This window comes from Aptenodytes patagonicus, chromosome 7 (assembly GCF_965638725.1).
Source record: "Aptenodytes patagonicus chromosome 7, bAptPat1.pri.cur, whole genome shotgun sequence".
NCBI classification, from domain to species: Eukaryota; Metazoa; Chordata; class Aves; order Sphenisciformes; family Spheniscidae; genus Aptenodytes; species Aptenodytes patagonicus.
In genome coordinates, this window is record NC_134955.1 from 71,420,747 (window position 1) to 71,492,835 (window position 72,089).

A 72,089-nucleotide genomic window follows, 5' to 3' on the forward strand; every position below is an offset into this window, starting at 1 on the left:
GTCTGCCTTGTCCTGGCCTTCAGTGACGTTGCCAGCAGGCAGAAGGGCATGTGGTTTTGGGGGCACAGCTGGAAGTGAACGTGCTTCTGGCAAAGGAGGAGTCCAAGTCGTTAGAAGTTTGTCCAAGGTGCAGATGAGACAACTGATTCCTGCTTCTCTCATTTAATATAAATTTGGCTCACAATTGGAATGGGCAGTGGTTTCTCATCTGTTCAAAACCATCCTTTTTGACCTTTCCTATCCCCACCCTCCCCTGACCCCACCATCAGAGCTTCTCAGCCCGGTGTTGTTAGCACCATGGTAAAGTCACTCACAGAGCTGGTGACCGGCAAACCTCCAACAGCAAATGAAGCTGCCCTTGTCAACATAGGGATGGCTGTGCAGGGTCTCCTTGGACGTCCACCGAGGCCGGTGGTCTTTGGAGGAGAGTGATCAAGGGACATAAGACACAGGGCAAGTGTTGACTGGTCATGCCGCTCGGGGTGTTAGCCCACCTTCAGTCCACAGCCAGACTAGGTGGGAACAAGATCTCCTTTGCATTATGGGACATCATCCAGCCTCTGCTGAAGACATTGTGCTGCAGGAGGATCCTGTGGGCATTGCTCATGCTATCAGCCGTCCTTCTGAGAGCTACCAGGAGGAGATAGTTACAAAGGAAACCCCGTCTATGCGGGGGAGAACAGGCAAGGAAAGGCCACATTGGGGAACTTGTTTTACACCATGGGAAGGTCTACTTAACTGGCATTAAAATAATTCCAAGTTTATTTCAAAGTTGGTAGCCAGAGGCAAGGCAGTTTGTGCTATGGAAAGATGCGCTCCATATTTCCAATAGTGTTCATTCAGGTCTAGTATAAAAGGAGAACATGACCTCAAAAATGGAGAAGTATTTGCCACAATCCTGAGAGTACTGAGAAAAAAAGGTCTTTGAGAGTAAATATATCAGTCTTCGGTCACCTAAGCCAATACTGAAGTCACAGAAAAAGTGGAAGAAGAATGGAATCTGTTCGGTGACGCAACTAGTTGTGCTTCAGCTCTAGGAGCTCATAATGTTGCAGAGAGCAAGTCCCAGACCAGGAAGTACCAGAGTGTTCATCTCTGAGCGTGCGATCAATGGTGTCTAAATCAGCAGGGATGCTTACGTACCTAAATACATACACGTGCCTTTGCCCTTGTGAGTTGGCAGAGCACTGTCTGACAGTTTGCCAGCTTAGTTGGATATCCCAAGGAACTAGGAAATGAAGGAAAAGTTAAATGGTAAAATCACTGTCTCTCTTTCCTTTCTTCATAATACCAGGAGAAATCACACAACATTTACAAACCACAGCTTTCTCAAGTGCTCCATCATTTAGTATTGACTTTCAGACATGAAGAAAAGATCAGATAGCAGGGCTGGTCTGCTAATGTAGTAATTTAGATCTGAATTGCCAACATGAAATGTGGATATAAGAAACTGCTTGTGATAATGACATAAGTATGGCATTTCTCTTCAATTTTTTAATGAAATACCGTAGTAATTTTAATAGGAATGTAAAATGATTTTTACGCTGCATAAGAGGTTAATATATTAGTATTTTGCCTGGTTGCACTAGGTTTTAGCCTGTCCTGGACACAGGTTAAATTTCAATACTGATATGTAAAACGGGTATTCATCCCACCTAACTGTACCCATCTGAAAGATGACTGAAACATTGAAGCTTAACCTTGCAAAAGCAGATATTGTAGCTCCCAAACAGTCACAGAAAGAGAGGGACACTTCCAAGAAATGAAAAATCCTACACTCAAATCTGAAGTGGTTGAGTCACCTTCCAGAGACACCATGGACAGATGGCCAGCCCACATCACCAGCTCGGACCAGATGCCAGGACCCAAACAGCTCGAGTTGGCTGAGATGTGTCCCATTCCCAGTGCAGGTTTTGATCAGGTTAAAACTTTGGTGTCTGGGCACTACTAACATGATCCTACTTAAAATCAAGACTTGCAATCCATTGCCTTCAGAAAACTCATTTTACCCAATTTTTTAGATGATATGAGCACAAATAGATTCACCTTTCCTATACACACCTTAATCTCAAACCTTGAAAGATTTCAGCTTTGAACTTTATGTGTGTCTCCAGTAACAACCTGATGCAAATTCCAGCTTCTACTATCTCTGCATTCCCAACTCAGTCTAGATATTTTCTGGGACCTACAATGCGTCATGAAAGCATGCTAAAAATTAAAGGAAACCAATACCTGAATGCTGGAATTGTGATCTAGAGAAAACCCATTGCATCTTTGTAATCAGAAGGCTCCTCTTCAATAGATCAAGTGCTGTAAATGCACAAGAACCCATGAGAACAATTTAGTGAGGAGTTTTTAAAGGTTGCCAAAGGTCAGCCAGTTTGGGAAACATGCTCGCTAATGCTATGCATCTCTGCTGAAAAAGGAGATGGTCAGGGACTGGCTGTAGTGTGTCTGACAGACGGCTGTCCCTGCACGCATGCCTTCTGTTCACAGACCCACAGCTACTGGTTTCAGATCAAACATGGAACCTGAAAGCCCGGTTAGCACCTCAAGGGAAAAAAGTAAGGCATTTAATTAAAGGGTGCCAGGCCCAGTTCAGAAGGACTTGGTGTGTTCGGAGACGCAGCACCCAGCAGACCTTCTGGAGGCTGCCCAAGAAGGCACAGCCGTGCACACCGAGAGCTCAGCGCCTACGGCAGCTGGGCCACGTATGCGGTAATATGGAGCAAGGCGTCTGTAACTGTATAAGAGCTTTGCAAATAGCTAATATACTCCGGGGATTTTTCAAGATGACTTGTTCGTGGTGCATGAATCCCTGCACACTGCTTGCTTGTTGTGCGGGAGGAGCCTTGCGTTATCTTTCTTGGGGGGCATCAAGGGGCTGTTGAGAGAGCAGTTTTATAATGACACTTGGACTGAGCTAGCCTGCATATACGTCACGTAGAAAAAGGCGTCATGCTGCAAACATGTATCTGCCCTGGCTGTTATTAGCATGCAGTAGCAGTACAGCTCGCTCAGGGTTGTTCCCAGTAGCAGGCCTTAAAAGCATGACAGGGATGCATGCACATCTATGCGGCGATGCTATGGCAGCTGCAAGATCAGCGGTATCGTTTACAATACAACTGTTGTAACACCTCCAGAGTCCCCACCAAAGAGCTCTACTACTTAGTGTTTACGTGCATGCGCTGCACGCACACACAGAGACACACAGAGTAGGTCTGGGCATTGCAGACCCAGCAAATTGTTCCTTATTATCCTCGCTGTACAAAAATGGTGCAGGTGTATACAGTGACCCATCTAGGGTTACACATGGCATCGATGACAAAGATGGCAACTAGAAAAAATTATTGCAGAGGAAAGAATTTAAATGGCACATTTGTTAGCAAAAGCAAGGTAATAAAGGGTCCTGATATGAAGTAAAAATGTAAAGAGCACCTTGAGAGTCTTCTTGCTTCGGTACTAAGGATATTTTTGGCTGCCAAATATGTTGCTCCTACTGCTGACTTCTTCAACAGAGACCCTTCAATTTGTTTGTTAAATTGAAGACATCCTTCCCAGGCTGCGCATGTCCAAGGAACAAGAGAAACTGCTCCCATGTGGCTTTCTCCGGACAGATTTTTCAGCTGATGAAAGTGCTTCTGGAAGCAGTGTTCTGGTGCTCCCGCCCGGAAAGCCGGTCTCCTGGAGAAGCAGCTGCAGCTGGTGCAGAGAGTCTGCAACAAGGTGCAGCTCATCTCTATTCTTCTGACATTTCCAGGACGGTGCATCGACTTTTCCCCCAAGGCAAAGGGGCTTCTGACACGAGTATTTGCTTAATCAGACTACCATGTTAGGAACCAATTTTATTTGAAATCCTTTTAATTCCGTTTTGTACATGCACCCTTAAGTCCTCATGCTGGTTAATGAAAAGTGTTTGGATGCCCCTTGGCAATTTGTTAACACTCTGTTAATGCCAATTACATCAGACCATAAGTGTGGAGAATAAGAGTGGTTGCTCTAGCGTGGAAAGGGGCATGGTGGGACACCAGTTTCTGACTACATCCACGAAATGCAAGAAGCTTCTCTTTGCTGAAGGGCAATACGTAATGAATACAGAGAAACCAGGCTGGCTTTTAATTGCTCAGTCTGTTAACACCACCATGTGTGATGGGAAGGGTTCAGATTCATGCGCAGGCATGCTGTAAATGGGATGGGACGACACAATTGCTTAATCTCTTCACAACAAATGACCTGGCAACCTATGCTGTAATGAGTGATACTAATGAAGATGTAAGGGGAGTGCTATGGCTCCCAGTAAATCCCCTTGAAATAATCATAGCTAGAGAAAGCTCCTGTAACAGCAAAATACAAGAAACTGAGCTGCAAGCATGAGGAAGGAATTTTCTATGACTGATGTCACCAGAAGGGCTTACTCTAATTGGAGCCATCCAGAGGCACAACTCTCTGAAGGACCAAAGTAGCCCCAAGATTTGGGCCCACCAAAGCTGGCAGGCAGTCAGAATTTCTACCCTAAAATACTGGGCAGCCCACAGAGTCCGTGAGCTGCTCAAGTCCAATGGGTTCTCTAATTTGAGAGGAAAATGTGACATTAGTCGACAGATACGTGGTGAGTCACAGCCCCCAGGATTAAGAGGAAGCATTGCAACGGCTGCAGAATTGCACGGGGAACTCTGCACAAGGGGTGCTGCACTCACACTTTGCCGTGCTTTCTTCAGTCATTTGGCTGTTTTAATCACTAGTTATGTGTGAAAAAGACAGGAAACATATAAAATAGATGTGACTTCAAATAAACAAGCAGAATCACAGACTTCGTTTCTGCCTCTGATGCCAAAACTGGCAGAGTGATGGGATTTGTACTAATGAGCTAATTGGGAAAATTTCCCTTGACTGTTCCATCAAAAGCTTGATGTGCTCTAATCAGCTACTCCTTGACAGCAGATCAGGAAAAACCGCAAGCTTTAACCTGCTGTAGTCTTCTTGGCTTTTGGCTCAGCTGCGGGTGCCTACGAGAGTCAGAGATTTGGATTCAGAGCAGCGGTAAGAGCTCTCATGGCTGAAGGGCTGATATTTCTTCCTGCGCATTGCTGCATTGTTGTTTTTTCCCTGGGATCCTTTTTTTTTTTTCTCCTGGATGAATCATCTTTTCCATATGGGTTGTGATGGGAAACCGTTCCTACCCAAATTTGTCTCGTTCTTCTCAAAACTGCAGCTAGCCTTAATTACCATGGTTACCTGCATCTCTGCACCCTGCCAGGGAGCACCCGTGAATGCAAACCAGCTGAGAACAGGGAAATGATTCTTCTTTCTACTGGCTTATAAAAATACCTCTGCTGATTTCTTCTTCCCAAGTCTCGTTTTCCCATTGACTGTTATTTCTGCTCATGCTGATGAACTCTTGGGTACTCCACTGGGCAGTACTAATACCAAATGCTCCAGAGGCAGCCTGACCAATAAACCACAGATCCTGACCTACTCACTTTCTTCTAACAACAGAATTGATTCAAAACACATTAATCATGCAAGTTCCTCTATTCAGAGAACAGCACAGGTAGCAAGAGGTTACTGTGTGCTTGTGATCAAGCAGTGCAGCTTGAATCCAAAGAACATAACTAATTCACTGCTCCCTTTAAATATACATAATTCAATCCTTAGAAACGATAAAACTTTGAAAGCTAATTTGGGCATTTGTAGTCAGCACATCAGAAAACACAATGCCACAGGTGTCTACTTAAATTTTCATCATTCTTTTAATGGATTGTAGAGACCTTGCTCAGCTGTCTGTTAAGCGGTTACTTATCAGTTACGCTCTCAAGCACCTTAGCTGCATACACCTAAAATTTAGAAATTCTGGTTTTCAGGTATGTCTTTGTCTTGCTCTAACATTAGTGATGGAAGAGCCGTAAACAGTGCACAATATAAGGAGAATCGCTAACCATACATGAATGTCAGGGCTTGTTTATTTAAGAGCAGCTGCATTTAGAAATGGTGGGGAAGTCTAGCTGATGAGAAATAGCATTCCTGCTGATAAATATTACTTCATATAACAATGAGGACTGAGAATTTTCAGTCAGATTTTTCCTTATAAGACATAAGGTAAAGGAAATATTTTCTGTGACTCATTTTCTTATTTGTCGCTATGAAGGAAAAAATCAGCACTTTATGGCTATGGGAGATGACAGCACTCTGCAATGGAGTATGGATCTGATAATCCAAAGCCTTCTTGAGGCTGAGCCAGGATTAAATTTAAGCAAACCAGATATACTGGTCAGATGACTAGTAAATCTACAGCTCAGATCAGGAAGCAGAGCTTATTAGCAACACCGTGCAAGGATAAGTAGACCGCTTCCAGGCCCAAGAAGGACATGTTCAGCAGAACCGATATGTCAACGCTGTCATACAACTACTTACAGCCTTTGGTTGGAGCCAGGTCTCCTGTGGATGCACCCCTGGGCTTGTAATCCTGCTCTAGTCTGAGCAGAGTCAGTTCTTGCACATTTTATTTTGTGCAAGTCAGTGCCTCTGGTTGGGGGATAGTGCTGATGGAACCAGGTCTGATGTCTGTGCCCCTGTGAGGCCCCTATGCCTTATTCTGTTTCTGTTGCAGGTAATACAGACTTATATATCAACAAACATACTCTCATCGCACTCTAGGAGTACTGTAGAGCTGTGGCCCCCAACCTTTTTGGACCTGTTGACAACAATGTGTCCAGGAAAAGTTGAAGGAACTGAGGGACATCGTGTGCTGGGTACCACTCCCTCACACAGGCAGAGATTCACTGGGGCTCAGGTAGATCCTGGGCTTCATGAGCACTGGAGACCCTGACAGTTTTAAAAACACAATTTTTCAATGCAAACTTTTTAGGAGACTTTCCAGGGAAAATCAATACAAACCAAAAAAACCTCCAAAACGTTGGGGGTAATCCTTCCCCAGCAACTAGTTCTGTATCGCTTAATAAAAAAACTAGAACATAACCAAGAAAAATGGTTCCTGAGTGCGTTTCTGGTTGCCAAGGAATTATTACTGCAGATGCAGATGTCTCTGGTCATTCCTAAGAAAATAGATTGGACAAGTGCGAAGTGCTCCAGGGGAGCAGGAGGGATTTTGCTGAATGCCATCCAGCTGAACAAATGCTGTCAACCAAGTGAAATTTTCTGACATCAAAGTGCAGGACACATTCATACCATTTTGTCCAAATAAGTGGACTGGTGTGCTCTTCGTGACAGCATGACTCATGACAAGCACCCTGCTCTGGGCCCCATTCCGCCACCGCCTTAAAGTTGATGGAGTGGGGTGATGGGGAGGTGTTGGCCTGAAACCAGCTCCACCAACTGTAGTCATGTTATTATGTTTGGGCGGTTGGGCTGTGATACATCTGGTTGCTTCCTTGCAGACGTCTTACTGGGTGGGATACTGGCAACTGGGATGGAGCTGGGACATTAAGGCTCCCCAGGTACCAGCCACTGCTACTGCGACAGAGGGCTCCCCAGTCATGCCTGGTAGTGGGAGATGGACAAGGGACACCACAACACCTTCTACCAAGAGATGCAGGAACCAGGGTTTCTCTTGCTGTGGATGACCTTTGCCTCACTGTCTATTTAGCCAAAAAAAGAGAGAGAGAGAGAGAGAGACGTCTGTGTTTGCTGAAGCAGTGCAAAGAAACTCTAAAACAGCGAGGGCTCAAAGCTTCAACGTATAAATCAAACATGTTTCAGCTCACACACCATTTACTGCAAATACAATGCTGGGAATTCAATATTTGCCTTCTGGAACATGAGGTGTTTCACAGGGCCCTTCTGTGGCATGATATTATTCTTGTCCACTGACCGAATGAGTCTAAGGCTGAAGTTTCCCCTGAAAATACTGGTGATTACTGGAGCAATTTGCAATGGTATTCATTTCATGCTCATTGTTAGAAAAGACATCTTTGCCTGTAAATGTGTTTGTTCGGTCAAGAACTGAAAGCAAACAGACAAAAGAGGGACAAGCAGTCAAGGCAGTCTCTGGGAAAAAAATGAATAGCTCTTCACAGAGAAACATTCACTTACACTAGACAAGGCTCAACAACGGCAAAGGCGCTGTAAAGGGTAACATTCAGACGAGAAAAAAGATGAGTAATTTGCAATGCACCTGGTACTCAGAGCTCAGTAGCAGCTGGAGCATCCACAGCTCAGAAATCGCACCAGCGACCAGGGTTCACAATAGCATGGGGAAAGCGAGCTCAAGTAGAGCACTCTGCAATTTACTATCACTTTTGCTGCCAAGGAAAATCAAAATATTGGCCTCTCCTTTCCCTTTTTTTTGGTTTGTTTTACAGGACAAATTGGTTTCGAAAGATTTCTGAAAGCATCACATCTAGAAGTACCTAGGAAAATGAATTGTGCAGCAGCATATTTTTAAATTGGAGATGAAATTAAATTGGGTTTCATGGCCATGTGTAAAGATTGTAGATGTGAATTATACCTCATTGCTTTATTTTTAAAGCTTGGAGGAAAGTGAATTACAGTTTATTGAAAGTAGAGAGACCTAACAAATGTTTTTAAAAGTTTTTAAGGTTCCCTTTTCCTTTTCTGTTGTGGAATACAGAGGGATTAAGGTGTGTGATTTTTGGTGAGAAAGACTTTAAAGAGAGACTGAGAATCAGCTGGCTCGTATTTCCTCGAATTGTGGCTGTGTTGCACCCCAGGCCACTGAGTGAAGGAAAACTTGGGGTCTCCAGATCCCACCCAGCACAACCTCCAGGCAAAGCAGCTCATGCAGCTCCAGGCAGCGTTGACCCACTTCTCTACACGTTGATGGGCCTGGTCCTGGAGATGGAGGGGTAAGCAGCCAGTACACTTTATCTTGGTGGTCTCAGGGCTTGAGGATCACCGCTTGGCCCTATGCAGAGGTACAAAGCACATGAGATTTTTCAAGGGAGATGCAGAGTTAAATTCAGCTGCTAGCCTTGTGTGCAGACTTAGGTTGGCTCTAGATCTCTTGCAGTCAGAAGGGTTGCTGTTTCTCAATAAAGCAAATATTTTACAATGGATCAGGTGTTCTGCTGTTCATTTGTGATAACAATAGTGCTTTGAATGGGGCTTTGTAAGTACTGGATTGTACAGGAGGGAAACGTAGAGTGCTGCAGAGAGGAAGCTTTATTTTCACGGGAAAATGTAGCTACTGCAAGGTCACCTGGAGAAAACAACTCTATCAGCTAGATGGCTATTTCAGAAAGAGGGACTCCATCTCTTGCTAGCACCCACAGCCAGGATATCTCTGTATCAGCTCTGTTTCTCTTACGCAGCGAGTCCCAATGCCTCAGGAGCAGCTGGGCACTGCTGACAGCCCATGTTCAGGCTCTGACCTCACGGTGAAAAAGCTGCATTACAGCACAGGGGCTCCTGCAGAACAGGCAGAGATAAGACACGGAGGAAGGTCTGCCAAATCTACTTTTAATGAATTTTCTATATAAATAATTTATTTAGAGGAAATATCCAGAGTTAGAACGCAACCAAGGTTTTCCCAGAAATATTAGTCATCCTACTTTGGGACTTTCAGCCAGTCTTGTACTATCGGAAATGAGGTGAAAACTTTGACCTTTTTTTTTTTTCAAGTTGCCTACTTCAGTATGGCTAGTCCTACAGCAAACACGTAAAGATGTGAGCAGCTGGGAAGTATTTGAGGGCAAGAGCCTTTCCAGGCAGCGTAACACAGCGGTCTGTCGGCGCTTCTGTCGTCCAACTGCTGAATTCCCAGTAACAGCAACTCCCAGGCAGGACTGGGACACGTCACTCTCCCAGTAACAGCGATGGCAGACTTAAACCTGAGCTCTCTTCTTCATTCAGAATACAAGTTTTCAGAATTAATACCATGTCTTATCCAAACTGTTAAAATGATTGATTCTATGAATACTCAGAAGATCACAAACACTTTCAGGATTAAAAATCATCTACATTTGTCGGCAGATGTGTCTTTGTCATTCTCCCAGACTGTAATAGACATGCAAAATAGGATAAGATTGTCTAAAAGAAACTGCAGTTTCATTCGTAAATCATCGAATCGTGGCGTACTGATGTATGCTATCACGTATCACTACCTAAAAAACAAGAACTGACCATAAAAATAACATTGCTTTGTGCATTTCAAATCAAACACAGCTTAATATTTGATCTTAGAAGTTGTCTAATTTGCTATAAATCCATAATGTTCAACAGAACATTAAGAAAAGAAATTACTAGACTTCCCAAATTTTTTTCCTTTTTTTTTTTTCTTTCTTTTTTTACTACTACAGAATTTACAATTTTTTTTTACTGGATACTGGGCATAAAAAAGAAATATATAAAATTCCTTTTATTTCAGATATTATTTGGTAAGTACACATTTTCACAAAAATAAAATGGAACAGTCTGTCTACCACCTACAGAAGTAATTTAAATTGTTTTTGCCTACTTCAGTGGCATTGTTTCTGTTGTTAGAAATGCTCATCTGCAGACTACCTAAATATTTGATTGCTCAAGCAAGACCTGAGCTCCCTCAAAAGACTTCAGTTACCTTAAAAGTATGATGAAATAAAGGCACCATAATCAGGCATGAGGAGATTTAAGGATTTTCTCTTGATGTGTAACTGGAATGAGGATGAAGATGTTGGAGAACATGTTTTTTTTCTATGACTTCTCTAAACCATGGTAGAATAAACCAGAGATATAAGAAGTCTCTATTGTCTAAACCCATCAGAGTAGTTTTTTAAAATAAACCCTAATATCTGGACTATTAATATGTGATGCTATTTAAAGGGCCTATTTTCTTGAGCACAAGAAAACATATCCTACTTGCAAAAAATTACATGTTAAAATTAAGGGAGAACTTACAATTTATGTCCCATTTTATCATTCTCTGTGAAGCTGTAGTTTACTTATTTGCTTATTTGCAGTTGCATCTGCATCCAACACATCTTTGCAGAGGCTGCTTCCTCCAAACGGCATCTGGAAGCTTCGTTTAAAAAAGGAACACACCAATTGCAAAGATGTCTCCTGCTTTTCAAATACAGCTTCCTTGTTCTCTGGTCTCTAATTTGACTTGTCAAGAGGCAATATTCAGACTCAGGCCAGATTAATGATTATACTCCATTTCATCACCACCAAATTCAGGATGCAGATGGTTTATATCCTCAGATCAGGGACTAAAATGATTGGCTTGGCTTCCTTACTTCTCCAGTCTGGAATAGTTGGTGAGTAGTCATGTTTTAGACACAGGAGACCATGAAAAGAACACTATTATATATAGCTAATCTGTTTTCTAGAAAATGTATAACATACTGAACAGGTCCAAATTTCTACTGGGTTTTGCTTGAGAATGACTGCTGAGCATTAACGAACTTGAGCTGGGATCAAAAAATGTCCCTCAAAACTCACAACTTAGCTTCTTTGCCCAAGTTCTTTCTCTTTTTCTAAGCATTTCATGTCCTTGTCTATATAATGACCGTTACTAACAATGTATTTGTCTATGATGGCTCACGAAGTATTTGAAACCATACGTATTCAAGCTACTTGAAATCCAGCATTCAGTAGATGTTACCCCCGCCTCAATTACTGCGGTTAAGGTAGGGTGGGGTATCTCTAAGTCCATCCACTTTTTCTAATGAAGAAGGACAATGGTGATACTGTCTAGAGGGATAACCCTGAAAACAAAGCGAGGCAAATTTCAGCTGAATCTCTCCCTCTCACCGTTAGTCACCAGTTAGTTTATTTTAAGATGGGAAAGTTCTGATGAAGAGTTACAATAGGAGGGAAATTACATACAAATGTTTAATTAGAAGCTTCTTTCCACCCTAAATGATACTCCTGCAAGAATCTGTGGGACTAATTGGTGTTGCTCTACTCCTTCTTCTAAAAAAAGATCGGGGATGAGCTGACAAGAGAGGGAAGTTACCCTTTCAGCATGTCAGGTGGGTGGGCGGTGGGACGGCGAAGGAAAAAGCAGGCAGAGAGTTGAGAAGAGGAGAAGGAGCTGTGGAGGTGGAGGAGAAAACGATTGTGAGAGGTGGTCTGAAAGGCTGACAGGCAGAAGTTGGGAGTGACATTAAAAATAATTTTTTCAGGTTGCTCCCGGGTGAACAGCTCTAGAAATTTTTGGCTTTTTCCAGAAGCTGTGGCACTCCCAGAAAGAAAATTCTTTTATAAACTTTTACACTTGTGAACTTTTATTGATAATGTCAGCCAACCAGAGTTCAGTGGGCATTTGTTAATGTGAATTCAGTAAATAGCCTGTAGAGGGGAAAGAAATCACCATTCACGATGTCGTGCCTGAGGATTTTCAGAGATTTGCTTGCATGGTAACAACAGTGAGAATGAATTATGAAATATCAAAGCTTTTCCTCAACCCTTCCTGCACACCATTTACAGGATGAAAATGTAGAGGTTAATACCCAAAACATCAAGGCACCTTAAAACCAGAGGCTAACTTTAACTTCATTATTAAATATTAGATATCCAACCAAATTGAACATTGAAAACGTTCTATCAGAGATATGAGAAAAACTTGACTTGTAGTTCAGCATCAGGCTGTAACTCCCTGTGCCAAAGCAAAAAGGTATTCATTCTGGTAATGTTCTGCAGAGTAACAAAAATACGGGAGTGTTAAAGGCCACATTATTGCCAAATCAGCATTTTGCTTAAAATTATCCTTTGGGGTTTTTTTTTTCCATTCTTCTGTTTGAACCTTATGGGTCAGTCATTTCCTGCCTATGAGTTAGTTTTGACCTCCCACCTTTAAGGAACGTATTCTTGCCGAGGATGTATAGGATGCAAGCCACATGGAGGTGAACAAGTTGCGTAACGTTGATTGGCTCCAAGTAAGTCTGGCACTGCCATCCAAAAGGTTTTAAAGAAATTTGGGCAAAACATTTTTTGCCAAATGTGTATATCTTAACTCCCCTACCTTGCTCATCACCCAGGCACATGCATACGCATACCCAAACATATAGTCAGTTGGAGCACGTATGGAAGAACATAACTTGCATGTGCTTTGTCAGATACGTGCATGTAAGTTATATGGATTGAAGTATATATACCCCACACAAAGACAAGTGGAAGACCATGAGTCTTCTGTGACTATTACCAAAAGATCTTTTAGGGCTAATTCAGGTATGCTTAGGAAGATTTGTGAGTATTCATGGCTTGGGAGAATAACTCCACAAACTCTCTGCTAGTCCTTGCTGTAGCAAGATCAAATGATGCACTTGCAGAGTGGACTCCTTCACCTCCAGCTTGGAGAATTCTCCGTCGTGCAGGGCTACCCATGAGGTAATCTCCTGAGATGCTTTGGAGACACAAAAATATTGGCCAAGCTCGGCTAGAAAAGAAAGAAAGGAAGCTATTGTCAGAATAATATCTGGTGATAATTCAGATACTATTTGAATTTCTTCCATTTTATCTAGATTGATTAGATTATGGTGTCTTAGCTGTGCATAGAAACAGCTTCCATAAGCTGATATCATAGACATTACTACTTGATTCTGTTTGAACAATGAAAAGAGAGTTAGGGGATGGTGACCTGCACTGGTCCTTCTGATGGTCCTGCAGGTCTCTCTTTCTCTCAATTTTTGTGCAGATAAAACTGCCAATGTCAAATATAGCAAGTAAACCAATATCTTTGCAAAATATTGTTTTACATGTGAATCATGGGTATAAACCAAACCAGACTCCAGGGTTACTTAGCTTTATGCCTGACTCTCACAGCAACATTAAACACGCCCAGGAGCATTTCCAGGCCCTGACACCAGCTGACATGGAAAGGGACATGTCTTAACCATCTTAACCCCCGAGACAGGGTGGTTGCAGGCTGTGATGGGAAATGATCCCTGGCCCATTCTATCTTCCGGTCACAAATTCACTGGGAAATACCCGCAGGTTCATTGGGAAATACCAGCTGTAATCAGCCGAGTTATGAGCTCAATGCTCCTCACTCGGGTCATTCCTTCTCTCCCAGGTTTTGGGAATGGACTATTTCTAGTCCTTACAATAGATTGAGTTTGTTCCCTCAGTGTTTTCCATCCCTCAGTGTTTTCCAAAGGTGCTGGTTAGGATGCTCTCTCCTTATACATTTACCTTCATCTGGTGAAAATACGTGCTTCCTTCACTCCCTTGGCCAGCTCCTGTAGGACTTGAATTTATGATATTAAGGCTCCCTGTAACCCGCCCCCCCCCCCCCCCCCCCAGCAGCCTCCCAAATAATTTTTCCATGGAGCAACACACTTAGAGCTCAAAATGGTAGCTGTTTTACAACAAACCTTTATTAGGGTAATAAATAAAAGTGCTTCAGAAGCACTTAAAGCACTCTTTGCTGGTTGCTTTTCTTTTAGACACTCTTCTTTGACCCTTCATAAAGCATGTCACTGGACTTTTTCCTCTTCACTTGTTTTCTGTTTCCCAGCAGCATCCATAGTGAAAATCCTAGCTTTCAGTTACCAGAGAAAAAGGAAATACATAATATTTCTGGGGAGTGCCTAGTGTTGGTGAGAATCTGCAGCATAAACTCTCCCTTCAGCTTTTTACCACGGGCTTTCATTTTGTTTAAACCTATCAGTGATAGACTTACTCTCCTAAATCTAAAAGATCTCATTACAAGAGGAGCAAGGCGATGCCAACAAAGCAGCCTTGTCTGAATGCAACAAAATCCTTATTGCACCCATTCAGTGCTGACACACTCTATGTGAGTCTGTGGTGGATGTGTGTTTTTTGCTCCAGAAGGAAGTCATTAAAGGACTGATGTGGAAATGCCAATCTCTTTATCATACTAATAATTCAAGACAAGGAGTGAACATTCGTATCTTTTCCAGACATCTGAGAGAATAGTTTAGTCTTCTAACTAATATCAGAAAATTATGCACATTTTCAACTTCTTTATTTTGCAAAGATTATTAACTGAAGAAAGTGTTATGTTTAAGCATTCCCTAAAACTACACAATTTACCATAGAGTAACTCTTTGGAAAGTGCAGATGGAAAATGTAACCGGGGAAATCTAAAATTTGACAGATACAGTAGTTATGAATATAAGAACAAACAAATATTATCGAACGAACTTTTAAATATGTCTAAAGCTGGGTCTACACAGCAGTGTAGCAATTAAAGAGCGAATGTCAAAGCAACTTGTCCAGGTACTATTTGGTATTTGGGATAACTTGATCTACCCTGGAAAGGAAATGTTATTTCTATGACTATAGAGTAGGCAAGTCCTGAATGACTTAGAAACCAAAGCCCTGGTGCAACAGAATGACATTTCCCTTTCCAAGCAATGAGGATGCTTTGAAGGGTAGTTTGTGCTTCCAGTAGATCCCTACTTTTCGCATCTTTATCAGACTTGAGACCATCAGAGGGTCTAATAAAAATCCTTACTTTTTCCTACTAACAGGGCAACATTTAAAAATTCTCATTTTTCCAAATATATGTATTTCAAAGCATCAACCCTAGTATCTCTACAGTCAACCTAGCACTTCTGACACTGCTCCTACTTGCGTTTCTGTAGCCTGAATCTGTTCTGGGATTAGTTCAACTTCCATCATTTGGGAGTATTCAAGCTTTGGTGTTGCAGTTTTCCAAGAATACCTAGGTGATTTAGGGGCTTTCATCCTTTTGACTATGATTTTTGCAATGTTGTGCCTGTCCTTCATTTTAACTGGAGCATTGAGTTGCAGTGATTGGATTTCACACTAACTGTCCCCAGTTAATGCTTTGCCTTTCACCTTATTCTACCAGTCAGATATACTGTCAGCTATATCTTAGTAAACAAACAAACACGTAGTTATATTAAAAATTGGGCAATGGTCAGGAATTTCATAGTTATAATTTGGCTTTGCCCCTGCAGCATAAATAATCTTGACTGAAAATAATCTTGTCAGCTATTTTCTACAACTGGTACAAATCACACACAAAGATGTAATTACAGAATCCTTATATCTGACAAAAGGAAATTTAGGGCTCTCAGTATTAGCATCTGAGAAATTTCACCAAGAAGAACCAAGCTATGGTATATGCAGCATTTCAGCTAGCCAGTTGCTGCAGGTATATTATTTCTGAGAAGAATAGATTAGATTGTATAAAAACTTTTTTCTGGTCTTTGATTCATTAAACTTTTTCAACATTACACATACCAAAGGCCTGGGAAAAAAAAAGCCAGAGTAAAAATTTTCTGTAGTTTTTTTCCTTCAGGATAAAGAACTTTTTGAAATGCACTGAAAGTTACAGACCTGAATATTGTGATATGAAATATTAACCTTTTTAATTTTTTCATTTGAATCTTGTAGTGTTATTGCCACTAATTTGGATGAAAGTGGACATTTTGCGTAAATATTTGTCCTTTAATTTTTGTTGGAAGTTTCAATTAAAAATGAAAACTCCGCAAATACATAGCTAATCTAAAAATAAGAGAGGATTTCAACCAAAGAGGTAGCCAATTCCCTTCCTTTTCTAAAACAAAGTAAAGGTCATCTTTTTATATTTTCAGGATTTTGAAATATGTAAAATATTAATATACTTGTCTTAAAACTTCAGGCTAAAATTGAAAACTTCAGGTATTATACAGAAGGTCAAAATGCATTTTCTTTTAAATTTATACTTGTAATGATGCTTTCAGCAAATGAAATAACCAACGTTAAACAAAACTCCCAATGTTTGCTCCTGAATAATATAATCCTTCACTCAGTTTTAAATGATCCTTTTGCTGGCAAGATGATCTGAGATAAAAGCGTGACCTGAAAATGAAGGCATCGGTAGTGCAACTATTATAAACCTTGGTGCAGCATTTAAATTTTTTTATATAGGTATTGTGACTTGGAAATTTGCAGTTTAAAGGACAATTCAAAAGTAAATACTTATAATTAGAATGATATTTTTCTTCACCTCAACCACACAGAACCTACTTAAAAGCAGTCTTAAAAAAAGAAAAAAGAGGAGAGAGAGACCCTGGATGACACCGATAATGTTTAAAAGCTCACAGCATTTGTGAAGTGTGTACAACTGGGTAATTGTTGGGGAAAAGTAACTCTTTTGCTGCAGTTTGGTAGATTACTTTATTGTAATTAAAATATTCTGTTGCCAGCCTCTCTAGCATGAATTTTCATTATAATACAAAATTGTACTTGAAATTAATTACCGTATGTCTCAACTCATCAGAAACTGACTTTTCTAACACTTGGAATGTCAATTCTAATGACAACTGTGTTGAAAGCAGGCATTATCCTTCCCCAGGTTTTCTCCCTTACCACTCAGAAACTGCTGTAGTGAAATGACCTGGACCACTGATGAAACTTGTTTATTTTGTGTCTTGTTTATTCAAAAATACCAGGAAAAACTCCTTTCCTCCCACGACAGTGAAGACCCGTGATGGTAGAGTTTTGCAAACACCAGCTCCCAGGGACTCAACCAATGCTCTTTCTAGTGCATTGTAATTTACGCCAGGTTTGGTGTAAACTCCTTCAAAAGTAGAGCCCACAAATGGCCGCCCGAGCTTTTCCAAAACTGTAGTCATCAGGCAACTACAGCATGTAAACTTTCCTAAGAACTTCATCAGCAGTGACAACTCACCAGCAATAATGCGACCACACTCAGTTTTTGCAACTTGTCTGCCAGCTGAAGAATGTAACTCCTTAAAAAACACAGAACCTTAATAAAACAAAAGAAAAACAGACATTAAAATTGCAAAGCTCCTTACAAAATGGAGCCTTAATATACGTTTTTCAGCTTCCAGCATGAGAAATGGACCTTCCTGGAATTCTCGATGTGGCCTCAGGCACAGCACAGGGAAACGGTATCTGCAACATGCCCATGCTGACTACTCTGGGATCCACTTCTGACTCTTGGGTTCTCCAGTACCTTTGTGTCTAATAATTTCATTGACATTACATCAGTGGCAGCTTCCAGTACTGTTGACTGCAGTCTTGGACAGTGGAGCTAAGGCTCTTTATACCATCAGTAAGCACGTATTTTCATTGACTCATAGAAGTATTGGCTGGAGAAGTCCTCTGATGGTCCATCCTGCCTGAAGCGAGACTATCACCAACATCCAATGAAGTCAGTCATGAATTTGTCCAGACCTGTCTTGAAAACCTTCAAGAATGGGGATTGCATAACCTCTCCAGGCCGTTGTTCAGGGCCTACGCTGCCCTTGTAATGAAAAGGATTTTAATGTGCTAAGTTTCCTCAGCTGGTGATTCAAGATTATGGGTCCTAGCATCCTAGCCTTTTTGGTAGCCCTCCACTGGCTGCTTTCTAGTTTCTCAACATCTTTGAGCTGGAGTGCCCAGAATTGCACTTCTGTCCCCATGAGGACGAACACATCCTTTTTCTAAGTAATCCCTCACCTGTTGCTTCATAGGGTTACTTCAAAGCATAGGGCACTTCAGCCTCTTAGATACCATCTGTTGCTGGGTTATCTCCCTTGCACTAGTGTGAGACTCAGCCCTGCATGCTAGAACATTTAGTGAATTAAAAAACCATCGAGATTCATTTTTTTTACTTTTTTTATTTCAGTAACTGTAAATGGCATGCAGTTCCAGAAAAAGAAGTATTCGCTGGGTCCTAACAGCTTGGGGTAAAATAACTATTCAGTAGCTTCTGGTATTTGTGTGGACACCTGAAGGGTGGCATTTTCTAAAGGTGCTGCTGAACAGCACATCCATTTACTGCTTGTCATGGTTTAACCCCAGACGGCAACTAAGCCCCACACAGCCGCTCGCTCACTCCCCCCACAATGGGATGGGGGAGAGAATTGGAAGGGTAAAAGTGAGAAAACTCGTGGGTTGAGATGAAGACAGTTTAATAGGTAAAGCAAAAGCCGCACACACAAAGCAAAACAAGGAATTCATTCACTCCTTCCCACCGGCAGGCAGGTGTTCAGCCATCCCCAGGACAGCAGGGCTCCATCACGCCTAACGGTGACTTGGGAAGACAAATGCCATCACTCCAAATGTCCCCCACTTCCTTCTTCTTCCCCCAGCTTTACGTGCTGGGCATGACATCATATGGTGTGGGATGTCCCTTGGGTCAGTTGGGGTCAGCTGTCCCGGCTGTGTCCCCTCCCAGCTTCTCGTGCCCCCCCAGCCTGCTTGCTGGTGGGGTGGGGTGAGAGGCAGAAAAGGCCTCGACTGTGTGTCAGCACTGCTCAGCAGTAACGAAAACATCCCTGTGTTATCAACACTGTTTCCAGCACAAATCCAAACCACAGCCCCGTACCAGCTACTGGGAAGAAAATTAACCCTATCCCAGCTGAAAACAGGACACTGCTGCAGCCCTTGCTCGCAATGCCAAGGCTGAGCCAGATGCATGTTGATTTTTAGCTAGAGTTTATTTAAGGGGAAGTGGGAGGAAATAAATTAATTATTGGGTCACTGTTGAGTTGTTCTTTGGTTTTGGCTTTGTGCTGGTGTTTTCTCTCTCAAATGACTTTTTGAATTATTTTATTAATGGAAATGTGGGCAGATGGACTTGAAAATGTAACTCTTCACTGACTCAAATGAGAATCCAAAGTAATTAAATATTTTATAGCTTCCTTAAAGCTTTATCTTGCTCTCTTTCAACCACCATAAAACAGCTCTCTCTCTCAGTAGCTGACCTGCCCCTTTCATCTGTCTGGATACTGCCCAGTGCTGCCATTTCACACTCCCCCAACACTCTCGTACACGGCCCGCAGCTTAAACACCACCTTGCAAATGTGTGCCCTGGTTTCCCCCTGCCCACACTCAGTGGTGGTTGGTCACATGCAATTTCTTGGATTTCCTGGTGGCCGCTGGCCATCGTGTGCCCAGGCCTGGTGCCAGCAGATGTGGGGTTGGTACCATGGGTGAATGCTCTTGACACGTACACTTTGAGAGGCAATGAGGGCGATGCAAAGCCCAGAGCCTGTCCCTGCTGTCTCTGACATCGGTGGGAGCTTGGCCATGGACTTCAGTGAACATGGCAAAAGGCTCTGGTAGGAAAGGGTTGGTCACTTTGGCATTGCTTTTCTCCTCTCACCCCTGCTCTTTACTACCTTCACCACTCCATGCTCTGGCCTTGAAGCAGCTCCAGCAGAATCAGCCATTCTCCCCAAGTGTTGCTTTTGGGGGAGCTCCCTGGGGGTGTCTCTTGGGCCTGATGGCACCTGCACTGCTCAGCTTGTGGCTGGTGCAAGGGGTTATGCTGTGCTTGAGGACTGCTCTGGATAAGAGTATCCCCCCCAGCTCCAGCTGCTGCCAGCTGAGGTGTAGGAGCAGTAGCAATCTCCAGCTATTAAAAAGAAGAAATAATTCTGGCAGTCTGATGTCCTCACTCACAAAGATTAAAGCAGGAGCTTGCAGGACTGTTTTCATCAGACCATGATGTTTTGTTGAAGCCAGACTGTTTCATGGAGACTATTGATTTCTGTGACATTTTTGATGGTAAGTCCAGACTGACTTCATATCCATCTAACGACTGTAACTCTGTCTTACAAAGTCAACTGAAGTGCTTTTTTTTTTTTTTTTTTATAGTTCAGTTGGAAGGGATCTACAACGATACCTAGTCCAACTGCCTGACCACTTCAGGGCTGACCAAAAGTTAAAGCATATTATTAAGGCCATTGCTAAGCCAGATGCAGCTTGAGCTGGGGCCCTAACTTGAGGGGAGTAGGAGTGGAAAGACAGGAGAGCTACTGGGTGACTACTGGGTCACTACTGGGTGACTTGGAGGCTTCCTCCCTAGCTGTGAGTGTATAGTTGCATGTGTATGGATGAGGCAAAGGGAAGGGAAGCAGAATCTGACCCTTTGTGCTCATTTTTATCCAATGCTGAACATGACCAAATTTTGAAACCTCAAAACATGATGAAATGAAAATGCCGTCTAGCGTTAACTGATATGTTAGATCATGCCTGAGGGTACGGAGAAGGAAACTGCAAGCCACATGATAAGCTGCAGCTGTCAGGTCGCTAACATCCACATTGGACTATGGTTGCATACAAAAGAAGTAGATGAAGTACCAGCAGATGGCACTCGGGAATACGCAGCAGTGTCTATTATGTGGGGTCAATGACATTTTTTTGCAGCATGTTTTGAACAGGCGCCTCAGCTCTGCACTCTGCACTGCGCAGGGGGAATCACCGCTCTGCTGCTGGGCTCCCGGGGCGGCAAGCGCTCTGCTGCTGCAGTAAGGCAGCAAACCTGGCTCTTCCAGCTACTCCAGGAAATACCCTGCTTCCTTGCTGCCCCGTCATTAAATGTCATCCTAATTGCACGTTGCCTTCTCTTCCCTTGCAACTTCCACCCCCCACAGCCCCACGGCAGCCCTCCGACATGGGGGCGGGCAGGGAGCTTGTGCCCTGGCCGTGCTGCCTCAGTGGTACTGGTGCTGCTTCAAGCCCCCACCCACGGGTGGACGCTCACCCAGTGTGTATACCTAGGTGATGAGGTTCTGTGTGATGCTAGCTATAGATCCTTCCTCACACAGCGCAGACCCTTGCTTTGCACCGGGTCTCAGTAAGGTTTAGATTTATGACTCAGTGCAGACAAAGGAAGAAATCAAATCAGGCTGTGCATTAATGCAAGTGATCAAAGCTCCTCACATTATTCAAGAAAATCAGAATCCTAACAACTCCTCAAAAAAGATTTCCCATTAATTTGTGTTAAGCGATCCTAGCCCATATCAGCCCATTCTGAACAACTGCTATTTAGGGTTTGAAATTCTGTGGAAGGAGAGGACAGGTATTACTCTGGCAATCCCACCAGCCAGGACTGTGTTATCAGATACATGGTTAATATGAAAGTGCGGCAGTAGAAAGTAAATGAGTGCACAATGCACAGTGGTAATATATTAAACAGCAAAGTTAAACGGATCCATGTAACATGTAGCATGAACGAAAGCCGGTTTCCCATAGATTGGTGTCTTGTAGTTGATTACAGTCCCTGACAAAAACTTTTTTGATGGCTGGAGAAGTTCTCGCTGGTTTCTGTAGCGTATGAACACATGGTGCAGACTTTCTTTTCAGAAGCACATAATGACTGGAAGAGAGAGGACACGGGAAAAACCCAAGTCCATCCTCTGTCCGACTGGCCAGCTGGCACGGTGGAGAAGGCAATTACACCCAGTGCATGGCCATGCCAAAGCTTCCTGCAAAGTGTGCGACCTCTGCAGAAGCGAGCCGGTCCTTTGCTTCTTCCCCACCAGGCTGATGGGGCATGGAACCAAGCAGTGCAGGTGGCTCACCAGGGAACCAGCACTGTCAGCATGGATCTTTGTCCAAGGTTGTCTGTAAATAGGTATTTTGGGCAGGTGAGTGAAAAACTGATGGCTGTAGCAGAAACTAGGGCACTTTCTGAAGTGCTGTGCTTTAGCTGTGTGATGCCAGTGGGACACCTCCCACTGGGGTGCTGCTCAACTACTGGACCCTCTGGGTTGATGCTAAATCTAGTTTTCTGAATTTTAATTCTGCTGGCTGCCCAGGGAGTTTGGCACATAACTTCCATTACAAAGATTGATTTCACTCTCCAATTCTTCTTACCTTAATATTACTGTTCTAGGGATTTTCCTAAGGTTCTTAAACCTGAGGCATGCACATAAACACACAATTCCTTCTGTGTCCATCTCTGACGTCTGAAAAATTGGAAAGGCTCATTTCATTTGGTCAAAATGATTGATATCCCTAGCAGATGATGATCTGTCAAGCAAGAGTGCCTGACAGAGAACAATAAGGTGCAACAGAGGGGTCCTCTCTGGGAGGTCCTCCGAGACTAAACATTGTAAAGTGAACAAATAGAAAAGAGCACTTCCTCCTATACATGATCCTCAAAGTGATGCAGTTTGCCAGAATATTTCTCAAAGAGTCCAAAATGGTGATTGCATTTGTGGATGAAACTATTCCAAGTCAAACATAGACGAGGTGAAATGTGTTTCAGAGAAATTATGGAGTTGTTCATTTTTTTAAGACTGTGCAGGTAGGGTCAAGCCTTCCGCTAACAGAACTGGAGCTGGCTTAAGCAGAACTGTGCTGATTTCTGACTGCTGAAGTTGTTTTGTTATATGGTGTATATATATATATTCACCATTGTATCTGATCATGTTTTCAAGGCACAGTAAATTGTGCATGTTAAAATAAATTACAGTGTTAACGATAATGGCAATAGCAATAGTGATAGCGATAGTGATAGTAATAATAATAATAATAATAAAATATATATTATAATATAATAATAATAATAATAGCCTTGGCTGGATCCATTCTTGACTTCCCCCCAAAAAAGAAAGAGTTTTTAAGTAAACATAATTTGTCTTCCAGATCTCTTAGAAAAGGGCACATGGGTTTCTAAGTTCTGCCGCAAAGGGGCAGGTTTGTAACTCCAAGCGGGTGGTATGACAGATATAGTCCATGGTAGGCTGATGTCTGTGAAAGCCACTTGGTTCAAGCGGATGGGTCACAGAAAACCTTGCTGTAATGTATTACGTTATTGGTTATAAAGACTTTTCTACAAAGATCCAGGCCTCTCTCTCCGAGGCTTTAGAGCTATTGCTTTCTCTTCCATAACCTCAGCCCCCTGCTCTGTTCCTCTTCACTTGGCACGCAAAACAGCTCTCCTTAGCTTTCATTGCTCTTCCTGCCTGTCCTTCCCGCCGAGTTCAACCCCATTATTTTTGTCCCCTCTGCTATGCCTTTTTCTGTCATCTCTGCCCCCTCCTCTCTTTATTTCTCAGGGCTTTCATCATGATCTCGGCAGGTAATGCCTCTCCTATTGACTTCAATGGGCAGTAGATGTGCCCTTCCTCCTGCAAAGCCTCTTCTCGTGCTAGGGCCACAATTATAGCTTTTTGCAACACTGCCACTTATGCAAAGGACAAACTGGTATTTCAGATGACCCGTTTTTATGAATAAACATTAAACCCAGAAAACAAAGACTGATTCAAAACTGTCTTGTTGCACCAGTTGTAGGAAAAATCTGATATGCTGAGATTATCTGTTAATACTGCATAATTGCAATCCTCTTCCATTAAAAGTCATTGATTAAATGTCTAATTAAGAGCTGCCCAAATATATATGGAGGGTTGGGATTTTGATGAACTCATTAATAGAGATCTTATTTGTGAACAGTTACAATGGCTTTGCTGATGAAAGTCAGGTTTACTCTTTTGCTTTGCTCTGTAGTTTCCCGTGGGAAAAAAGATCAAAATTATCTTTCCTTTTGTATGCTTTTTCATATTTCAAGTGGTTTGGATGGATACCTAATTTGCTTTCAGTATCACACGTTCTCTTTTGACATCAGAGGATACATTTTATGAGCTTCACAGAAGTTTTACCTGCTCAACTACCATTAAAGTCAATTGGATCATGTGGCTAAAGCAAGGTGTAACAATTGGAAAATGCACTCCAGGGTTAAACTGCTGTACTTGAGCTATTAGATTGAAAGAGTTATCTACCTTCCAAAACACAACCTGCATTGCCACAGCGTGGTGTCCCCTATTCATCACCTCCAGACAATTATAGCTGCATTCAGCCCTGGTGTAAATGAAGTTGCCGTATCATTTGAATCATGCAGCTTAAGCCAGAGCTGGATCTGTCCCACACAGAGCTGCTGAGTTTCCAGTGCAAAAGAGGCCCAGGGATGGGGTGATCAGCACTGGTTTGAGAATCACAGGACAGAGAGGGAAAAGGAGCTATTTAAAAAAAAAAAGCTGACTCCCATTTGAAAACTGGATATGGCTGTTGCTCCGTGAGATGCAACAACATTGCATGCAGCTTGGCCAAAGGAAGAACAGTTTGTGGTCCTTCCCAACACCTAAGCCTTCAGACCATCCTCTTCATCGAAGTGCCTGCTGGCATCAAGACCTTCAAGGCCGAAGCTTTTCACAAAGCCACCACTCCTGCGGGTGACACAGCTGGCACTTCTGCCCTCTGAGCTGGGCATCAGACAGCTTTTAAAGACTTAGGATGAACTTCAGTTCACCTTCAGAGCAGGTAAAAACTCACTGTTAAATACGTTTTTGAAGAAGCTGGTATGCGAGATAGTAAGACAGTTTTCTTCTTGGATTCTTGTGATTGAACAAATCATCATGACAAGACACTGTATTTTTATAGAGTGCACTTAATTGCACAGCAACAGCAGAATGGTATTGGCTTCTTATTTTCTGAAACCTCCCACCTGAATGATATCCGCACAGGCCTCCCAGAACAGAAGCCACAGGCCTCAAGCAGATTGCGTCTCACTCTCCTAAAATGAGGGAGGCAGAACTAATCAAAGAATTATCTGTAGCAGGCCACAGTAACCAATTAACTAACTCCTAGCAGTTGGTAAAATAACCCTTGCGAGAGAAAGAAGGTAATGAGGCTATCATGTCAACTTTACAGTGTGATCCCATGGTATCTGAAAATATAAAACAGTTTTATTCTCATTTTCTGTACATTTTCCAGTCCATTGCCTACCATAAAATCAAATAATGTGCCAGTAAATACAGTATTTATAATTTGATTGCTTAATATGCTAACATTCAGGCTGGAGATGCCATGGGCAAGCCAAAGAGTAATGCGCTGCCATACCTGGAAGGAACCAGGTTATTTTGCTACTGACAGTGATAATTGGTGATGAGCATTGTCCCTGTCTTGACCTGTGCTCTTCCACTCCATTGTGTTCATGTGTAATGACTTATTTTTGGTTTAGCTTGAGTGTCTCTAAAGGCAAGATCATCCTTTAGTAATTTCTATAATACTGCTTCTCCTTGAAGACGGCAATACCACAGTACAGATATTAGTAATGAGCCAGACACTCCACCCGTGGGAAAGTCCCTGGTGATAGGGATGGAGGAAGCAGTCCTGGCTAGAAAGTATCTCCGTATCAATAACTCTAGAGTATCTAATATCAAATTCAACATCTTTTCATGTGTTTTTCACTGTTTCCCATGGACTTGCTCAGTTGAAATCTCATTGCCAGTTTCAATGATAAGGACAGGATCTCTCCCAGCACAAAGATGTCCTCTAACTGACCTGTGCAATATTGGGTTTTGGAAATGACTGCAGACGGCATGTGATTTCAAGACAAACACGACTATCATGATTTCCATGAAATCATTGAGCAAGGCTTTAAGTGTGGATCTGAACTGAGTGGTGTATGTTAACACATGCAGTGATGCACACCCTGCTCCAACAGACCTGCAGTCTGCGTACCTGTTGCAGAAAGCGGGTGGAAAGGGTTGCTGAAAATGGTGCAGGTTTATTAAAAAATGGGTGACAGAACCGAGACTGGAAGGCAGATTTCCTGATTCACAGTCTGCTGCTCTGTCTGTGCTGTCTTATTTCTGCAAGGGAGCCCCTGGGTGGACAAAGGTGCAGTATTCCCACCAGACCACACACACAGGATCTGACCTGTGGGACGGACAGCTGGCTGTGCTAATTTACTTGAGTCCAGCCACATGCAAAAATGATTGCTTTTCAGCATAAGACAGCACATGCATGGTAGCAACCTTTTGTGAATCAGCTGAATTGCTCTGCTGTTACCTGCTGGACTATAAACGCATAGCAGGAGGGCTGAAAAACCTCAAAACCTACTCCTCTAAGTAACCATGTCTGGCACCACACTGAAATGAATGATGGGTCCCCTCCACATGCCCCAGTATATGTTTAAACAGGGTTTGGGGATGCGATCAGCAGTTTCTAGCTGCTGACAGTGAAAAGAAAGGAAAGGAAAAGATTGGCTTGATCTAGTTCATCTTATAAATCCCCCAAACATCGGATTAATTACTTCAGAGGCTTTGAAAATGTGGCTTAATCCTGTTCACCTTTAGTTCTACATCTGTTTTTTATTATTAAACAAGAAAATTGCAAAAAAGCTTTTTGTCACCTCCATAATTGCCTTCTCAAAAAAAAAAAAATTGCAGTCAAAATCATTTCAGATTTCTCAGTTGCAAGCTACAGATGGTCATGGTATAAGACATAGCTTCACATCATTACAACAGATCAATAGATGATTAAAATGCTAGTTTAATTTCAAAGCTGTTGTCTCCATTTCCTTCATGTCAGAAAGCTTCTCGCATGTGAAGGTAAGCCTTAGCTGGAGGGTGTGTGCGGAGTCTGATGTGCAGAATGACACATTGATTATAGAGAGGATAATTAGAAGAGCATTTAATGAATCTCGAGAGCCAGAGCTCAAACGCCTTGGATCACAGGTTTTATAACCTGTGGTCTTGTCATGAAGACTTTTTACCACAATTGCCTGTTTTGCTGGTGGTTCAATGCAATTATACTTTAAAAGCATGCACAAAATATGTCAAAACTATTTGCCTGACTGCACTGGAATGAGCTCTGCGCTGGGGCAGATTTTTTTCTTGCATCTCTGTTCCGGGAAAGGTGTGGATAACTCAAGCAAAACATCACAACCCTGATGACAGGTTGAGATCAATCCTCTGCAGGGCTTGAAGGCTTTATTTTGTAATTTCTTACAAATCCAAACAACAAATATGCCATAGAAAGGAATGATAATAAAATTCATAGAATCCTAGAATCACAGAATGGTTTGGGTTGGAAGGGACCTCTCAAGGCCATCTAGTCGCACCCCCCTGCCGTGGGCAGGGACATCTTCAACTAGGTCAGGGTGCTCAGAGCCCCGTCCAGCCTGACCTGGAATGTTTCCAGGGATGGGGCATCCACCACCTCTCTGGGCAACCTGGGCCAGGGCTTCACCACCCTCAGCGTAAACAATTTCTCCCTTATATCTAGTCTGAATCTACCCCCCTTTAGTTTAAAGCCATTATTGGTTATTTAATTCTGTATCAGCTTCTCAATAGCAAATTGATTCAAATGATAGATGTTATATGACACAAATTATGGAATTTTACATGGGACAAGATTATCTTATTTATAAAGAAAAATTAATATAATCAAGGTCAGGTCTAATTTGATCTGCAGCTATTATTTTAAACGATGTGGAGGATTAGTATGCATGACTTACATTCAGTCTAGAATCAACAGATTTCAATTTATTTAGTGCATTTCTCCATTATAGTGGAGACATCTGCTTTAACTGGATGGGAGACAAATGCTTGAGCTCTTCTCTGTATGAGAAACTGCATGGTATAATGTAATTTTGCTGGCAAACAGAATAACATGCCATTTTTCTGAGCCTTACTGCTCTAAGACACTATCCATGGACCTCCTCCTGTCGCTAACAAAACCAGCTCTAGGGACATTGTCCCGCTGCAAAGAGAAAAGAAGAAAAAGAGGGACTGGAGAATTTGTTTGGGTGAAATAAAGCAGAATTTTGCATCTAACTACCTAGGCACAACTTTTCTCTTAATCGGTTAAAGCTTGGAGGCTCAGTTGCGTATTTTGTGCTGCACCACAAAAACGACAGCTCTTGTCTTCCAGCACAAAGTTCTAGAGAAGAAGAGTGTGTGTTTATTTGTGGCAAATAAATGAAAGCCAATTTAAACCACAGATCAGTATATATCACATACACGATCATTTAATCTTGTGCTTGCCTCAAATACTGTTTGGAGCAGTGCATTTCATTCACTGTCAGCTCAGCACAGTTATATCACGATTGACCAAGGATTGGAGTCGCTGCTTCTGTGGAATCTGTAGCATTGCTTAAGAGGATGTAAAGGGATTTTCATTGTTAATCTCTCCTCCATTAGATTTTGGTCCAAATTTTGGAAGAGCGTCCCAAGAGCCTGAGACTTTGATTTAACCAGAGGAATAGCCATATTCCTTTCAGTCTGTGAACGAACATTGACACAAACTTTCAAAACATCTCTAACCTGTTTAGATATTGATAACTTCAAAACTTCCAATAAAAAAGTTCAATTTATGGTTATTATCTTACAGCCTTAGGAAGTCAGAGAAATGTATTTATTGCTGCTCTTCAGTGGCAACGTTTGAGAAGTTAAAGAACAATTTTGAAATAAGCAATATTGTGTGGTCACTTGCAATACCATAGAAGTGGGCTTGATGACCTCTGAGGTCCCTTTTAGTCCTCTGCTCCTAATCTAACAGCAAATGCAATCTTTCTTTTTCTTTTTTAATTTAGAATTGTTTTTCTTGAACAACCTTGCAGGTGCATTGGGAAGACAATGAAGGCAGAGAAGGTTTGTTTGCCATCCAGCTGGCAAGCGTGGACATCCAGACGTGCCTCTGAAAGCCTTCGTTCCTGTGTGGAGGCTTCAGGCATGTTGCTGTGACTTTCCTCTTTGCCCTGACTCAGCCATGAAAAGGAGCCCACCTGCCTGATCATCTAACCAGTACATTGCCTCTTGGAGGCTGTCTTTCTTTCCCGAGGCAAATGTTTTAGTGTCTCTGACTGCCAGGCCTTCACAGACACCAGGCTCACTCTGCACAGCACAAGGATCATTTTGTGGCTGTTTCTTTGCCATCATGCTCTTCAGCTCTTTAGAAATGTAACCCAATTTAACAGTCTCTGCACCCTGGAAGTGCATTTTAGACACTTTAATGTGCTGCTGTCCCTAAAGGGGAAAATTTCACTCCTTGGCAGCATGGTCTGCAAGTTCCCCATAGGAGAAGGTGCTGGGAGACTCTGGTTTCATTTTTTAACTGCATTTACTGGACGGCTGCTCCTTATTGTCTTCCATGCTCCCAGCTGCTAGTTTAAGAGGAGACTGTGCAAGAGCTCAGACCATGAAGAATCTTTAGTATAAAACTGGAAAATGGAAGCACCAGAGAAAACAGCTTTGCAGGGAGGGGTAAGGTCTGCACGTCTCCACCATGCTGCGAAGAGCAGCTGGGGGCTGCAAAGTAGTCCTGCATGCCCAGTGTGGGAGCAGGTACACAAACCTGCGTCTTCCAGCAGCTCCCAGCAAACATGCACTACAGCTGGCTCTAACATCTGGAGCACAAAGATCTTACAGAGCCTAGAAAAGCACAACTGTGAGGGTCTGCAACAGCTGGATGAGAGGATCTGTCACCGAACCTGTATTTCATAGGTGTGCTGGTTTTGGCTGGATAGAGTTAATCTTCTTCCCAGTAGCTGGTATGGGGCTGTGTTTTGGATTTGGGCTGGAAACGGTGTTGATAACACAGGGATGTTTCCGTTACTGCTGAGCAGTGCTGACACACAGTCGAGGCCTTTTCTGCCTCTCACCCCACCCCACCAGCGAGCAGGCTGGGGGGGCACAAGAAGCTGGGAGGGGACACAGCCGGGACAGCTGACCCCAACTGACCCAAGGGATATTCCACACCATATGATGTCATGCCCAGCACGTAAAGCTGGGGGAAGAAGAAGGAAGGGGGGGACGTCCGGAGTGATGGCGTTTGTCTTCCCAAGTTGCCGTTAGGCGTGATGGAGCCCTGCTGTCCTGGGGATGGCTGAACACCTGCCTGCCCATGGGAAGGAGTGAATGAATTCCTTGTTTTGCTTTGCGTGCGTGGCTTTTGCTTTACCTATTAAACTGTCTTCATCTCAACCCATGAGTTTTCTCACTTTTACCCTTCCGATTCTCTCCCCCATCCCATTGTGGGGGGGAGTGAGCGAGCGGCTGGGTGGGGCTTGGTTGCCGTCTGGGGTTAAACCACGACAATAAGAAAGGGATTTTTGCCCTCCCTTATGTACTGGAGATGTGCATATGCTTTTCTGTTTAGCAATGGTGATAGAAAGTATTTAGTCTCTTTAAAGGGAAAAATAAAAATTGATAAATTGCCCCATGATTTACAACTGAATCAAATCATTGGTGTATAATTTTCACAGTTTGTGCATAAGTACTGTCAGGAAGGGAGAAATTGGCTTTACCACTATGATTAAAATCTTATGTAATGAATCAGATGAGGTATCAGGAAATGGTATAATATACTTTATTTATTATCAGCTTAGACGAATAGATTTCTTGGTGTAACTACAGAAATGTTGAGTAGGACTCAGTCACTGTGAAATCTTATTCCTCCAGACTTTGCCAGTCCATTTGTGCGTGCCTGGGCTACTGCAGTTTTGACTGTACTACAAGACAAGAAGAAAGCCTTACAAGCTGCCCCCCTTGCCTTGCAGAAAATACCTTCTACCTCTGTAGGGTTTCAGGACAGATACTGAAGCTCCATTTCAAAATTTGCCCTGACCTAAACAGTGTCTGAAAATCAGCCCAGACTGTGGCTTTCCACTAACCAGAAGAAAAACCCCTTACAGGGGTTGAGACCATTCCTAAGCAACATGTAAAGGGCTACGCAACATCTTCAAACACTAAACGGCAGGTGCCAATTATTCATTACAAAGGGACCCACATGCAAAATACTGAGAAACCAGAGTCGGAGTTGCATTGAAGGGAATTACAACATTTGCTTAGGAGAAGGAAATGTACAGGTAGCTTGGAGGGAATAAGGTTTTTTTTTTGCCAGAATTCCCATTGAGAGGAGAGGATTAGAGTTTTTGAGGATCTTTCTCCCTCTGGGTAGCTGTCAAAGCCCATTTGCATTTGCTGCTTTGGCACTGTTGGAAAATGTTTTGAATAGGTTGTATTGCTTACCTTTGACATCAGTAATGCATTCATTATTATAAACCACACAAATCACCAACCAAATCATGTTTTATGTCTGTCTAGAGGTCAAAGCTTTCATCTCGCTGGTATATTTTTATACTTATGAATAAGAATGTTCATTGCTGAGTTACTTCAAATACCCACCAAACACTGACACATACAGTAAATTAAAACTGATTTATAAAACCACATAGGTTGTGCTTCATCTCCCATAACTTTGGCTGAAAAAAGCTAAATGCCTTTCCCCAGCTAATCATCTGACCTCCCTTGATAATGAGCAGGAGAGTCAGGGACCTCTGGAGAGGGAGCCATCCTGCTCTGCAGGTGAGTTATCCATCTTCTAGGCAGTGATCCTGGAACACGCAAATTGCTCTAGGACAAAACCCCTCTCCCTGGACTCCCTAAAGAAGATAGGTGCAGAGATGGCACAACTCACATGCACACATCTGTCCCCAAATTTCAGTAATGTTTTTTAAAGCTGCAAAATAGAGCCCTTTATGTTAAGGCTGGGGAAAAAAATCCTGGCTCAGGCCCCTTGGGACAGTTTTCATCGCTTCATCTCAACATGTGTCCTCATAAAATCATGCAACATTTTCCTCCATTTCACTCATAGGATGGACTGCTCTCCACCGGCTGAGCAGATATTCTGTGTTTTGTTTTCTCTTGTTTCGCAGTGTGTCAGCCAGGCTCGATTTGCTCCACACATTTCAAACCTTGCTCTGAAGACAGAATTATTAATTTCCTGTAGGCTTTTTCTCTGATGCGTCTTGCTACAGTGGCTGAACAGTTCGCAAATTCAATCTGGCTATTTTCTTGCCACCTCAGTGAGATGACAGGCAACTATTAACCCTTGTTTTCAGGCAGGGAAGTGAAGCACAATGAGATTACATTTACAGTTATTCACTGATTTTGGATACCCAGGCTAGGACACCTTGGATCTGATATTTCAGGGTGCTTAGCTGGATTTAGCACTTTTTATTCAAAGTGCAGTTCCCCCCGACTTCAGCTGCAGCTGTGAATACTCAGCATATTTGCAAACCGATTGCCAGGGTCTCACTCTGGTACCTGGAAAATGAGGACTGCATAAACAGTGATCACCTGCAGAAAGTGTGGGACCGGATCTAATTTGATGAAAAAGCATAGATCCCAAGTGCATTGCAGAGCCTGATTTTAGGTACCTGGTGTGCGGGGAGGAAGCTAAACCAGAAAACTAGATACCTACATCTTCTTTCAAATACCTTAAGTCTCAGCAGCCCTTATTCACAGCACAGCCAAGAGGAAAAATCTGAGACCAAAGCTGATCTCCTGAATCCCACCCCTCTTTGGGCTTATGCATGAATTCAGCAATTTGCATCTATCTATGCTCCTAATTTGCTGTTTTCTGTCTAAATGTGCCCTGAGACCATGTGCCAGCATGTTCAGGAGAGGAGGAGGCAAAGGGTTGCTGAGATTGCAGCAGCCTCGTGTGGAGGGAGAGGCTTCACCAGGAAACACGAGAGGCATGTTCGAGCCTCTTGGCAGCCTGATGGGATTTAAATGCATGCTCCCTAACTCCATTTGGTTTTAACAACCAGGCTTATCAACAGCTAGATTTAGATAAATCCAAACCCCGGTTAAATACAAAATCTTTAACTGGATTCATCCTTTCGACAGCCTCACAGAAATATTAATGTTACAGAAAATGCTGTATATTGGCAGAATATCTGTTCAGAATCCTTTATTAGGAATCACGGATTACATTTTCCAACAAAAGCCAAATCCTATGCTGTTCCTTTATTTACAGCTGGTCTTTCTGGCTTCGAAAACAAGATAAAGCACGGATGTCAAGGATCTTTTATCCAGAAAGCATTACCTTTTCTCTGTAAACGTGATATTTTAATCCATTAACTACATAATACGTATGTGCGTTTCAAGGAACAGTAATTGATTAGTAACTTCATGGTATGCTTAGTATATGACTTGTCCTATTGATTAATGTTGCAGTAACTTTATACCATCACCAGAATCACAATGTTGCTAAAGATAACGTTGAAAAGATCACAGTCCGGTGTTGCTAACGTCTTATAAATAAAGATGATGTTAGAAAAATCTCCATTACCTAATTTACAAATATTTCAGACAAATATATATGTGTTCTGCAAAATTGATTGGCCTGATTAGTCTGTTAGAAGTTATAATGTAAGCTTTGTTCCTTTAAACTGGTCCAAACTATTTGAATGAGTCTGGGAAATGGGTTTTTCATATCATTACTCTTTCCTTTCCCTTCATTTATTCTGGTCCCCTCATACCATGTGGTGGTGTGGCCTGGCAGTGGAAACGTTTTTCCCCGTATGGTTGAAAAAAACCCCCAAACCCATGAGCAATTCAAAGTAAGTGCTTTACTGTGAAGTGCCAGACAGCCAGGTGGCACGGCCATTTCCACGCGTTCAGATAGCGAGATGCCTTGATGTTAACTGGGCTAAGCAGCAGAGGTGTGGGTCTGGGAAGGATCTCAAGGAGTGCAGGTGGAGTTAAAAAAATGGTGCTTTACGGCAGGACTAAAATAAAGTTTCCTTTAAACGCAATAAATAGGATGGGGCGTCTTGCAGCCACAGGCTGGACTGAAGAGGCCAAGCAATCTCCAGTAGTGTCCTCAGCCCGCAGAGACCTGCTTGTCTAATGGGTAGTCAGCTCCAGCCAGCAGATGCGGGGCTGGCTGGGAGGCTGGGGCCATGAAAGCAGTGTTGTGTTTCGGGGGAGCAGTGTAGAGCTCTCCGAAACTCCCCAGAGGATCCCCTGCAGTCCCCTTGCAGGGCTGCAAGACGCCACTTAGTGCCGCTAAACAGAATGACGACACCGGTGTCCACGGGCTATGCTGATCATAGAATCACAGAATCATAGAATCATCAAGGTTGGAAAAGACCTCTAAGATCATCGAGTCCAACCGTCAACCCAACACCACCATGCCCACTAAACCATGTCGCTAAGCGCCTCATCTACACGTCTTTTAAATACCTCCAGGGATGGGGACTCCACCATTTCCCTGGGCAGCCTGTTCCAATGTTTCACCACTCTTTCAGTAAAGACATTTTTCCTTACATCCAATCTAAACCTCCCCTGCCGCAACTTGAGGCCATTGCCTCTTGTCCTATCGCTTGTTACTTCGGAGAAAAGACCAACACCCACCTCGCTACAACCTCCTTTCAGGTGGTTGTAGAGAGCGATGAGGTCTCCCCTCAGCCTCCTTTTCTCCAGGCTAAACAGTCCCAGTTCCCTCATGTACAGCCACAGGAGCTGCTGGCTTTACTGCGCAAAATAAACCCCTGTTTCCTTGCTTACATCACATCCAGGTGAACTTTCTTCCCCAGGAACATTCTGGCAATGAGCCATCAGATTTCTCCCGTTCACAGGGAAATGCTCCCCGTTCTTGGGCACTCCCCACATTCCCAGGTCACGCTGTGGACAGGGTGGGGCCGCCAAGGCAGTCGCACGCACTTTTGATGTGACGGGGGTATTATGTGGATTATTGCTTTTAACTGTCCCTTCAGGGGGCTTCCCCAAGGGGATTAATTAGAGTCTCCTGGCATGAATTACAGCCAGAGGTCAGATCATAGACTGTCTCAAAGACTCAGAGCTTTCTGCCCTTGCATAACTACAGGAGCAAAGGGAAAGAAAAGGATTTTTTTTCTGGTTTGAAAGTCAAAACTCGTGAACAAAACCCACCACTGATAAATAATCAATGTTTACTCCAAAGGCGCAAAGAGAGATGGGGTTTGTTAATGCTAATTGCTAATGAAAACTCCCAGCACTGTCAGCTTTCTGTATTGGGGCATGAATGACGTGAAGGTTGTGCATCAGTCAGGGGTATTTTTCTTCAGGTTTTTCTACAAGTATTATTATTATTATAACTGATCAAAACAAAAGTCTTCGGAAGGGAAGAGGAAAGTGAGAGTAATGGTGAGAGATCTTTCCATTTCTCCTAGGTCCTGTTGTGTTTCCAAGTCTATCACCCTCAGATTTAGTTGGAGATAAAAAGAAATGCCAAAAAGATGAAGAAACCTGGACAGTAGTTGGGGGCATCTTTCATTTCTTTTTTCATTGTGCTTTTTTTGATCAAATAAAAGTAAGATAAACGAGTCAGTCTGTATGTATCAAGGGAATCTGCATGAATGCAGATTTAAGGTTTTTTGCCATGGAAACCCTGGCACCCCACTCGCCCACAATCACAATCCTCGAGAGGTGTCTGGGACAGGAAAAACAACTACAGCTTTAAACAAAAACATGCTGGTAGCCCAGTGGAGTCGTGGGTTTCTCAGCCTAGTCCTTGGGTCGAGCAGCCTGCCTGACAAAATGCACTGCAGCAAAAGCTTACAGAGGAGCCCAACATGAGATCGCTTCTTCTCCTGAAGGAACGATGTCGCATTTCTAAGCTTTGAAACTCTTGGCAAGGGGGATTACCCACTCCTAGAAGTAGCACTCTGAAGGGCTAAGTAGCCCCTGGGTCAAAATATGCGTCAAAGAAAATATTCTTTGGGCTTCTGTTGGGCTCTTTTCTATAAACTTTTCCATTAGCAACCTGGTTTTAGAAGGCTTTAAGAAAATATGAAACCGAGAAGAGTTTTTATCACTCTGTCACCAGGGTGCATTGTCAAACTTCTTATACAAGCACAGGCAATACATGACTTTCTACATTATTTTCCAGTGAAAAGCAGAATGGCTTTATGGATCATTTTTCAGGATGGGTGGAGGGATGTAAAAAGGAACAGTTGTAGCCGCTGACATGTGAAGGTGGGCTGTAAAGAGTAGAAGTAGAAATCTGTTCTGAACAGGTTTAAGCAGTAAGAGACCCTACAGGGAACCATCAGGATGGACTGAAACTACTTTCTGACAAGTAGACTCTGGAAAAGACACAGAGCAGAAATGGTGAGAAGATGCCCCAAACAAATAAATAGGAAAAAAGATATGACAGCTCTGTGTATTCAATGTATCATAGAGAATACATAGGGAATAATTATGCATTGGCATGGAGATGAACTATGGGACAATTTATTCTGCTTTGGGTTTTTTTTTGGCTCTTGCAAACTCTAAATTCATAGCCTGAGTCCTTGAAATCAGCCAAGGTTTTATAGCACAGTTCCATCAACCAGTGATGCTGCAAGACAGAGATGAGGCTGTTACACTCTGCTATGAACTTTGTGGTCAGGTTACTGGATTAAATTTGAACAGAGAATTAGGAAAGGGTCATGTCTGCTCCCTCTGGGCTATGTTAGATACAAGACACAATCAAGTGCAACAGCTTCACATCGGTACCAGCCCTGTACCTACTCGTGAGCAGTAACACAATTTCCAGCTCTTATCTAATAAATTATTAGAATCATAAGCTTCTTTCCAAAAGGCTGGAAGAAGCAGACTTTGGTTTTAGGTTCTGTCAATTCTGCAGATTACTATTTTGGACCCAATTGTTCCTCAACACAGTCAGCGGTAATTCTTGATTATTTCAGATTAAATAACACCAGCATTTCACTGCTCATTACTGTAAAATTTGCCCTCACAGCAACCATAAGCAAAGGAACACCACAATCAAAAAATTGAGCCATTGTACCTCTGGGTTGAATATTTTAAGGCATTTGAAGACAGGAGCACACTGGGGACTTCATATGCACTCAACCTGTCAAAACTCCCACTAAATACTGTTACGCACATCTCAGTCATGTTAAAAAATAGCGTTCAATAGTGTAGTGACTAATATTGTCACCAATAACTATACACACAGACAAAGTAATCAACAATTAGGGTTATCTTACACTGGATGGTCGATCTAGGACAACATAACAGGATTTTTGTTTTCTCCATGCTGCTTCATCTGTCTTCCAGAATCTTAATTCCCTTAAGAGAAAGAGTCCATCAAGAACTGAAGCAAAGGCACTTCATTACGTTTCTCCCTGGTGATGGTGACTGTTCTTTCTAAAAACTGTTTAGCAAGTGATCATTTTACTGAAAAATAAGTGGATTTTTGGTTTTGTTGTTATATTTTATTTGAATATAGTGTGTTACAGTAGTCCTTCAAGGGATAAACAAGAGGACTTATTTTTACCCCAGTCTGGGTACAAACCTGCCCTTAACATGTTCCACCATTCCCATAACATCCTGCTTTCCAGCAAGTCACTGAACTGTTCCGGATCATTTTTTTCCTAATTGCATTGAATAGCAATGAAAAAAGCAGGGACTGCAGTTTGGTTCCTTGATGAAATCCATTTTTAAGCTCAAATATTGGTTCCAATTCAGCTTAACTCTTCTTTAAAGTCAAAAGTGCTTTTTCAAGCATGAACTATGTAGAGATAGTGCTGCAGAACAGCTGATAATTCATGTCTAAGAGTAGACTTGCAGGATGGACTGAGGTTTTGATTCAGGAAACACATTCCCTCTCACACCAGTTTGTTGGGTTTTTTGTTTGTTTGTTTGTGTTTTTTTTTGTTTGGTGGGTTTTTGGGGTTTTTTTTGGTTCCCCCCCCCCCATAAAGCACAGCACTGCTTGACTGTGCTTTAGTGAAAGGAGTGAAGACTTTCTTCTCTCAGCCTCCCAACCTCACCCATCTACTTGGGACAGGTTCTGCTACTAGAAGGGAGAAAGTGGGACTTATACTCACCTGATTTACCATCTAGATGGTCTGATCAGATGTGATCTTCCTCCAAATAACATCACAAATTACTGTTCTTTCTGCAAATGACATGCTTAACTTTCGACACATGAATTATCCCACCTCTGCTCAGTAAAATCTCATAAGCAGGTGCTCAGATCCTGAAGAAGTTGAATCTGCCTGAATCAAGCATGAATATGCATAATGGTTGAACAATTTGGCTTTCAGTATAGGATTATGCAAATTGTAGATTACACGCACAAATGAATTGCCGCTCCTTGATTCACAATTAATCACTTCAACCCTTTCTCCATCTGCTTTTGTTCCACTTTTATTGTTCCTTTCATTTCTCTAGTATATCAGTCTGCACTTTTCTGCAGGGAAACAGTTGCATTAACTCAGTCTTGTAAATAGAAAGTATCTCTTTTCCACTAAAAACTTCAAACTTTTGGAAATGTGAGATCCTATTTCTCAAGGAAAAGCTTTTTCTCTGAAATTAGCAGAGAAATTCATCTCCTCTCTAGGTCAGGGAGCTTCCCAAAGGAGGCTGATACAGCAGCAGAGGTGATCAAGCAGAGGTACTTCATCCCAGGCAACAGAAGAGGCTTCATGCCAAATGCAACATGCGATTAACATTCAGAGTCAGAAAAGCTGACTGCACCAGAAAAATGTCATTTAAACCTCAGCATGCACCTGTCAGGCCAACAGTACCGCTCCGAGATTTGTGATCTGTAAACTAGTCAGAGAACTAGTTGATCTGTATTTCAAATTGCAGCCCATGTAAACTCTCTCTCTTTCTCCTTACTTATCTTTGGCTGGCTTCACCTATGTGATATTTCTAATCTGCCTTGAATTTTTGTGCTTAAGTTCACTTGGCCCTTACAGCTGAGGCTCTCAACATCAGCCAGGAAGGTTCAGTCTTTATCAGGATGAGTCACTGATAATAATGATGGTAGGAGGGAGAGAAGAGTGGGATCTTGGCTGGAAAACGAAGGTTTGGGGATAATAACTGAGTGCAGTTAAAGCTCAAGTGGTTCAGCAGCTGGCTCAGCACACCCATTATGGCAAAGAGGCTGCTGCTATGCTGCAACTAGCGCAGTAGTTTCTGAGAAGGTCCCTGGTATTCAGTGCACACCTTTTCATCCATATGGAATAACTGCACGTTTGTTCAGGGGTTGCTTTCTTAAAGTATGGGTTGCTTTGATTTGTTAAAGTATGGGTTGCTTTCAGTTAGCAAAGTATAGGCTGCTCCGAGTTGTAAAAATATGGGTCTTCCTGGCTGCTATGGAAGGCATGAGCAGTTTCTTTTGCATTTGATCAAAGAAAGAACAGTCGTGGTAGCACCAAAACTTCACAGGTAGCGTTCAAGGGCTTGCACTCACACAGGCAGAGCTAACGAGTGCCGTTGTCTGCTAGGATTGACACGGGGCACTTGAAGGATTTGTCCACATAGACAGCTGGCTCTGCCAGCTTGTCACAGGTTCAAATGCAGTGCAAGTTCCTGTCAGAAAGAGTTACATCCTTAATGCTCAGACAGGTCCATCTGAGGTGCCAATTTTGGCCTAAGGCCGTCCTCCCCAAAATCTTGAGTCACGTGGCACCTGAGATGGGCACCTGTCCTACTGTGGGAGCTGTTAGGCTGCTGCCAGATGGGTGTCTCTACCACACAAAGGTTTCTGACACCCAAGGCCATGCTTTGCAAAGCAGTGCTGGAAAATGAGAAGTAAGGATTATTTTTTTCTACTTAGGGGAAAGTTAAATCACTTCTCTGCTTCCAGCTGGTGAATAAGTTTTCAGTAAATCTTTCCATAAGATCCTTCACCTCCTTTCGAAGAAAAAAAGAAATCAATAAAACTTTCTGGTTACTGTCTATATTAATGGTGGGAAAAATTGTACTTATTGGTGTATCAATTACCACAATTAACTGGCTAATGGCCTGACATACCCTTCTGTGCTCAGGAGATTTGGCTATCGGCTACTTTCATTAGATTTTCTGAAACATGTGAGGAGGCCTTTCCTATAAAAGGAGTTGGGATTTTACATAGACATCCTCTCTGATTCTTTGTGTTACCCCAAGGAACACAGGGTACCTAATGAAGGTCATTACTGCTGTCTTGGCTAGACTTTTGTTATTAAGAGGATAAATATGTGTGGGGTTATCTCTTTCCTCTGAAGTAATCAAACCGGTCAAGGGTGCTGAATAAAAGATAAGAAATATTCTTCCATTTTTTTAAAGTGCTTTTGCATTACTACAGCAAGTGCCTCAGAGAGTTATGGTTTAACTGCTCTCCATGATAAAGAAACGTTTCTATGTCAGACTTGCAGATGTCAAAAGTCTTTGGAATATCTCTTGGTGAGAAGTTGCTGCAGCCCACTCTCTCCTTCTGCAACCAGGAGGTGGTCAGCCTTTTCTTGTCTCCATGACAACCAGGATTTTAGAAATCACCTCAGTGCCAGTTTCAGATGATGCTTCATCCTAAACAAGATAGAGACAATGGCAGAAAATATGAGTAACCCAACTCAAGAGGTACATTGACTAAAGAGACTTAAGCAAGCTGTATCGAAAACTACCTTTCTTGAGAGTGCCTTCCAAATAACTGAGACTGGGATGCCCATGACTTGCACTTGGATGGATATCCTTAAAGGGAATTAGGGATTGCAGGTGTGGGATTGCATCGCTATTTTAATAGATTGTAATTCCAGACTGAAAAGTTCCACGGGATCTACAAAATCCAGATTTGCTAGATTTTCCCCATTTTCCCATTCTATAGGCACTCTGCTTTCAGAACCGAAGACTCTGACTGCTCATAGGTAAATAGTACTTCTTAGGTGCCAAAGATAAAAAAAAAATTCTTTTCAAGATAATGCCTCCTGTTCTGTTCCGAGCCCTAACCATGTGGTGGCTGACCTTCCATATGGCTGTAGCAATCTTACAGGAGATCATGAAAATCAATTGCAGATCTGAGAATTAAGGTCACAGACTTAGAAGTCAAAGCAGATGGATCAAAAATCCCCGAATGATGATATTGATGGCATCCCTTGTCCTGGGGCACTAGATGACTGAAGAATCAAGGAACACCTGGAGTAGTTCCTTCAAAGTTGCAAGAGCGATAAGAGGTTGGCTGTGACTGTCAACCTGAAACGAATTGTACGGCATGAGAAGCAAAAGAGAATACCGAAAGATAAATGAACTCAAATGCAGCCATGACTTTGAAATATGAAAACAAATTTCTTTAAAAGGGGGAATGTTAAAATGTTAATGTTAAAACCCCGCCAATTCATGGAAGAATTAACAAAATGCTTTATATCCTGTCGCCATCTGCTGGATTTGAGCTGCAGCAGGAGAACACGGAGCAGATCACGGAGGCTCTGGGGGCACTCGGGGAAACACGAGGACAGCTACAGAGCATGGAAACCCCTAGGCCACCAAACCCAAGGTCACGGTCGCGCGCTGCAGTTTGTGAAAGAGATGTGAACTGCTTCCCATCCCCACTGTCATCCCAGAGCACGGGGAGGTGGCTGCTGCACAAAAAGAAGGTGTGTGGCTGAGTTTCCCTAATAGAGGGCAACTGTCACCAATGGGTTCTTCTCTTGCCAGGGCCACCCAAAGAGGTCTGGAGGGAGGATGAGTCTTCATGTCAGAAGCTGGCATCTCTGCATTCATGGGTCCCAGGGGTCCATGGGCACGCTGAGTGGGACATCACTGCTGTCCCTACTGCATGTACTTCTGGACTTTCTACTTCTAGCAGTGAAACTGAGAAACAGGAATCAAAAGGCTTTTTGGACCAAATAGATTTTTCTCCTTTATTTTTTGAAGTGGAATCTAAAAACTTTGTGCTTTATTTGCCCCAAAACATAAGAAGAGAAGAAATACAGAACTGTGCTTGGAAAGGAGTTGGTGGTAAGTCATTGGCTTCACCCACAGCCCAGTACTGGAGATCCTGGATGGTTCCTCTCCCGCCTATCAGAAACTGACCCCATATTCCCCAGGAAAGCACGAGCCATCCTTCTACATGGTATTTGTGTGAGCAGGAATACTCTCATTTAGTCAACATTAAATCCTTCTAATCCATTAAAATAAGCAAACAAGCACTGGAAGTCCATTCATGGAGCAACATTTAAACCCTCAGCTTGGAGAGCGGTCTTGCTCACTTTCTTTGTCCTAGTGACCACTTATTAAATATTTCACACAGTCTGAAGCAATCTCAACAAAAGTGACTGTTCGTCTTGAAAAGCCCCTCTAGCTGATAATTAGCTCTCTAATTAGAGCTAAGCTCATTTTCAAATCTAGTCTCTACTTACTATAAGGCAAGGTTTGCACCAAATTCTCCCAGGCTCTGGGACATCCTAAGGATGTTCGTCCCTACAAAAATTAATCTTTTTTCCCAAATAAATTATTGTCGTAGTTTTGGTCTTATTTAAGATCAGATAAACCAAACCAAAACAAAAAACCCACACAGAACAACAACAACAACAACAAAAAAGATGCATCCCAAGCAATTTTAGCTGCCTACAAGCTAGACGTCTATTTTAAATTATCATTTACTTTTCCGTTATAGAGAATGGAACAAAACAGACACTGCCCAAAGATGATTCATCCCACCTATTTAAGGCATTTATCCTAAACTGGAATAAGCTGCCCCATGTGGATGCTGATCTCTTTCTGTTAATTTCAGAAGGAGCTGTTGGTTAAACCAGACAAGAACTTCTGGCAACCAACATCAGGTTTGAAGAAGCCTACAGAGAATAATATTTTTCCCAATTTCAGTATTCACTGAAAATATTTCAGAGTGCAATTTTATCCTGATGAAAGGTTGATTATATATGTGTGTAGTTCTAGATAAGTGAATAAACTCTTGATTGGTTAAGAACAAGAGTGTCCTAGTGTGAGGAGAGATGATTGAAAGTAGACCTGAAATCAACCTTGTCTTCAAATTAGTAAACTAGCACTCTATAGACTCAATAAAATGAAATTACTTAAATTGCATTCTATCTTGACATTGTCTTTAAAATGTAGCTAATTGGAACACCTAGTTTTTAGACAAAGTTTCAGCTTTTTAAAATCTAAATAAAACCATGTCCAATTTGTAAAATTTCCCTTTCTCCATCCATTATTCTTTCCGGGGACAGACTTCCTATTTGTGCTCCTTCCTACCTGTTCTAGGCTCTAGGCCAAAGCAAAGCTGTATTTGCTTTAGGTATCCACTGAATTTTCAAAATAGTGATTTGCAGGGTCAGAAGCATCCTGGGTGCTTGCTCTCTGCAGAGACAAACCTTGCACTTTGTCAAAGTCCATGGAGCTATGTACACTTACACAGATCTGAATTAATCCTGAGAAAAATTTGATCTTAATACATATCCATTTACCAAGAATTCGCTTTACTGGGTATCCATCCTTTTTTTCCTAAGAATATAGTTTTCTACCACTGATGGGTAAAGGACTATCACTATATTAATTGTCTGTATGTGTGACCAGACCATCTGTCCGGTCATTTCTCTTCTGATGTGTTGGGTCAAATATTCTGTTTATTTGTGAATAGAATGAGTACACAGACTCTTCATATTAGAATCATAGAATAGTTTGGGTTGGAAGGGACCTCTCAAGGCCATCTAGTCCAACCCCCCTGCCGTGGGCAGGGACATCTTCAACTAGATCAGGTTGCTCAGAGCCCCGTCCAACCTGACGTGGAATGTTTCCAGGGATGGGGCATCCACCACCTCTCTGGGCAACCTGGGCCAGTGCTTCACCACCCTCAGCATAAAAAATTTCTTCTTTCTACCTATTCTAAATCTACCCCCCTCTAGTTTAAAGCCATTCCCCCTTGTCCTGTCACAACAGGCCCTGCTAAAAAGCCTGCCGCCATCTTTTTTAGAAGCCCCCTTTAAGTACCGATAGGCTGCAATAAGGTCTTCCCAAAGCCTTCTCTTCTCTAGGCTGAACAACCCCAACTCTCTCAGCCTTTCTTCATGGGAGAGGTGTTCCAGCCCCCTGATCATTTTCGTGGCCCTCTTCTGGACCTGCTCCAACAGGTCTGTGTCTTTCTTATGCCGAGGGCTCCAGAGCTGGACGCAGTCCTGCAGGTGGGGTCTCCCCAGAGCAGAGTAGAGGAGCAGAATCCCCTCCCTCGACCTGCTGGCCACGCTGCTTTGGATGCAGCCCAGGATACCATTGGCCTTCTGGGCTGCGAGCGCACAGTGCTGGCTCCTGTCCAGCTTTTCATCCACCAGTACCCCCAAGTCCTTCTCGGCAGGGCTGCTCTCCATCTCTTCATCCCCCAGCCTGGACTGATACCGGGGGTTGCCCCGACCCAGGGGCAGGACCTTGCACTTGGCCTTGTTAAACCTCATGAGGTTCACACGGGCCCACTTCTTGAGCTTGTCCAGGTCCCTCTGGATGGCATCCCGTCCCTCTGGCCTGTCGACCGCGCCACTCAGCTTGGTGTCATCTGCAAACTTGCTGAGGGTGCACTCGATCCCACTGTCTATGTCACTGATGAAGACATTAAACAGTACCGGTCCCAATACGGACCCCTGCGGGACGCCACTCGTCACCAACCTCCATCTGGACATTGAGCCCTTGACCTGAAGGGATCTTCTGATTTTGATTGATTAAAGGCACTGTCACTTTTATGGGTCTCCATCTTAGGGTAGCTATGGAAACATTTGAAATAAAAGTGTCCTGGTGAATGAGTGGGCTCTGTAATGTAATTTTCTGCATAAAGCACAGATTACTTCACTTTCAGGGATCTGTCTTTTGTGGGGGATGGTTTGATGCATTCAGGTATAAGGGAATAAACCCTCATGGATTACGGGGTGAGCTGGATGCCGATTTGGGGGATCCTGAATCCGTTCGCCGCATCAGCACCGGCATTGGGTGAGACAGCAGAAGTTTGCCCCTCTGCTGTTCTGCCCTCCCTAAAGGGGACTGGAAGAAAAATTAGTGTAAATATTTCAAGATATTTAGAGCTTTAAGGCACAAAGAAGGTACCGTGCACCAGCTGCTTGGCAGTATCTGTTCATGTAGATTTAATGTGAATGAATGTGCAACAGCTTATGCCTGAGTGAAAACACTTATATATGAAAGGGGGGAAATGTGGGACTACATATACCATACAAAGCCTGGATTAAAGTCACTGCCATAACTTTCTCCTTAATACTCTGTCTGAAATGCTGACCTGCCCCTTTGATGTCTTTTTACCTTGTTAAATGTTTGCAAACCTTTCCCTCCAGGGGCTCAGAGGTCAGGGCCCATGTCCATGCCCCTATAATAACTGTGCTAACATGACGGGTGGGTAGTATGAGAAAGGTAGACATGAACATTCTCTTAATATTAAGATATTTCTTGAAAAGGTCATTCAAACACTAACCCTGAAATTATAGCCATTCCCAGATCTCAGAAGGAGCCATTTACGGAAGAGGAATAAACCCAGTAGACGAGGGATTTCCATCATTTAATATCAGATGTGCTCTCTCTTCTGACCCCAGAATGGCCTAAGTATCAAACATGTTTTGTGACCTGAAAGCAAAAAAGTTGATTGAAAAATAGATATTGGAAAAAGGCAAATAGTCACACCAGCATGTATTCATACAAAATTAAGGTTGTTGAGGTGAGAAGCAGTTTTGCCTCTGTTTTTTTTTTTCAGCAGAAGAAGGTCCCATAATGATTATCCCATAATCCTCTAAATTGTACTGCATAACAGGGCACTGGGAGGACGAAGGCAAGCAGAGCATCTACACTTGCCCTGCAAAAGGTTATCACTCTCACTGTTCTGCCTTTATGACTATTTTGATATTTGCAATTAGAAACTCAGCACTGATTATGTCCTATGCACCAACTAGTAAATGTCAAGGTCTGATCTGGGAACTGAACATGTGCTTAAGTACTTTAATTTTTTAAAAAAATTTCTTTTACACTGGGGCCTAAATCTTTGTTTTTGTAAACAACCACAGCCCTGATCTAACTAAACACTTAAGCTTCTGCTTTCATTTAAGTACAGAAAGAGTCCCACTGAAGTCCTTTCAAGTTAAGCACAGATTGAATCAAGATATAGATCACTTAATTAATGGCACATCCCACCAGGTGTGAATGCTGGAGCACACAGCATTTGCTCCTGCTTTCAGCCTCTTTGTAAGGCTAACTCCATTAATACTTTCGCATCGATGAGCTTGCTGGTCTAGCCAATGAGGCTGCCTGCCTGAAGTCAAGGCTGCTGTCAACATACCTGGTCCAATTCAGAACAATTGCTCTCAACCTGCATTTAGCTTTGAAAATTATGCTTCTAGTTCAGACATGAAGAAGGGCTTGTAACCCTCAAAGCTTCTCTTTTTTCCCTCCTTATCAAAAGTTTTGTAAAAAAAAAACAAACCCAACTTTATTCTTCCCACAAACCTTGACTTGTTACTAAATGTTATCGAGATGAATTCTAGTGGAAGCCACAGTTAACTCTTTAATTGTTAAATGTGGAATATGAAAGGAGATTTTGGAAGACCTTCATGAAACCCAGGGGAGCTCTTCAGTATGATAGGGCAACGCATAGCAAGGTCATCAGCAATGGGGGGAACACGGTAGGAATCCGTTAATGCATAACCTGGGATACAATGACACCAGAAAGCAGACAGACGTGCAGTTTATAACATGGTAATCTCAGTTGCTGACCAGAGCAATCTGTCTCCAGTTGACTAAGGACTGTAATAAAGTCACCAGAAGCTGCTGGTCTCTCTCTTTGTCCATCCAGGAGTTAATCCTTCCACACTGAAGCTGGGTAAAACCATCACTTTTCCGTGGAGTGGAGGCACTGTGTGAAATCCTCATTCTCTGGTGTTTGCTTGACCAGATCCATCAGTTTGAGAGTCAGGTAGGTTTGTTTCCCCACTGATCCTTCTGTCTCCAAATTATTAGCTCTGACATTAAAATGGATTTAGTATAGTCCGAAACCTGAATTTTCAAAGCCTTTTGTCTTCCATGAAGTGGGACGCGCTTTCTGGTAACAAGTCTTTTAGAAGTCCTTACCGCTGTGGTTATGTCAGATAATCTGTTTTAATTTACATACTGAATGCCTGCTACAAGCATTGTAGTTTTTCTAGAGATTCCTTTGCTCTTTTCACTTCTCTCTTCCTCCTTGAATCCCCTCCCTTTTCCCCCTGTACCTGTCTTATTTTACAATTTTTTAACACTGTTAAATATTGACTGTTTAGGGCTCTTGCCTGCTGCAATCTCCGTGCTCTGCTGATGCTTTGTGGTGGCTGGCACCCAGACGGGGTTGTGGGAGGCACTGGGTCACCAATCTACATCTGGCCCCACTGCTGTGGTGGGACCTCACAGACATTGTTTGCTGTGAGTACCTCCCATGGCCTCCCAAGGACCGGGATGTCCCCTGCAACTTGTGCTCGGGAACGGGCGTTAGACACTTGTTTGGCACACCTTACCCCAGAGCCCAGCAGAAGTGCGGGGGCCCTGGAGAGGAACCAGCTGGGTGGCTGTTGGCAGTGGATTGAGGACTGTACACAGTCCTTCTCCTTCCTCATGGCAGTCCAGCAGATCCCAAGTCCTGGAGGGCCCCATGGCCTGCTGTGCAGCTGTTGGGACACTGAGGACAGGGATGGGATGGGATAGGACAACATGGCATGGCATGGCATGGATGCTGGGGATGTGTGGGATGTTGGTGAAGGCTGCCAGCAGGAGAAGCATGTCCGTATGCAGAGGAGGAAGGGGAAGGGGGAGCTGAAAACCCCATGTCTGTGGCACAAGGGGAGGGAGGATTTGTAGATACTCCCTCACTTGTTATTTAGGGCTTTTTTCACTTGGCTGTGAGCAGTGGGAAATGCTCTGGCAGGACATCCTTGCCCTGATGGAGATGTTTCTTACGTATATGTGCAGGCACATGTGGGATTTTCGAAGAAAGAGCCACTCTTTGGCTCATTATGTTTCTTTGTATTTCCCCTCCTTCCTCCCCACTCTCCTGAGCTGGACTGTTTTAGAGTCAAACTTGGTACTCTGCACCATGCTGTAGCAAGAGGGATATCAAATATTTAATAGAGTTTCAGGTGTTTCTCCCACATTATCAGGCATGAAAAGATGTTCTGTCACTTGAAAAATGCCAGCAGTGTGACATGTCCTTCCTGCTCGAGGTCTCTTCTGGCAAGGGAGTTGCCTCTTATAACAAGGGGCACAAGGCTGCCTGGAAGGATCATATCATATATTATTTATTTATTAGCTCTCAGAAGATACAATTTTTAAATAATGTACAAATTTGCCTTGCAGAGCTGATAACATATGCATAGGCTCTCAAAAAGGTGTTTAAAAATGTTTTGGACTCTAACAGTAATTGGCAAACATTTTTTAAATCTTCCTGGCATGAATTTTGTCAATCAGATGTGGATGTAAAGAACTAAGACACTTCTCCAATGAACCATAATCGTAATAAACACCACGTAGATTTGCCTGTTCTCTGTCTGTCTTTGCCACCTCTGTGTAATGCATGGTTGGTCTGAAAAGCAAGCATTTTACACAGAGATTCAGTAGGAAGAGGGATTATGTTGGGTGTAAGGACCAGGCTGACTCTAATCCCCGGCGTTCTTTCTTTCCCCACTTGTCTAAAACAGGTGAAATTATGATCTGTGGAAATCAGAGGACAGTTACATTTCCTCACTCAGTCCAGCATTTAATTCCAGGGCAAAGAAACTGAGTTACACAGAGGGAAAACTGCAAATAAAAAAGCAAATAAAAAATATCAAATCATGGTGTCAGCAGAATATGTCTGGAAATACAAGCGTGCAGCAGGAGAGGCTTTTCCAGATTGCTGCATCCTGCTCTACAGTCTGCAAATTCACAACATTGATAAATGGGAAAGAGCCCTACAGAAGGCTTGAATATGTATCTCCAGCTGAAAACTCATGGAGTTAAAGCTGTTTCAGTGAAAAATAGTAAAAGAAATGGGTCCTGTACAAGTGGAACAAAAGGTACTAATGGGCTGCTCAATCCAAAAGCTAAAGGTGTGAGGCACTCCAGTGGATACAGCTCAGGGCTAGAGAAAATTTCAGGCTAGAAATAAGGTGAACATTATTAATAATGAAGGTAATTAACCACTGGAGCAGCCCCTCAGAGGATGTTGTGGTTTCTCTGTCGTTGGCAATTTTTTAATCAGGACTGGATAATGATTTTGTAAATGCTGTGCTTTAACTCAAAATGGCATTACTTCAGGGAAGTCCTGCAGCCTGTGTTACACAAAAGCTGAGACTGTACGGTCCCGGTGGCCCCTTTGGCTCCGCATCAGTGATCTGCGGGGAGCTGAACATGGCGGTAGGGTGACATCTTACATCTTTCTGTTTGTCCCAACGCTACACCTTGTGGCTTTGTTTAGCAGAGCCACTTCTTCCCCCCGCTCCTGCCAAAGAAACATACTCTTGTGCTAAAAATTATTTGTCCAACTGCCTAATTTCTTTATTTTTCATTACATTCAGGGCTTCTGTAACAACACAACTTTTATTCCAAAGGAACAGCATTAGGCATCTAATGATAGAGAATCACTGCATAACACTGCATAACTTAATTTAATTTTAGGTCTGGCTTTTCTCCATGTACATAACAAGAAGAAATCAAGGACTGTTCTGTCAGTCAGATTGTCATATCTGTAAGAGGGTGAGAGCAACATCCTTTCTTAGAAATGTTGAGGGAAAAATAGAAAAAAAGGATTGAAGGGACCTCAAGAAATCATGTGGCCATTCCCTTTAGACCTTACTGCCTGAGCAGACCCTGGCAGGGGGAAGTATGGCTTTTAGCACCTATGATTCTGGTCTCAAACTGGAACTAAAATGCATACTGTTCCAACTGGGACATCCAGGAGGTGATGGCAACTGCTCAGTTGGTTATGCTTTGGGTGCTTTCCATGTAGGAGCCAAGCAGTCGCAGGAGCACTCTTTGTTGTATGTAACTCCATCAGCCCCAGCAAGCTGTTCTGGCAGATACAGAAATGCTGCAAGAAAAGCTTGGCTAAACTCACTTCCCTGCAGCCAAATGCAAAGGAAAATTTTACGCCAAAAACTTTCACGCAAGAAATGAGGCATTCTCCCTCACTACCCAGACATTTAAAGAAGAAATCTCATTTTGTAAAGTCCAGATCTCCCAGGAACCCTTGATGATCAGCTCTCCTAATTAAATTTTGTGGGTTAAAAGACTAACCAGGAAGCTACTGGCCTTAGACCAAAAATGTATGCAGAAAATAACGGGTATGAGGAAGAGCAACCACAAATAAAGCCTTTTGCCTTTGGAGTACGGCAAGTTTATACCCAAACATCTGTTTTTGGGATATGCATTTAAAGCTTCTTTTGGTCCCTCACTTCTCCTCTTGCTCTACCCCAGGAGACAGAAGGCAATGTCAAAGCTTTGCTATAACTGTCCCTGTAAAGCAATAGTGGATGTGACAGAAGACTATGCATCACTGTCCTTGTACAGAGGCTGCTTCCAGTAAGACCCTCATAAATCATGACTGAGACCAGACCAAGGGTCACAGTTTCCTAAACAATGATTTAAATTGATTTTGGTTTCTCAGCTCAAGCATACGGTCCAAAAAAGCCCTGTGCATCTTAAATTCACCTGGGATTCCTGTTTGCATTTGGAAAACTCTCCAGCTACAGCAAATCTGCCTTGGTGCGTTACCCAAATGGCCCCAGCCTGAGCCTGCAAGAACCAGAAACACAGCAGAATGGCCCAAATGGCATGTGTGGAAATAGTGCCACAGTGCAGAAAAGAAGATTCATGGGAGAGAAAAAGGAGAGGGAGAAGTGAAAGAGCAGTCAGCGTAATGCTGCAGCTATAGGTCTAGGGACAGGGACACCTGGACTACGGATCCTGCCTCCTTCAGCATTTCTGAATTTTATGCAATGATTATTTAATGCAATTTACATAAATGAAGGAGAGTTAGGAACAAGAACTCAGTTTCAGAGTCAGCATCCCTGTACCGTCTACACAGCAGGAGGCAGAGAAGGTCTTCCACCCAAATTCATCTGAAGTTTAGTGACTGACTGCCTTCTGGGAGGTGGGAGGAGTGTAGGAAAGGGAAAGGAAAGCTGACAGCTCATGGCTCGCAAAGGCATTATACCAGGTCTCTTGATCTCTTGGGTGAGAGTCTTTATCATTAGCCTGCTTTATATAAGCGGTCGAAGACACCAGCCACTGTGTTTTTCCAGTGAACGACTTCACAGACCAGAACTTCACCTCTGTCATATCGGAGTAGGTCCTCTTTGCTGGCTCTAGGTACTTTTGGTGTCTTTTTTTGTGTTTTTTTTTTTTTTTTTTTTTTTTTGTTGGGGCGGAAGAAGGGCTTAAGTTAACATTTTGAAGAACCAGCCTCCCATGAGCTTTCTCACATGGAAACTTTGGGGCTAAAAACATGCAAATATCCTGGGCAAAAAGGAGTCCACTGGTGCAATGTGGGACCTCAGCAGCACAAAGCACCACGTATGTCTGAAGTGCTGTGCACAGCTTCCAGAAGCAATTCCAATGCTGACCCACATTTGAAGTGGTTGAACTCTTGTGGCTTGAGGTTCCCATTCAGACTCTTTTCATGTCTTACACACCTAAGTACTGTTTTAGGATACTAGCAGGTATATTCATAGATGTCTCCATTACATTTCCCCTTTTCCTGTAGATGGCTTTTGCTAGCAATCCTCATGCTTTACATTACTCTTCTAAACTTATTTGTGAGACATTCAAGCCAAACCTGACAATTCTGATCAACAAATAGGTCCTTGTTTGGTGATAATTGTTTGCCTACAACCCCCTTTTCCATTTCACCCATCCATTTTCTCCAGTTAGCTTGACTGTCTGTACCAGAATTCAACTCTAAATTGATTGCTTATGTTCTTCTTCAAGGAATCCCTGTGGGCCATCCATTTTAGTGGATTGGAATTGCACCAGATGTGGATATGATTTGTATTGAATCTGAATTCTGCACAAACCAGTGTTAAATTTTCATTTAATTTGCAGACCAAATTAGCCTCATTCACTTGGTTGGGTTCTCCATCCTGCCGTGACCTTTTTGGACAAGTTGGAAGAAAGATGGGAAAAATGAAAGGTCAACATAATTTGAAAAGACCTTACAAAATACAGAGGGCAGAACTGTTAGCTTTTGCTATATATCTTTATTCTTCTTTTGGGGTTAACTTTAGACTCTGTACTTTGTATTACAGAGGGATAAGTTTGTGCTTAGGGACAAAGCTGAATGCCAGAGCACGTTCAGAGAATTTCACACATGTACAGAAACAGGTTTTGGTGCTGCTTTAGCATGTAGCCCTTGGTGATTATACCTAGCCGTGTGAAGGATGGAGGAAAAGGAGACGTGACAGCTGCAATTGGAAATGGAGCCACGTGGGAACTGCCCCTGCGTGGGCTACCTCGATGAAGGCACTTGGGCACCCGTGGCCAGTCCTTGTAGACATCCAAACCACAAGGGTTGACTGGTATCCATCTAATCTTCATAAGTCAGCTAGCTGATAACATAAATTGTCGGAAGACTTCAGCACACAGTAAGTTCCCAAGCAAATTAGATCTGCCCAGCTCGAAGGTGTGAATCCAGGATGCTACAGACTCCGGAGAGTGTTTGGGAGCTGGAACTACAAAACCAGCAAAACTGGCTATCTTATGCCAGCATGTTTTCCTCAGCTGGGGAAATTTTTGCAAATCACATGCATTTTATACATACAATAAATTATCTCTGTGACTAGAAAATGAAATATTAACAAGACATTGCCAATACAGGTGCAGAGGCAAAAACCCATTGGTTTTAATTTGTTACTCCATGATCGACCAAGTCTAGGTTTGGAAGGAAAATGAGTCCTAGAGTGGAGGGGTCTCCAATAAGACATGAAAAAACAGTTTGATAAATGGATGTTGGAGATGATGCAATGTCCCAGTGATATGGTGATAGTGGTCACAAGCAGTGAATCATAAATACTTTTATGGGGATACCTCTCCAACAAGAATCATGAAAAAGAAAACATAGCTGATACCAGATTTGGGAGAAAAAAAATCATGGCTTTTCAGTCCACTCAAGACAAAAAACTTGTGATGGTATCTATGCACTCTAATCATTGACCAGAATTCCATTGTCTTGGGCTTAGCACAAAATAATAATAACGCAAGTCTTTACCCTAAATTGTTCATAACACAAGAACAGCTGGTATTTACTAGTGTAAATCCCTTTTGATTATTAAGGCTCACAAATCCTTTCTTCCCCACAAACTCACTACTTTTGTGACAGAAAATAACCCCTCTACTTTTGCCTTTTGCTTCTACATCTTAGGTAATGTATCTCAAGGACTTTTACCATGTTAACAAAGTCTGAATAGCTCTTCGAGCAAAATACACTGGACTCTCTGTTTCCCAAACAACATCTGAGAAAGATAAGACATTGTGATCATTGTAAATTGTGTATTTAGGGATTAGCTGCTGATTGCGGAATCGCCAATTCTCTCCCTATTATGGTAGTGCAAGATAAGGCCCAGATTTTGCACCTCTGCTAATTTCTTTTCACTTACCATACCCATGCAAAAGAGATAACCTTTATTATGTTGTCAGGTATCAGCTGCTATATCACATAATTGCAATCCTCTCGATTAACATGTACCATAGAAAAAAGAACCAGGGATCGTAGACCCATGTAGAAAGGTAAAGAGAACATTTCTGAGACCATACAGCAAGGAGGAGAGGGATTTAAATGGTGGGAATGCAATCACTGTGTTAAGGAATGGCCAGTGTGACTACGACCTGTCTGCTGGATCTGTGGTTCATACATGCTTTGTTTTACAGTGGAAAGAAAATTGATCCAGCAAACATTATTTTGATCCTTGCTTGGCTATACCTGCGATCGATTGCACTTAGCTGAAGGTTGGGGACTGGAAAGGGCCGATGGAGGGGTCTGAAGGTGGTTGTGTACATCATCTAAAGGAAAGCTGTGAAGCTTTGAAGAGCCCAGTCCTGGTGTCCTGGTTTCAGCAGGGATAGAGTTAATTTCCTTCCTAGTAGCTGGTACAGTGCTGTGTTTTGGATTTAGGGTGAGAACAATGTTGATAACTCACCGATGTTTTAGTTGTTGCTAGGTAGTGTTTACACTAGTCAAGGACTTTTCAGCTTCCCATGCTCTACTGACTGAACAGGCTGGAGGTGCACAAGAAGCTGGGAGGGGGCACAGCCAGGACAGCTGACCCCAACTGGCCAAAGGGATATTCCATACCATGTGACGTCATGCTCAGTATATAAAGCTGGGGGAAGAAGAAGGAAGGGGGGGACGTTTGGAGTGATGGCGTTTGTCTTCCCAAGTAACCGTTACGCGTGATGGAGCCCTGCTTTCCTGGAGATGGCTGAACACCTGCCTGCCCATGGGAAGTAGTGAATGAATTCCTTGTTTTGCTTTGCTTGCATGTGTGGCTTTTGCTTTCCCTATTAAACTGCCTTTATCTCAACCCACGAGTTTTCTCACTTTTACCCTTCCGATTCTCTCCCCCATCCCACCGGGGGGGAGTGAGCGAGCGGCTGCGTGGTGCTTAGTTGCCGGCTGAGGTTAAACCACGACACCTGGAAATAGAAAGGTTAAGAAGGTCGGGACTCCACCAGCTTATTAGGAGACAATGATGATGCAATCATCCCCGCAGAGAGGACTTCTTAGGAAAGCTTCTTCAGTACAACAGCTGTGTACTGAGGCCTCATCCTGCAGGAAGATGGGCTCTGCTACGTGAATGAATCATGGATGCTGGGATGGGACAGGGAGATGACTCATTTAAAGGGATTTAAAACACGTGCCGGCCGCAGCAAGAGTGAGTTGATTCCTCAGCAGTGAGCCTCCTCAACAGGCTGGCTAGGGGCCAGCAGAGAGGGAAGCTGTCACCAGAAGGAAGCATTCACCCCCGAAGGAAGCCTTATTGCAGCAGTAACGCTAAGGCAGGAGCACGTAACATTTGACTGCAGAGATAAACAAGGTATGGAAAATCGGGTTTCATATAAAGAGGACTGAGGAGTAATTCCAGCAGAGTTAAAGGTTTATATCATGAGGGTGGTACGTACTTTGTACCCGGGGACAGAAGGAAGCCTGGGATGAAGCATGCAGCTGACCTGTAAAATGAATACCCACATGCACGTGGACGAGAGCAAGGTAGGAGTGTAAAGAACAAATGCTAAAGGAGACACTTCACTTTTTAAGAGCCCACTCAGCCTTGTGACCTGTCCATTTCTTATGGCTGGCACTACCCTGTTATGGTAGACTGATGCTCCATATTTTTGGCAAGACCCACTAGCCAGAAGCTGAAGGTACATTCTGCTTAGTGTACTTGACATTATGTTTAGACAATGGGTCACACTGGGCTGCCAGATTTTAAATGCTGAAACTGGTGACGGTCCCAGAAAGATAAATTGATATGAGTACTGAATGAGATGTGGGAGGCCTGCTGCTCAAGTGATATTGTGGCTCCATGCACATACAGCAGGCAGATGAATTTAGGTTTGGATCTACGGTGAGCGTGTGAAGTATCATTATGTGTACATTAGTCATTTTTCCAGACATCTGGCAGCCAAGGATTACTGGGCATCTGGAAAAACATCTAGGCGTTGTGACCCAGGAAAAGCCATGCTACCTGTGCATTTCTGTAACGTGGATTTCGGTCAAATATTCCATAACGCTCATGTTAATGCATGATAAACGGTGGCTCTGGGGCCACAGGATACTAGGGCAAAAACACTTCTCCCATCTTGGATTACGGCACAGAAGAGGAAATGCCTCCTTTACAGTCAAGGTCAGCTATAATGCAACGCAGCCTGAGAACCTGCAGGACAGAAACCAGCTCACTTGTGGGCTGCATAAAAACTTGGGAGCTGTCACGATCCGAGCTGCGGTGAGATTATTAACTCAGACTGGTACATAGGTGTCTGCCACAGAGATGCTTTTGACTGCAGTGAAAACTTGCAGCGGGAGCCTTCAATGGTGCAAAGGTAAGGTAAAGGCTCGTTTTCCCCAGCAGCAATTTTCAGCCTTTTTCTTACTGTGTTGAATGACTGAGAAGCTTCTGGTGGAGGCACAGGTCCTTTTAGAAACTGCACTTGCACAGATTGTGTGGAAACATGTTCATGCTGCCTTCCCTTAACTGTTTTTCCCAAAGCACTCCAGAGCAGGTATTCTTGGAGAAGAGGTTGAAAACCAGTGCTTGAGGTTCAGCAATTTATTACCAACCCCTGCCCCATAAAGGTAACAAAAGCTGGCACAAAAGACACAACAACAGTTGCTAAATGACAAGATGGAGCAGCCCACATGGAGCACGGAGGGAGAAGCACAGATGGCAGAGAAGGGCTTGTAGGAGACTGTGGGAACACAGTCAGAATGCAAATCCCATCGAAGCATTTCAGTAAATAATTTGCCTAATAAAAAAGCCGTTTAGTTTTAGAGTCCTGGAAGTCTTTCCACGTTACTACCCCACACACTGAACACGAAACTGGGAGAGATTACAGCTGTGTCATGCAAGGTAAGAATAAACAAAGGATTTAAAAATAAATCCTTATTATAATCTGAGAGATAAAGCCAGGTCTTCTGGAGGAAGAGCCAGGTGGAGTAAATAGTTTCTTCATAATTCACAGAGAACCAGGAACATTTGCTGCTTTGTGAATGAAGCAAACGCTGCTCTGTTTCTGCCACGGGTTTTACTGCTTGAAAGCAAGAGAGCAAGAGGGAAAGCAGGAGAAGGAAGGAAGGAAGGAAGGAAGGAAGGAAGGAAGGAAGGAAGGAAGGAAGGAAGGAAGGAAAGAAGGAAGGAAGGAAGGAAGGAAGGGACTTGCCATGGTGCAAGGCACTTAGGGACATGGTTTAGTGGACATGGTGGTGTTGGGTCGATGGTTGGACTCGATGATCTTAGAGGTCTTTTCCAACCTCAATGATTCTATGATTCTATGATTCTAAGGAAGGAAGTAAGTAAGTAAGGAAGGAAGGAAGGAAGGAAAGAAGGAAAGAAGGAAAGAAGGGACTTGCCATGGTGCTCACACTGCAGAAGCTGCATCGCCTGTGCGCTGCTTGCTCAGGTTGCTCAGCCTTTCGTGACTCTGACTCTGCCCGCAGCGTATTAAAAATGGAAAGTAGATGAAGAACAAACTCAAGAAAAAATGATTGGGGTGATGAACTTATCAGAAAGTTCACATGTAGGCTAATGCAAGGCCTGATTCAACCATCTCTGCTCACTGGGGGAGCGACCATCATCTATACATATCCCACTGGCTACAGAGGCTGTTGTAGCTGCTTGGAAAATTTCCAGCGAAATGTTTGGGAGTCAGAAAGTCGCTGTTCATCGAAAGGCATTGCACAGAAATTTGTCACATATTAAAAAAACAATGTGGTTTGAAACAGGAATGGGGGTGAAGAAAAGTGTTTTGAAAAGGTCAGAACAATCTAGCAAATTTTTTTTTCAAAGGGAGCGCTTAGACCAGCAGATTTGAGACGACTTCTCATTTTTCTACTTTTAGAAGAAATGAAAAAGGAAAAATGGGATGGAACAAGCAGTACAAAGTATGTCAATTGACCTGAACTGCAGCTGGAGAATGGGATGTTTTGGTACACAGTGAATAAGAAAGATCTTTGGGTTTTTTTTTTCTTTCTGCTGGTATTTGAATTACAAAACTCCCACAACCTAAAAATCTGGGCTTAACAACCATACTCTTAATGCCTGGTGTTGTTTATAGTTAAAACTGGGGCTTCGGTAAACACATCAATTAAACACCCATTGGTTTAATGAGGTCAGATTTCCCTTTGTGTTTTCACACAGTGCTAATGGATGGGATTGGACTGCACAATTTGGGTATCTCTGCGGAAACACACAAAAGATTGTAAGAAAGGACCAAATTAAAACATTATTTTCTCATTAATTAATTTATCCCATATAGTGGTAACTGTTATTGAACAACCCTGTTACTATGTGATGAAGGATTCTTCTTTTTTTTCTGGAGCAGACTCTCAGAATTTTATTTACATTTTCAACTTCTCATAGAGGTTTTTTTAAGTTAGAAATAACTTATTGAAACAGAATGAAAATTCCACTTGGACAGAAACTTTTAGCTTTTCATTGAAAAATGAAGCTTTTATTGGTAAAAGCATTCAGTTTGGAAGAACATTTGGAAAACTGAAGTATATAACAGAAAATTATGAGACTTTCATACGCAGAGACATTTTAGTTGGGTATTTTTTTACATTTTCTTCATTAGAAATTTTATTGTGAAAATCCAAAAGTGCTTTCAGAATTTACTTTCTTGGATTGGAAGTAGCAGCCAAACAGAAATTGAATATAATTGCACGTAGTTGAAAACAAACCCCCATTTCTTCCCACTTTCAGGTGAACCTCCCAAACGCATCACTGAAATTCTCTCATTTTTCCCCTTTCTGTGCCTTACTTTAAAGAGGGCCTCCCACCCCACATAGCGCTATAGCCTTGGGGCAAAGTTCTTGCCAAGATCCACAGTGACTGGAGGTGAGCTCTGCAAGAGAAGCCGCTGTGTAAGATCAGTGTTTTGGGACCCAAAACACTGGGACCCACATATGAGGACACAAAGCAAGAGAAAGATATATAATGAATGTCTAAATTGTGGTAAAGATCTCAATCTGAGCTTTTTCTTACTGGATTTAGCATAATCCAACCACAGAAACCCAGGAGAAGAGGTCCCCTGAATCCCCCGTCCCACTGGCATGGCACCCATCTCTTTCCCAGTGACACAGAGGGATTGTGGTCCCCACAGCTGGGGCTCCCTTACGCCATGGACTCACAGTCCCAGAAGGCATCTTAGACATGACTGTGCTCAACTCCAGGCTCTTGGTTGCGTTTTGGCAGGGAATGTCAAGTGCTGGCAGAATTGAGGCCAAAAAGTCTCTACCTGGGAAAGACAACGAAGCTTTCAGCAGGCTTGTTTGCAAGAGCCCTACTGCAGCAGTGTGGGTTTGCGCACAAGGTCAGAGGGAATTTATAAACCAGGTTGCTTTATTTATTGGAGTGGCAATGGACCCCTAAAATTTATAGCCTGACAGACCAGCTGAGGAAATAGGACACTGTTAGGAAGACAAGACACTTTTGAGCAGGGCCTGTTGCGACAGGCCAAGGGGGAATGGCTTTAAACTAAAGGGGGGTAGATTTAGACTAGATAGAAGGAAGAAATTGTTTACGCTGAGGGTGGTGAGACACTGGCCCAGGTTGCCCAGAGAGGTGGTGGATGCCCCATCCCTGGAAACATTCCAGGTCAGGTTGGACGGGGCTCTGAGCAACCTGGTCTAGTTGAAGATGTCCCTGCCCACGGCAGGGGGGTTGGACTAGATGGCCTTGAGAGGTCCCTTCCAACCCAAACTATTCTATGATTCTATGACAAAACGAAAATTAACCTGAAGGCCTGTTTGCATGATAGGAGCATCCAACGTCCATCTGCACTCCTCAAAATGCTTCAGAGACTCTTTAAGTGTTAGGGCAGGAGTTGCAGAAAAATGTTTTGCACATCCTGGCCACTGGTGCCCATCCATACTGGAAGGAGTGTCCCCTGCAGGACACGTGCAGGAAGAGAGCCTTTAGGTGAGAACTTACGCAGCAAATTGGTTTGTCTCTAAATATATAGCAGGGCCATAACCTCACACAGCACAGACCCTCAGACATCTTTTAAGGTCATTTCCCCCAGGAAGCCAGAGAAGAGGGGTCTCACAGGTCTGAGAGTAGGCATGATGGAAGAAGTGAAGGTACTTCCAAATCTTGACATCAGCAATGACGGTGCGGGCATACTCCTTGCAACAGGCTGTTGTAATTCAACATGCTCTGCTCTGCTGACATCCAGAGAGCTGTGCCAGTCCACACCGGTGGGGAATGTGGCCTGAGGGTCTTGGTATAACAATATTGACTCTTATATGCTATGGATAGGTATCACAAAGAACATCCAATAATGGTGTTAACCTTCTTCTTACGTCTAGGAAGATGGGTTTTTTAGAAGCTCTCAATACTGTGTTGGCTTCAGAGTCAACTTAAGTTACTCTTAAACTTAAATTACACTTGAAAAATCCACTACAGAATTTAAAAACAGAAAAGTTTTGTAAGAACCCATCTGAAAACATGCCTCAACTGCATTAACAAGACTCCCACAAAGGACTCTGGTTTCTGCTCAGACCAGTGTCCGACTGGCAATTCTGCACAAGCAATGACGTCCTTCTTGTCCGATGATATAAATAGAGCATCTTCTCCACAGAATGAATGCTAAATATTTACCTTCCTAAAATAGTGACTGCGTAAAAGGAAAGGCCCAGGCTCGATACCAAAATGCTCGGCACGGTTCAGTGTAAGCAATTCACTGTGATCAGCTGAGAGGTGTAACAAATCCGTGGTGCTCTGCGGTGAGCCGCGTTTAACTTGCATGCAGGAATCCTGCTGGGGCATAATGTGCAAATCCTGATCTTCACATCTGCAATTAAGTGGAAGAGAAAATACAATAGTTACTACGGATTACAGTTCAGACTTTTATGGACAGTGACAGCTTTGGCCTGTCACTCAGCTGCTAGCAATAACTGCTCTGAGATAGTGACTAGAAAAATAATCGATAAATCTAAGGGCTGAATTTATTCATTCTTGCACTGGACTTACATATTTTTATTCTGTGATGATGAAGAGTAAAATGCAGCAAATTTAGCACTCGGTGAATATTCATGTTTATAACTCATTTAAAGGAGAAAGGAAAGGTGGGAGAGTCCTCACTCTTAAACTCCACACATGATTTGGTACATTTGCTGTATTTAAAGATGTGCCTTTCTGCACCTGCTCAGAGTTGCTCAGGCTGCCTCTGCCAGAGGTTACCTGCAATTTCAGAGAGGCAGAGTGGGGACAGAGCAACATGCATCCTCACCTCCTGCAGCCTCATGTTGTCTTGTACTCCCCTACTCTCCCAGCAATAGCACAGCTATCACCCTGTGTCTCGGACCCCTTTGCCTCTGCTCTGCTTTGCTGCAGTTCCTGAGCAGCTGCATTTTTAGGAGGCTTTGAAAATGACTGAACACGGGGTTTGGGGGGCAGGAAGACATTTTTTCTTTGGGGTCTACAGCCTTTTCATGCTGCTCTTGCATCAGCAGGAGGTCATAATTAAAATAAATCTATTATTTACTAGTTTGCAGGAACAGTGAGCTCTCACTGCTTACACCTGGTCCACAGGGTTCAGGACTGCATTGCATACTGGAAGAAGGAGTCAGACCTACAAGATTTTCAAGCAGGAGACATCGTCTCTCGGAGGAGGGGAGAGGAGAAGATTCAGAGGCTGAGCAAACTCCTACGAGTGGGCCGCAGAGAGTCTAGCTGAGGGTTAGGTGGTAAGAGCCCTTTTGCCACTGATTAATCATTTCAACAAAGCAGCATCCTATCATCAGCTACAAGTGGAATGAGAGCTTGGGAGCTGCGCCAAAGCATTCTGGATATGTTTCAATTTTAGTTTGCTTCTTTTTTTTCAGTAGAAGGATGCTTCTGAATTAATAACATAACAGGGTTTTTTTCTTCCTTTAACAGATGTCTAGAAAGGAAGAAGACATATAGGAGAGGAGGGAGTTCATGCGTATAAAAGGAAGAGACTGATTTTTTTTGATAATTTCTCAAACATCCATTTCTCTTTGTGAAATTGTTGTAAAATAATGCATATATTGATTAACACCAGCCCTGGCAAGGGCTTGGTTTGGGAGGATGACAAATAAACAAGACATTTGATTGCCAAATTATTTTCTGAAACAAAATGAATTGTCAGTTTCATTTGTCTTTGCGTGGTGATTTGATGGCACTGAGGTTTTTGTATTAACCAATGGCATGCTCATTTCTTCAAGTATCCACATTTTACTGCATCGTTCCTGTGATGCAATTGCTTTAGTGGCGCAGCTATAGATACAGACTCCCAAAGGGGAAGCCTGTATGAACATTTATCTCAGTGACCCATTTTCAGCAGCATGGGAGCTGCAGGGCTGATGTCTCAACAGTGCTCTTCCCCGGATCACTCATAGTCTCTGAAAATTTCCCTTGTAAAATCCCCAAGAAGCCAAAAAGGAACCACGGTTCGCAAAGCTTACTGCTCATGTAACCAGCAGAAACATTTTGCTAAAACCCAGTTTGCTCTAAGGACTTTTCTACAGAGAAGCAGCATCTTTCTCCCAGAAGGAATTTTCCCTTGCAAGGCTTTTACCTAAACACTCACTTCCCACAGGCATTTTATCTTAGAATAGAGGCACATCAGAAACACTGTTATATCATTCGTGAGATTTAAGAGTGCTTTTATTTAATTTATTTCACGCACCAGACAATTACTGCACGTAGGATAATCTACCAAATTATACAATGGACTACATATATGGGATATACGTAAGATATTTTTTTCTCCTCTTTATCTGGTTTTTTTTGGAAGCCAAATTATTTGTAAGAATAAGCTATCTTAAGCTTACAGACAACAACATCAGCCGGTGACACAGGGCTTGGTGTTCAGGGTAATTTTGTGGTGGCTGTTCCTTTGTCAATGGCTGTAAGCCTGGGTTTCTCTTCCAAACCGAGTCATGCCCCAAGGCACAAAGCCTGCCCTGGCCCTCCTCTTCCTGCTCAGGAGGTCGCTGGGTTTCAGCTCATTGTCCTCAGAAGGAGAAGGTGGGAGATCAGAGACCATCTCCTGTGCTGGAAGCCCCTGGCACTCTGCTTCTGTGTTCCCAGAGGGGAAAGAGATGTAGAGTTGTAGCTGACACCCATCAAACACTCTTCCATCTCTTGTCCTTGAGCAGCAAGAAACAAGCTTTTCAGCAAGGCTCCATGGGTCCCTCCATGGTATAGCAGCACTCTGGAAAACAAGCCTTCTTGCTTGCAAACAACTTATGGACAAGATCTTCTCTTCACCGGATCTCAGAACAAAGATCAGGCCCAATTTATAATAATTGTAAAGGATTAGATAATGTTGTAAGCATAGGATGTGCATTGAACGTGTCGTATTTATCCAAGTGCCTTTACTGCAAAGAAATATAAGAACCAACCTCAGAGGTATCCTATCTACTTCTACTTGCAAAAGTAGCAGTTATGTGACTGTTGCAGGGTAAAATGTTGGGGCTGGGAAGAGCTGTGATTACACAGTACACTCCTGCTCTTCTTTATTCCTTGCTTGTGTGCTTACAGATACTTCAAGGTCACCACATCTACTGATAACTCAATCCTAATTAATTTCACTATTGAGGTAGCAATCTCAGAAGTTTGCCGAGTAAAGAATACCCAAGATCAATGGTTTTGTGACACACAGTTGTCTACAAAAGAGTCAACTGAAAATGCATTCAACAAAATGGAGCTGGTGCATAACTGAAGTTTGAACTGGAGTCTTTAAAAAGCCAGAAGATGAACTGCTTAAACCTGTGCTGACCTTGTTTCTCAACCCATGGCCTCTCCAGTGACTTTCCTGTCCTTTCACCTCTTCTTATGAGAGGAGTCAGCAAAATAGGAAACACTTTCAGCTCCAGACAGTAGCCTGACCAGTAGCAGAATGAAATGATTGTGGCTTTTTGTTACGTTATCATCATTTGCAGGAAGTCCAAACTGGGGATAGAGGCATATCACGAATTAGTCTGGCATCATATAGATTCAGATTCCGTGAGCCTTAACTATACAAACAGGGTCTGAGCAACGGAGAAATACAAGTTCTAAATTCACAGTTTTATATTCTTCATTTCTTGTGCTAGCAGAATTTTTTCAAAAACCCTTTCAGCAGCCCTAGAAGCAAGTGGCTATGATACAGCCCAGTGATGTTCCATCATTAATTCCCAGCCCAGGGGGATATTGCCTTACCTACTAAATATTGCACATCACATGCATCAGATGAGATATTAGGTTCATAGTATTAGAGATAAGCAGGACAAATTTTATGAAAATATATCCAGACATACATCTAAATGAATATTATGCCTGAACAGGATTCAGCTTAGTCCTTGAGGTCATATTCCAGAGGCATCCTACCAAGGAGGTTTACCTGTAGAAAACCTATGGAAATAGCAAATAGAGAAGAGAAGCCCTTTCCACGGAAGTTCAATGCGATGTCAAGGGGCTTAGCAGCCACTGAGTCTTTGCAATACTACCTGAGGAGAGTGCACTTTGGCACTGTCCATGCAAACCCTCACAACAACAACAACTGCGTTTGAAGCATTGCAGATACTTGACCACGCTATGTGACAGAGGTGACATATCAGAAATATTCAACTCAGCTCTATATCGCTTTTGAAGAGCAAAGAGTTATGCTGAATGGCTTATAAAGTAGCTAATGGCAAGGACTAGTCACAAAAATAACTTTTGTATTATTACTGAAGAAGAAAATGAAATAGAAGTACCTCGTAAGACTGAGAATTTAGGGAGGATTTGGAAGCACAAGTATGGTAGGAAGATTTTGACTGCACTGTAGGTTTGGGGTTTTGGCTTCATCCATTCCGAAGGATGTTGAAAAAGAGCAATGAGCTGAAGCACAAGAGACTTGAATTATTTTGCTGGGCCTTGCTGGCTTTTTTGGGTGATCTTTGGTATTTCTCCACTGACTGCAGAAGGAACGTAAATATCTACTTTTATGCTAGACTGCTACCTGTCAGCTGGCTAAAATCACATGAGCTGAACCCCTTCCTAGCTCACTAGTGTAATTAATGAGAAAAAGGAATTTTCAGAGGTGAGACAGACATAGGAGTGGATTTTAGTGACGCACTAAGTGAGAAGAAGCCTTTGAATTATTGCAGTGTGACATGTCCCTTTCAGCACAATTCATTCGATCCAGAGAGGGTCAAAATTCAAGATAAGCATCAAAGTCCTTGCAGCTCCGCATTAGAGGAGCAGCACCAAGCTTTGGCAATGATCTTGCCAAGATCCTTGCATTTTCAGAGCGCGGAGGGCCAGATTTTGGTCTTTGCATTGAGGCTCTGCCATGAGCAAACCACAGGTTTGTGATTTTTCACTAAGAGGATGCAGAATCAGACCCTCGTTTTGCTGTGTCACCTGCTAGGTATAGATACGTGGTGGGAAAGACTGTTTTTTTTGCAGTGAAAAAGGAAGCAGTGCAACAGGGAATATGCAGGCAGATCAGCGCTAGGAGTGACTTGTTCAGGATTCATTTTCTACCCCCTTTTGCCAGCACCTTCTCCTGCTTCCAGTCTGGCTGGCAATGCCGAGTTCTTTTTTATTCCCTGCTTGCTGCACGTTTGCAGCTGATGATAATCTTTGGCCTGAGTATTTTCCCAGGCCAGCCAGGCCAGGACATGTCAAAGGACAGAAGATTTATAAACCTGCATTAAGCAGCCACCTTAATCAGCAGACTTTCTTCTCTGTCTGCGAGCCCCACGGAGTGGCCAAGGTGTCCTGGAGCAAGAGCTGCGCCGGAGAGCCCAGTGCTGCTGGCTGAAACCGTGGAGAGATTAACGGGACTGCTCAAAATCGCATGCCCTCTCCTTGGGGCCAAGGGAAGAATGAAATTGTGAAAGGGAAGGCAGGATGAAGAAGAGGTGTTGTCATCTCTGAACCAACCTGCAGTTTCTCTAGAGCTGCAGGAATTTCGGAGGCGAGGAAATCATGGGCATTTCTGGATCCTCTAATGAAAATGTCAGTCATCCAGAGGAAGATACCCAAGAAACCTGGCAATATCCCCGTTGAGATATACTATATGACTACAGTGTATGTGCTGCAGTTATTTTTAATCTGTCTCCCATCTGAAATACTTTATTGCATTTTTAGAGGCTCTTTTAAAAGCAGAGAAGGTAGTGCTGCTAGAGAGTGCTTTTATATTTTAGGTTGTCTTATGCTAAACAGTAATATATGTTTAAGTTGTTATTTTGCCTTGCGTTTTTACTGGGATGATGACAATTTCTGTGTTCTGCTAAATTGCAAACCAGCCTCCCATAATGCCGGAATGCTTGTATTAAGAGGCTTAGCTAAACAACGCATTACAGTAGATTTGCAAAGTATATTTTAAATGTTCTCATGGAGGGTTATTTCTTTTGTGCTAGACAGAGGTGCTTAGTTTGTCCTTGTACATTTTTCCTCCACTTTCCAAAGCTGCCAGGTGGCTATGGCAATATTCATGTAGGAAACTTTGCTATTCTTTTATATTTGCTTTAAAATAAGCAGACAAAAACTCGCTTGGCCTATAGAGTCATCTGAGTTAAAAAACAAAAAGTGGGATATAAATAAGACTATGTGAGTTATATGCTATTTGCTCCATTTTCCTTCCTTTAGCACCATAAAAATTAATAAATTATTTTTAAAATCATGGCTGGGTTATGACTTTTATGTCTTTATCAATTAAGTAATTAACTTCTGCTGGACTGGTCTCTCAGACCTTGCTTCTTGCTCAGAGCATCAATAGTTGATACTGCTTCTGTACATCTGCACTTGCATGCGTAAATCAGACAATTATTAATTCAAATGGCCAAGTGGCATTCTTGAGTGCACAAGTAACCTTATTCTTACCAGCAATTGCAAACAGAAAATATCGGGTGTTAAAATACAGACACAGAAATTAATTTGGTCTTCAGGCTTCTGCTTTTTCTACAGTCAGTTGCATAAAGAGCTTGAGAGAAAGATTTACAGGCTTAAATCAGTACATCTATTAGAAATATTTTTCACCAGAACGTGAGCTGGACAAGCATATTAACTTCAAAATGAGCAGACATCTAATTAAAATATGACCAAATAAACCACAGAATTTCAAACACATTGCTGCTGCTGCTGTTTCTGAAGCACAAGACCCAGTAGCAGACTGCTGCTTCACAAGTTTGTTTATTTTTGGGCAGGGATATTTAGGCAAGAAAGCCATCCCTTCATCAGTGCGTGGGGTAGGATGCAAAGTGCCCAGGTTGGGAAAAAAATGTATGCTCAGTACAGCAGGAATTTTTCACACTCTTCTTTTTCTTCCATATCCAAATGAAAGATGGATGGAAACAGGCAAGATATTTTTCATGCGATCATGGGATATTTGGGATCCTAGGTCCATCCCTCAGTAAATGCCTTTTCATTATCTTCAGTAGATGCTAGATCACATGCGTAATATCTCCAAGGCAAAATAAAGAAAAAGGAGTTTTCAAATTAGGGTTTTTTTGCTTTAAGAAAAATGGGAGGATAGGAGGACCAGGCTGCGAGTATCGTTCAAAGAGCATTAAGGAGTTCTGGAGCATGTTGACCTCGTACCAAATCCATGTACAGAGCTCCTCTGGACATCAGTGGGAGGCCAGTCTGAAGATCAAGGCCACAGGAGGAGTATCCATCCTGGAGTAAGCCCCAGAAAAGCATTAAATGTATTATTTTTTTTCCTTGAAGACTGTTAGGAAACTTTTCTAAGAGCAGCCTGGGTTTTGAACCCGGGGCTTATAAAAAGAAATATAACACTTTGAAATAAAATATTTTCCTTGTTTGGTTTAAACCTGTTTAGGTTTACTGAGTTATGTTCCTATACACCAACTGAGCCTCTGTCCTGAAACAGGGGTAGCCTGGATTTAGGGTGTATTTGTGTTTTTTTAGTCAATAAGCAGTCAGGGGAGAGAGGCATAGTCTCATATATGGGTGCACACAAACAGTACTGAAACAGCAGTTCATGGGCTTTATTTTTTTCTCTTGTACCGAATTGGTTGCAAAAAAATCAAAAACTTCTTTAATCACCAGATACTCCTAGAAAGATACAACACAGAGGAACGAGGACATGCAAAGAAGCAGGAATGCCTCAGAATAACTGCATTTGAAGAATCTCGGTATTTTTACTGTTGTATGAATTCAGATTTGGAAGAACCTAGAAGCAAAATTGCATATTTAGAGGTTCATAGATAATGTAGTTTCTGGCAGAACTTTGCTATTCGAGGAGATGAACAATTATCCCCAGACTTTTGATAACCAAGTTCAAATCAATCTTTAACATATAAAGGAGGTGTTTAAATTACACTGGTAAGTCCAAGTAAAGCCCCGGATCCATCTATCAAGGGCTTTGGAAATTCAGTTCCCAGATCTCAGTTTTGCAACTTGGATCCATCTTCTACAGCAGAAATTACAGACATGATTATTGCTGTAATGCAATGTAATATAGCGCTCTAATACAGTCCGTATCCAGGTTTTCTATTAGATGTGAGTGAATAAGCAATGATAAATATGCAGTTGCATGATTATTAATAACACCGAATATGAAGACACGCTATCAAGATTTTAATGCAACGCCGTGAGACAATGGATGTGATTCTCATAGGAATAATTGTAATGAGGGAAACAAATGGTTTAAAAACTGTGCAGCACTGATTTATTATGGCTATTTTATTCCTTTTACTAGACTCTGCTCCTGTTTTTGCAATTTCTTGTGGTTTTGTATATACAAAACGAAGTACTTTGTTAACTGCTGCACTGCCCAACTAATTACGCTTATTTTTGGCACTATATTGCACTTTAATTAAGAACTGTTTGCATTTTCAGAGCATGCAGATGCCAAAAGTTTGCCTTTTTAATTAAAAGTAAAAAGCAAACTAAGCTGTTCTGTGAGGAATGTGAATGAAACTCTAATGAACAGCGAAGGACAGAGAAGAGCCTGGTGAACTTCAATGCCAATGGTGCAAAATGCAACTAATTATACAACAATTGATTGTTTGCCATGTACAAGTAGCTACAACCTTATTTGCCAAATAGACTGACAAGATAGACTAATCTCTCCTCTCATTCATCATAATCGCTGAAATTCTGTATCTCAGTGAGACACAAAGAAAGGCTACACCTTTGTGATGTAAATCAGAATGGAAAATTTACATGGTCTCTTTTCATAACTGAAAAATTAAATTGCACAGGATATTCACTAGGAGCAAACACTCGTTCCAAGTCGTTTGGATGTCCCCAAAACTTGTTCAAGATGCTGCCATGAGGTCACACTTGGCGCTCGTTGCACTTAATGAAAAGTTTTGTGCTGGTGTAGTGGCCATTGCAGGACGTTTTTGGAGCTAACCTGTGTCATATGGTGACTATAACACTTCTCCCAAAAATAATTGGTACTTTTTTAACAGAAAATCTTGCAGGGACATGAAATAAATGAATCCAACAATACATATCACTGACTTACCCTAACTTAGGTTTATCCAGTGTGCTGAATGGCCCCGGAAAAAAGGCTATGGGATGCAGTAAACACCTTTTTGAGAAAAATAATCATGGCCAGCACATAGCAGCCATTGTCTGTTATTACTCTATGCCTTCCGTTCGGGAAACGAGATTGAATTATGTCAGCAAACTCATGGGATAGCTCTGCTTACATGCCTCAGCGTTCCTCGGTGAATTTATTCACCGTTCCTCAGTAACGCTTCAGTGTAAGTTATTGTCAGTCATCTGTTTTGGCTGCAGCTAGCAACGCCATCGAAAAACAGCCAGTGATGGAATGCCGTCAAGTCTACTAAACAGAGCAAGGAAAAACAGGGCTTTTTTGAGGAAGGGTTGATTTGCTATGTGAATATTAAATACTTGTCTAAGTTTTCACTTGCATGTCCAGAGGTATCTATCCAGTTAAATGGCTCTGAGGAGTGTATGTAGACTATTGGTACCTTACAGAAACATTTCCCCAAATATCAGAATGGGAGAATGGGGAAAAAAGTGTAAAAATCCATTATTGTTCCATGCCAGTTTGGGAATTCCTCTTGACTTTAAGAAACATCCAAGGACTTTCATCTTTAAGTATCCCAGGAACAACTTAAGCACAGTAGCTGGACTAAATGTCTTAAAATACAAGCCCTGAGGGCACCTCAAAAACAGCCACCAGTGGCATGAGTTGACATCAATTCATCATGGCCACGGGAAGAGCTGAGCCTCATCCTTCTCAGTTCACGCATATCTGCACAAGCTGTGGTGTCTCTGTAATCCAGTACTGACTGCCCTGGGATGATCATGGACCTGGTGAAACTAAATATTCCCAAGTGGAGATACATGAACTTTAGCTTGATTGCAAACAAGAGGGAGAAGAGCATTCCCCTGCACAAAAATTATTTTCCATCACTGATGCTGTAGAGACAGGACATGCATAGCATGCATGTAGACCTACACCCAGCACGGGTGAGCCAGGACTGTGCCGGCTCTCTGCCCTACCCAGCAGTGGCTGGCTGAGAAGGCAGAAGGCGATGTCTTTTATTCACAACCACTGCTGCTGTGGAGACCTTGGCTGCTTCCACTTATACCTGAAGTCAGCTTTCCGTGGACTGAATTCCTGATACTTACCTCTTTCTTCCTCTGCTTCCAGCATTAGCAATGCACTATATTGTGGAAAGTCTCACCGTCAGCTCTTTGGTCCACCTCCAAGTAGTCACAATTTCAGACTCCAGAGGTTGAAGACAATAGGTAGAAAATAACCTGCCAGCCTTGAGGAAGGGAACATAAGATTTGCATTAAAAACACACTAAGTTTAGGAAGACAATATCTTTTTTTCTTGGCTCAGGCCAGCTGTGGTTGAGCCACTGTGGAACAGATGCCCGCGATATCCCAGGACTAATTCATAAATCACAGCAAGGACCAGTTCTAGGTGCAGATGGAAAATTGAGAAGGCTGTGGCAGAAAAGATAATGCATGGATACGTATTGGGTTTGCGTGGCAAGGTTTTGGTAGCAGGGGGGCTACAGGGGTGGTTTCTGTAAGAAGCTGCTAGAAGCTTCCCCTATGTCTGACAGAGCCAATGCCAGCCGGCTCCAAGATCAACCTGCTGATGGCCAAGGCCGAGTCCATCAGCGACGGTGGTAGCACCTCTGGGATAACATATTTAAGAAGGGGGAAAAAAACCCAAACTGTGCAATTGCAGCCAGAGAGAGGAGTGAGGATGTGTGAGAGAAACAACTCTGCAGACACCCAGGTCAGTGAAGAAGGAGGAGGAGGAGGTGCTCCAGGCACCAGAGCAGAGATTCCCCTGCAGCCCGTGGTGAAGACCATGGTGAAGCAGGCTGTCCCCCTGCAGCCCGTGGAGGTCCATGGTGGAGCAGATATCTACATGCAGCCCATGGAGGACCCCACGCCAGAGCAGGTGGATGCCCGAAGGAGGCTGTGACCCTGTGGGAAGCCCATGCTGGAGCAGGCTCCTGGCAGGACCGGTGGACCCATGGAGAGAGGAGCCCACGCTGGAGCAGGTTTGCTGGCAGGACTTGTGACCCCATGGGGGACCCACGCTGGAGCAGTCTGTTCCTGAAGGACTGCACCCCGTGGAAGGGACCCATGCTGGAGAAGTTCATGGAGGACTGTCTCCCATGGGAGGGACCCCACGCTGGAGCAGGGCAATAGTGTGAGGAGTCCTCCCCCTGAGGAGGAAGGAGCGGCAGAGACAACGTGTGATGACCTGACCACAACCCCCACTCCCCGTCCCCCTGCGACACTGGGCGGGAGGAGGTAGAGAAAATCGGGAGTGAAGTAAAACCCGGGAAGAAGGGAGGGGTAGGGGGAAGGTGTTTTAAGATTTGGTTTTATATCTCATGATCCTGCTCTGATTTGATTGGTAATAAATTAAATTAATTTTTCCCCAAGTTGAGTCTGTTTTGCCCGTGAGGGTAATTGGTGAGTGATCTCTCCCTGTCCTTATCTCGACCCACGAGCCTTTTGTCACATTTTCTCTCCTCTCTCCAGCTGAGGAGGGGAGCGATAGAGCGGCTTTGGTGGGCACCTGGCATCCAGCCAGGGTCAACCCACCACAGGATATAACTAAAGCAAGTTACATGAAATGGGATAAATGAATATGTCCTGGGGGAAAGATACATGTTCATAGCACAAAACATGAAAATAGCAATGCCAGATTTATTGCCCTCTTTCAGAGTCAGAAACCAATAGGTTGAAATGAGATATATTGGGTAATAAATCCTTACTAAGTGTGAAGGGCTGAAATTATACATAATACAGTACCACATGGCTTTTTGGATATGGTCCACTAAACTCCTTTCCTCTCTAGTAACTAATTTTTCCCTTTATGTTTCTGTGTGGACTGTCCACAATATAACAGGTTTTCCTGGTACAGCTTTTGGAAAAACATACTGCAGGTCAGAGC